The sequence below is a fragment of the Lycium barbarum genome, chromosome 8, assembly GCF_019175385.1.
Source record: "Lycium barbarum isolate Lr01 chromosome 8, ASM1917538v2, whole genome shotgun sequence".
Classification (NCBI taxonomy): Eukaryota; Viridiplantae; Streptophyta; class Magnoliopsida; order Solanales; family Solanaceae; genus Lycium; species Lycium barbarum.
Window position 1 is genome coordinate 117,376,527 of NC_083344.1, and position 72,089 is coordinate 117,448,615.

Consider the following 72,089-nt stretch of genomic DNA (forward strand, 5'->3'; position numbering starts at 1 on the left):
TCAATCTTAGAATATTGCTCCTTGACTTGAATATACCGGGAATCTAAACTTTCCCGATGAAAATTATATTTGGTCGTGTAGGGGACCAGTGGTGGAGCCCGTTGGGGATTTATGTTGCCTCCTATAGCGCAGTATTTTACTGCACTAAAGGAGATAGGGGAATATCCTTTAGCGCAGTAAAATATTGCACTAAAGCACTTAATGGTGCCGTTACAGTTAAGTGCTTTAGCGCAGTATTTTACTGTGCTAAAGGTACTTTTGTATCAAATTTATTTTTGAGGTATTTTGGTTCACTTGGGTTTTTATTGGGTCATTTTGGTTCTGGACTCGTAAATTGAGCGTCCAACTTTTACACGCCTAAGATTATGTTCCTTCCATAATATGAAGTTTCTTCAGATCCCCTAGTTGCTAGCTAAAGCCTAAACATCATCTCAACCATAATGCAAAGTGTTCATTGAATTAGTTTCTTATAACACGTTTGGATAAACTTCTAGGATATTAAGTGTTTATTTAGAATAAATAAAAAGTGCATATCATATAGAGTTACTGGCCAATTTTTTGAAAAAAGAAAGAAGGATATCCGCGCCTCAGCCATAATTTTTTTTTTATTGCGTCATTGTTATTTTTCAATTGTAATTGTAATTTCACTGCAAGATCACCAACAATTTTAAGGAGATTCAAATGGCTATAATTGAAAAATCGGCGGATGTCAAAGTAGGAGATCTTAACAAACCATTTCGGTTCAACGGTACTCATTTTAAGAGATGGAAGGGTAAAATACTTTTCTACTTAAGTCTTCTCAATGTTTCTTATGTGTTAACTGAGAAGAATCCAAATAAAATAGACAACACGTCCATGAATGATGAAGAACTTATTTCTCTTCAAGAAAAAACTGAACAGTACGATGAAGATTCATACAAGTGTCGGTATTATTTACTTAATTGTCTATCAGATAATTTTTATGATTATTATGATAGAACTTACTCTACTGCAAAGAAAATTTGGAAAGCGTTGCAGAGTAAATATGATACCGAGGAGGCTGGAGCGAAAAAATATGCTGCTAGTAGATTTTTTCGTTTCCAAATGGTGGACAACAAATCAGTGGCAGACCAAGCCCAAGATTTTATAATGATCGTTGGAGAGCTCAGGTCTGAGGATATAAAAATTGGAGATAACCTTATTGTTTGTGGCATAATAGATAAACTTCCACCTTCATGGAAGGAATTTCAAAAAAATATGCGCCACAAACAAAAGGAAATCTCTCTTGAGACGTTGATTATGCGAATCCGCATGGAGGAAGAAGCAAGGGGCCAAGATGCACTTTTGCAAACGGAAGAGAGCAACTTACAACCCGTCACAAATAAGGTAAATTTAATTACTTCAAATAATGCTGCTCCTAATGCTAACAAAAATACCTCAATGAAGCCTAAGAAGAAAATATTTAAGAAAAATAACGGTACCTCCCAAGAAAAATAATGGTGGTATGAACCAAGCACAAAATCAACAAGCACAAAATAGAGGACCATGCTTTGTCTGTGGCAAGAGTGGGCATATTGCTCGATTTTGTAAGTTTCGGAAACGTGGTCCTACACCTCAGGCGAACGTTACCGAAGAGCCACTTGTGGCGGTGATAACAGACATAAATATGGTTGAAAATGTTGATGGATGGTGGGCTGATTCTGGTGCAAACCGTCATGTCTGCTATGACAAAGATTGGTTCAAAGTGTATACTCCATTTGAGGAGCCCAAAACCATCATGCTTGGTGATTCTCACACTACCCAAGTGCTCGGAAAGGGAGATGTCGAGTTGAGCTTTACCTCAGGAAGGGTGTTAACTCTAAAAGATGTGCTTTTTACTCCTTCCATGAGAAAAAATTTGATGTCTAGTTTTCTTCTTAACAAAGCAGGCTTCAAATAAATTATTGAGTCTGATCAATATGTAATAGTGAAAAAAGGTATTTTTGTGGGAAAGGGGTATGCTTGTGATGGGATGTTCAAGCTGAATGTTGAGATGCATAAAGTTACTAATTCTGTTTACATGCTTTCTTCCACTAATTTTTGGCATGCTCGTTTGTGTCATATTAATAATCGTTATGTGGGAATCATAAGTAGTTTAGGATTAATCCCAATGATTAAAAAGGATTTTGAAAAATGTGAAGCTTGTAGTAAAGCCAAAATCACAAAAAGGCCTCATTTTCAAGTTGAAAGAAAAACTGAATTATTAGAGTTAATTCATACTGATATTTGTGAACTTGGAGGAATTTTAACTCGTGGAGGAAATAGATATTTTATCACTTTTATTGATGACTTTTCTAAGTATACATATGTTTTCTTGATGAAAAATAAAAGTGATGCTTTTGAAAATTTTAAAATTTATCTCCATGAAGTTGAAAATCAGTTTGGTAGAAAAATAAAAAGAATTAGAAGTGATAGAGGCCGTGAATATGAGTCTAACGAGTTTAATTCTTTTGTTAGATCATTGGGAATAATTCATGAAACTACTCCACCTTACTCTCCTGCATCTAATGGTGTAGCGGAGAGAAAAAATAGAACTTTGGTTGAGTTGACAAATGCCATGCTTATTGAGTCTAGTGCACCTTTAAATTTTTGGGGTGAAGCTATTTTAACTGCTTGTTATGTGTTGAATCGTGTGCCTCATAAAAAGACTAAATTAACACCATTTGAGTTGTGGAGAGGTCACAAGCCAAATTTGGGATATCTAAAAGTTTGGGGTTGTTTAGCTTATGTAAGGCTAATGGATCCCAAAATAAGTAAATTGGGTAAAAAAGTTACTACTTGTGCTTTTCTTGGTTATGTTTCAAATAGTACAGCCTATAAATTTTTTAGTCTTGAAGATAATATAATAATAGAATCAGGAGATGCTATTTTTCATGAAAATAAATTTCCATTTGATTCTAAAAATAGTGGGGGTCATAGGACTAACGAAAACATTTTGTCACTACCTAGCTCTTCTACTTCTGTCTTGAAAAATAAAGAAAGTGATGATTTTGAGTTAAGAAGAAGCAAAAGTGCTAGAGTAGAAAAAGATTTTGGTCCTGATTTTTATGTTTTTAATGTTGGAGATGACCCTCTCAATTTACAAGAAGTTTTATCTTCAAATGATGCTATTTTTTGGAAAGAGGCTGTAAATGATGAAATGGAATCACTTATTTTCAATAAAACTTGGAAGTTAGTTGATTTACCACCGGGTTGTAAAACAATTGGGTGTAAATGGGTCCTTAGAAAAAAATTAAAACTGGATGGCTCTGTTGATAAATATAAGGCTAGACTAGTTGCTAAAGGTTTTAAACAACTAGAAGGCCTAGAATTTTTTGATACTTTTTCTCCGGTAACTAGAATTACATCCATAAGGCTTTTAATTGCTATTGCTGCAATTTTTGATTTACACATTCACCAAATGGATGTAAAAACTGCTTTTTTATATGGGGACCTAAATGAGGAAATTTATATGGAACAACCCGAAGGTTTTATTGAAGCAGGCCAAGAAAGCAAAGTGTGTAAACTTACTAAATCCTTATATGGCTTGAAACAGGCACCAAAGCAATGGCATGAGAAATTTGATTCCTGCATGATTGAAAATGGTTTTAAAACAAACGAATGTGATAAGTGCATCTATCATAATTCTTGGAATAATTCACATGTTATTGTTTGCCTCTATGTTGATGATTTATTGATCTTTGGCTCTAACATGAATGTTATTGATGAAACTAAAAATATTCTTAGAATCCATTTTGACATGAAAGATCTTGGTGAGGCAAATTTAATTCTTGGAATAAAAATTACTAAAACATGTGATGGAATATTCCTTGACCAGTCACATTATGTTGAGAAAATATTGAAAAAATATAACTTTCTTGATTGCAAGCATGTTATAACTCCTTTTGATTCAAGTGTTCACTTGTTTCCTGTTCAAAGTGACAATGATGTGATAAATCAAAAGGAATATGCTAGCTTAATTGGAAGTTTGAGATATGTGACTGATTGCACTAGGCCTGATATTGCGTATGCAGTTGGAGTACTTAGCAGGTTTACAAGCAAGCTAGGTAGTGAACATTGGCATGCCATAACGAGAGTTATGAAATATTTAGTTGGTACAAAAACCTATGGCTTGTTTTATAAAAAATATCCTGCTGTACTTGAAGGCTTTACTGATGCAGATTGGAACACTTTATCTGGTGATTCCTGTTCTACCACTGGTTATATCTTTACATTGGCAGGTGGTGCTATTTGTTGGAAATCAAAAAAGCAAACTATTATTGCTAACTCTACCATGGAGGCTGAACTAATTGCTTTAGCTTCAGCTACTGAAGAAGCGAATTGGTTAAGAGATTTATTATTTCAAATTCCTTATTTTGAAAAACCAATTCCTCCTATTTTAATTCATTGTGATAGCACCGCTGCAATTGGTAGAGTTCAAAACCGTTATTATAACGGTAAATCCAGATCTATAAGGAGAAAACACAGTACTATGAGATCATATTTGACAAGTGGTACCATTAATGTTGATTATGTCAAATCTTGTGATAATCTTGCAGATTCACTAACCAAGGCCTTGGCAAGAGAAAAGGTCTGGAGCACATCGAGGGGGATGGGATTGAAGCCCATAAATTCATGAGTCGTATATGAGGAAACCCAACCCGGGGACTAGAGATCCTATAACCAGGTTCAATGGGAAAAACGAATCATATGATGACTTGTTGAGAAAAATGCACTATTTTATTTAATCCCTCCCTATGATGTAAGTGCATTATTCTGTAACAATTTGTGGAGGTTGAGTTTATAAACTCTTAATGAAACTCTGTAGCTCGTATGAGTGGGGTGTTAAGTTACAGAAGCACTCTTGACAGATTTCACCTATGTGAGTGTGGAAGTAGGCCGCTTTCTATGAGAATTGGGCTCGTTCTCAAAAGCACTCATGAAAACCGGGATAGCACAAGGCCGTAATGTGCTGGCTATTAAAGCTCATGTCAACATCTTGATTATTATGTGTAAGCAGTAATTCTTTATTTCCCTAAAGCAGTCATAGTTCAAGTCTGAGACCACTACGGCTCTGGAGTAAAGATTATTGTTTTACTAAGTGGAGGTTCAATGCAGAGCACACCTTTATTATGCATATTAATCTACCTTCAGCTGATAAACTCTCTTATGTTAATATTAAAATGAGTGGGGGATTGTTAGGTTTTTGAGCATTTTAATATTGCAAATATCTTTCACATTTTTGTCCAAATTCCTCACATGTTTTGTGCCTTGCCATGTAATTTTATTTTCATTTGGGTAGCCACAAAAGTTGACCATATCTTTCACATTTTTTGTGGAAAAAAATATGAAGACCATGGTAGCCACCATATGAACATATTTGGTCTTAGTTTCACATTGCTTTGTAGTAAAAAAATGTGACAATGTTTTTCACATTTTTTGTTGAACAAGTTTTTCACATTTTCATCCATTATAAAAGGATGAATTATGATTCACCATTTCATACATTCAAGAAAAAAAATAAGTTCAATCCTTAACTTGTGGGTGTAGAGAGGAAAAGTGAGGAAAGTGAAAAGTAAAAGAGTTTATTAGTTGAAGGAAGGTGTTCTTTTGGTGGAGCTTTGGACTCAACATCTTGTCCAGAGTTCGTTGAGTTATACGACGTGTTCGGGCTGTTGTATCCTGGAGGGGACAAGTCAGAAAGATTATTGCTGGACCGGTAAATTTGCTGCAGTGGGCTTGAATCTCCTTAAAGAGAGCGAGATATCCGCGCCTCAGCCATAAATTTTTTTTATTGCGTCATTGTTATTTTTCAATTGTAATTGTAATTTCACTGCAAAATCACCAACAGAAAGAAGTGTTAGTAATAGCAGAAGATGTTTTCTATAATTGAAATGGAGTTGAAAAACGTAACTTCTCCTTAAAAACTGAAGCCTTTTTTTTTTTAAAACAAAATGCAGTTACTAAGGATTTATTTTTCAAACTATCATAACAATGCCAATGCCAATGTTACAAAATCATACGTGATGAGAGATTTAAAATTTCCCGAATAGGAAAAGAAAAGGCATTTGCATGGGCAAAGCTATCAATTTAGCAGAAAAAAAGAGTTGAGAAAATGTCAAAATTGCACCTTATCTTTGTAGTAGGTTCAAAGTAGTCCCTTAAGTATCATCTGAGCAATTTTCTCTTTTTAAGTTTAGTAAAAATGAGCACTTTTGATCTCCATTAAATATTAATTAAATTCAAATTGTTAATATAAACTAGCGTACGTATCCGCGCGATGCGCGGACGTTTCAAAGAAAAAAAAGGCGGGGAGAGATCATTTTATCAATTGGCTTTAAGTTCTGATCATCTTGAATTGTGCTAACAAATTAAGGCATTATACTTACACAACATCGTACTAACATGAAAGAAGTTAAAACCCCAAAATATTTGAATTCATCGTAAAAATCTTAGTGTTGCCCACAATTCAACTAATGACCATGGTGAGGTTTCCGAATCTACTCAATCTGAAATAAATAGTGTTTGGTATTCTAGATTTCACATAATTTAATTTCAAGCAGTTATATCTATAAAGTAGAAATAGAAAAATGTTTTACACCAGAAAGAGACAGTACGAATTAGCGATTGACTAAAACAACTGATTAAAACAGTGTACCTATAAGTGATTGACTAAAAATTATATATATATTTTTTTAAAATTGAATTTACATTTTTTCAAATTCTTAAATATAAAATAAGTACAAATTACTTAAATAAGATATACTAATTAATTATGAAAAAACTATTTATGCATTTCTACACGTACACTCCGTTATCATATATGTCTTCACCAAAAACAGATAACTTCCCATAATATCACTCTAATATTTTATTTTATTTTTGGATATTTCAAACAATTTTGGTTCCTTCCCTTAAAGGAAACAAATTTACAAAACTCAAAGACGGAACATCAATGTGAAAATCAAATGAAATAAACCTGCATTGAAAAAAGTATAGTAAACGCTACTATGTATTCATACTTAAATTTTTTATTTCAAGTCCCATTGTCTTCATTTCTTTCGTTATATATTACCTCTACTATTTATTCTTCTAGTCCCATAATATAATATTCACTATTAAACACTTCTACTCCAATATTGATGCAATTCCTTCTTTATAATGGTATTATTCTATTTCTTGATAAAAATATGAGATTTACCTCTTCTTCAAATTCTTCTTTATTCTCTCTTTCTAAAGCTGGTGATTTAGTGTTGCATTTACAAAGAGCATTATAAAAGCCCCATGATTGTGCCCCAAGAATCAACCTCAGTAAATAGTTTATAAAGAATAGTATTTTGGAGGATCATAAAACATTTGGCTTAGGTTTCTTCTGTTTTCATGCTTTCTACTTTTTTTCTTGACCGCACGTGATGTTTTGAAACTGCAAATCACCTTCTTCACAAGCAACTTAATAGTTATTGGCTCAGGGGAACCTACAAATATCATTGATTAAGATTCACAATAAATTTATCTCTGAATTTAAAAATATATATCATGATAATGCTAACATAAAGTGCTTAACCAGTTGAAGTTTTAATTCACTTTGATTGAAAAAACAACTGCAACGACACAAATAAAAAACTGGCCAACTAATTCAAAATAGAACTGCAACTGTAAATAGGAATTTTTATTTTAGATTCAAGATTCTAACCACACGTTTAAAACTTGGGAGTTATGTAGAGCTTGGATAAGATTTCTTTTTTCTTCTTTTTCAAAAGCTTTAATCACACATTTAAAACTTGATTTCTCTTTTTCAATTCCAAAAGTTAGAAGTCATGTAACTGTGAAATAAACAAAAAAAAAACTAAAAACCGTAAAATTCAAAACAACATCGTTTCACTTAAACTCTCAAACTTAGCAAAGAAGTTAATCAAAATTTCAAACCTAACAGTTGTTGAGACACTTGGAGCATGAAAAAGTCAACCACGTTGTATTGCACCCGAGTCTGTCAAAAAATTTATCGACGCACGAAATCAGCAATCAAAAAATCTGGAAAACAAAAAAGTGGCAGAAAAGGAAATTAGCAATGCATCTATACATAATCACAACAAACAGAATAATGCACACTATACATCATGTAAATCTTTCCATCTATATCTGGAGTGTAGAGGAAATGCGACAAATACACATGACAAATACGAAGATGAACTTTTGTACTATGTTCAAAGACTTGTATTATAATTTTCATGAATTTTTACAGATGAATCAGTGACAAAACTAATACTAAATAAACTAATTACAAACACCATAATAACAAAAAAAATGAACAAATTCTTTAATATTCTTCCTTATATTAAGAAACTCACATAGATGAGTTTACATAAGGATACAAATGATGCTTAACTGTCAAAACAAATAACTTTAGATCTAACCCGTGTGTCATCTTCCCCTAAGTGAGTAGAAACTGGCAGCTTTCTACTTGAGAGGATCCATCGTGCATGAAGGATGTTTGCCCATCTTGGAAGCACCTGTTCTAGATATAATTATGTGCGTCACAAAGAAATTGAACTTGCGCTCACAATTTCAATGCAGAAAAATCCTTTCTTGGGGACAAAAAGCAAATAATCAAGAACAAAAAGAAAATAAACCTTTCTTAAAAAACTGCATGTTCGTTTAAAAAACTGCATGCTCGTCATAGTGTCCTTAGTTGCTTAGAATTCATGGGTTGCGTGTAGTTGTGGACAGTTTTGGGAAAGGAGTTGTAACTGTCTCTAAAAATATGGACCTTTTCTATCGTTCTTATGTCAACGGGAACTTAACTCTTGTTTAGTTCAAATTCGAATTCTATACTACCAGATAATAAGTGGTAAGGAATAGGATCTATTTTTAAGAAAATAATAAAAGATATGATTCGAAGATGATATTTATCCTTTAATATAAATATAGATTAATGCCACTTACACTTTATTAATTACTGATATATTCGTTCTAAAATATATTTCAATTTAAGTTCTCAGGTCTCGCAATTAGTACTTCTTATGCTAAAACTTTACTTGAGTTTAATAGGATTTTAATTATAATTCAAACTCATTCTAATTTATTAAAACAAAAAGAAATTCAAAGTTGGAAGAATATGCAAAACGTGGCCTTCAAGACCACTACTCATATAAAAACTAACTGTTCAGTTTTGTGAAAAATTGTGTACAACCACTACTTAAAAAAAAGATATGTTATTATTTTTAATTTAATTATTATTTTTAATTTAAAACAATAACTAAAATTACCTACTTAACTAATTTTGTCCTAAAACTAACACATGACATTCTGTTACGCTGCCACTTGTCACAATGCTATTGCAAACTATTCTCTTTTTAATTATATATAGATTGTGAAAATAGATATATTTAATGAGAACTCACATTTGAAATTACATTTTTACAGTTTATATTATTTTTGGTCTATCTCTAGACCCTAGAGTCTAGTGCCTTTTTGTTAAGTTTTTCACCTACTCTCAGTCTCATTTACTGCATCAAATAGAAACAAGGGCAACCGAGTCAAAGGGAAAGCAACCAAATAAAAAATTGGAATGCACGAGAGTTGAAACCATAGCCAGGAAAAATGATCCAGTCAAGTACAATTGTGTTAAGTAATGTTCAATGGTCTTGTAGATTCATGCCATGTGTACCATAAAACAATTAATGGTTGAGATCCGTTCTAACTCATATGATTATCTTCTTTATTTTATGTAAGACTCATTTATCTCTTTATTCATTATCTCATATGCTTATCAAAAGAATAAAAATGACAAAATATAATAACAATATACTAACGGAAGCCGTTAAATATTGACCGACAAAATTCCTTAGAAAGCAAAAGTTTTCGTGTCTGATGTGGTTAAGCATGTTGCAATATTTGAGATTTTGAAGCATGTTGCAATATTTGAGATTTTGACGGAAATTCTGGTTAATATTTAGTGAGCATCAAAAAATTTCACTTTTGACAAACTTAAGGAACTAGTTTGAAGTTTGAACTTATTTACCAAAATAATAAAAAGGTCCCTGTGCTTGGGTCCAGCATTTTTTATTTCTCTTGTGCAAACGGAAGTTATAAATATATGATGAAGAAAGCGAAACATAAACTGCAACTGAAAGTTACCTTTTTACTTCTTCCAACTTTCCGCTTTCTCTCTCTCTCTCTCTTCGCTTTGCGGTACATTTCTCTCTCTACAACACATTTTATTGATGATTATTATGTTTGTAGTATAGTTTTATTAGGAAGAGAAAGATTTTGATATTATAATGTAGATTGTTGCATGCGATTTTGATAGTATGATGTAGATTGTTGCATGCCTTGTCTTTTTGTGTGTCTTAGAGTTGCGGTTTTGCTTGTTAACCGACTGTTTTCATTGTGTTTTGTCCATATTGAGAAAAACTTGAAGTCAACACCCTTAAAGCGTGAAGGCAAGAATAAAGCAAGGCTAAAAAGAAATATTGCTAGCAAAATCATCTCTGTGAAGTTTTGCATTATTAATGTTTTCAATTCTTTTGTAATTGCTTACAAGCTGCCTTTTTGATCATTTGCTGGAGGTTAGTTTGCTTTAAGGAATACAAATGGAGTTTGCTAACACAAACTTAATTAAGGGGAAGGTGAATTTTAATTCTACACTTTTCTCTATCACAAAGCATGATATTATTGTGTTAGTAAATGCTGAAAAGGTATTTTTTTTTTTTTTTTTTTTTGATCTTTTTGTATGGAGGAGCATAAAGTATTTGATATTGCTGTCACTTGAGTTATTAGGCATTTCTTTGATTCATCCCTTAAGCTAGTGTTTAGCCATAGATTTTGGATTTGAAAATTTATCTTCAATTATCTGTTTGGCCATGAAATTTGATAAGTTTTTGAGAGAAATTTCACTTCCGCTCACAAAAATTCAATTTTTTTCCAAATAAAATGCATGTCCAAACACAACTTCAAGTTCCAAGAATCACAACTTGAAAAACTCAAATTTTCAAGTTTCAACTTCAAAATCTATGGCCAAACGAAATGAGGGGAGGATGTACTTAAAGGTTCAGCAGAACCAGTAGCTTTGGTACAAACTCTGTATTTGTCTTGGAAGTTTCATTTAATACGTAAAAAGAATTTAAATTTAGAATCAATGAACTTCAAATTGCTAGAATCGAGAAGTCATAAACTTCAAATCTTGAATCCACCTCTGCTTAAATGGTCTTCAGGGGGCATTGACTCATTGTGTGTTTCTTTACGCTTTCCCTTTTCTTCTGCAAATTCTACAGCAGTTTAGGGCTACTACTAGCTATAAAATGTAAATTGATGTAGTATCTTTTGGGTATTGACCGGAGAACAAGGATTCCAAATGAGCTGATTAGTAGTTTTATTTTTCTGAGATTGTGATTTTTTTTGGCCTATTCTGTTCAACCTATAAAGGATAAGACCCTTATGCTGATTCTTGGCAGTTAAGCTAGTGTTAGCTCATCATCTTGGAATTACAAATTTCCTGGAGGTTAGGATGTTGTACTAGGCATATTCTACTTGTTCATATGATTGAGGTCAATATGATCTGTTTTACCTATCTGTTGTTGAATGCTCAATTCATAGACCTTTTGTGGCACATATGACATTGAGTATGATCTTCAAGGCTATTATTTCTTGAGTTAAATGAGTTGACAAAGCACAAGAATTGGAATTCTAGTCTAGCTTCCTGTTCTTATTTGTGGACTGAGATAGAATTTTAATTTCTTTTCTTGTTTACTTTATAGTATTGTTCTATAGGTCGAATTTGTCTATCAATAGGTTGAATTACTCTGATTTTCTGGCTTTCAGGTCAAAGCAGAGGAAACTCTTCAAATCATTTTACCTTTGGGTTGTGCTCTAGCTAGTGAGAAAATCTTGGCATCTTCCCATCCCATATAAAACTAGACTTCCAGGAAATTTGCATGTCTGATCCTGTGGCCATTGTTGATAATATTGGAAAAACACTTTCTTTGTCAGATAGGACAAAGTCTCTGGACACTGTGTTAATTAATGACAATAACCACTCTAGTAAATGGACAAATGATGAACTCTGTCGTACTGCTGACAGCGCCAGCCTTAGAGTTAAGGATATCTTCTTACCAAACGGCAAATCGTATTCTGGATCTCTGCTGGGAAACATACCTGAGGGTTCAGGAAAGTATGTCTGGTCTGATGGTACTCGGTATGATGGTGAGTGGAGACATGGAATGAGGCATGGACATGGGAAACTAGAATGGCCTAGTGGTGCTGTATATGATGGTGAATTTTCAGGTGGCTATATGCATGGTGAGGGGATGCATATTGTACCAGATATAGTGACATATATGGGACGCTGGCGGTTGAACCTCAAACATGGTTTAGGGTATCAAGTGTATCCCAATGGAGATTATTTTGAAGGGTCCTGGATCCAAGGAAAGCCTGAAGGACCTGGTAAGTATAAATGGGCAAATGGGAATATTTACTTGGGTAATATGAAGGGAGGGAACTTTTCTGGAAAAGGAACTCTCACTTGGATCAATGGAAATTCATATGAAGGAAGCTGGTTAAATAGTACAATGCATGGCTTTGGTGCATATACTTGGAGTGATGGTGGCTGTTATATTGGAACATGGACACATGGAGTAAAAGATGGAAAAGGAACATTTTATCCTAGCGGTAGCAGACTTACAGCTGGTCAGGAATTGTACCTCAATACTGTGAGAAAACAACGATTACTGCCAGATTTGAGAAAACAAAAACGAGTTTCGCATATTTCTCATGCCTCTTCAGTTGATATGGGAAATTTCAAAGTAAGTGGAAACAAAGGCTCGAAGGGGAACATATTAAAGCCTGAGCAGTCACACCCCACTAAGGTTACTCTTGAAAGACGATGGAGTCTTGAAGCAGCTATTGAGAAGGTAATTGGAAATGATATAGATGGTGCTGACACTGGGAACGATATCCATACTCATATTTTGGAAAGAGAATATATGCAAGGTGTACTAATCAGTGAGGTTGTCCTAAATGATCGATTCTCACCACAATCTAGAAGAGCAGCAAAAAGGAGGCAAAGAAAAGTTGCAAGGGAGTCAAAGAGGCCAGGTGAAGCAATAATCAAGGGCCATAGGCGTTATGATCTAATGCTTAGTTTACAGCTTGGGATCAGGTACACTACTTATGACAGCTCAGCATATGTTTCCCTGGTTTCTCTCTCCATCCTGTTTATAGCAGATTGACTTTTGCTGGTCTTTGTTGGGACTGTTTTTCAATTGTTTTTATTTGGTGTTTAAACTTAAGCAACAAATAGAGTGGTTATATATACATCTGTAATGGTATAATCTTTGTCCTTTTCTTAGTTTATTCCCACTGCCTCTTTAGTTATGTGTTTTTAACCAAGAAAGAATAGAAAAAAGAAAAAGAGAGAGAATTGCATTAGGAATTCAATTTGAAATAAAGTAGAATATAACGTCTTTATCTGCATATTCCTTTGGGTAATAATAACGGGTTCATCACAATTGGAATTGCCTGCTTTGTTCCTTATTTTTCTGTAAATCACTGTGCATTGGGGAAGACTGGAAGTCTCTGTCTCTCTGATAACAAGGGAGTCAAAGGAAGTTTGCATCTTCAACAGAGTTCTGTCTAAGCAAGTCAAAGGAAGACTTCATCTTCCACAAAATTCTGTCTATTCTGGAAACTCTAAGTTGGGTGCATTTCCTCATAGTTGTTGAGTTGTGTATATAGGTTATTTGATAACTAATTCATGTTGAAATTTAGAAAGTAAAAGTCCTCGTGGGCCAAAGTAAAGTAGAATAGCAAATTCCTGCTCAAAAGGTTGGAAGAGTAATGTAAACGAGGTTAATTATGGTGACTATATGTGTACATTCAGTCACATCCATTAAGATGACATTTGTTTGTGGAGATCTTCCGGAATGTTGTAAAAGTTTTTTCCAGAAAACGTAGAGTATTTGCTTAAGATTTTCCTAGAAGTTTTTCAAAATGTGTCCTTTTTCCTATAGTTTTGAGGTGTTTTCAAAAGAGAAGTTTTTCTTCCACTCGCGGAACAGTCAGAAATCTTCAGAAAAGCTACATCTATCCAACTATGTTTTCTTTTTTGCACATTCTTTTCCTAAAAAAACTTTTTTCAAGAAACTTTTATCAAAAGTTGTACAAACAACTCTTAAATACCTGTGGGCAGCAGGGGCACCACTTAATCAGATAACAATAACTTGAGCAAAAGGCCAAGTCTGAGAGCAAACTGAAAGGTAAAATATGACGATAGAGAAGGCAGAGGAAAAGTCTTAGAGAAAACTGAAATTTAATTTGATGATAGAAAGTTCTTGAGTCATTGGAGTTAGTAAAACCTTATTGTCTTATACAGCCCAGTCTCATTTAATTATGTTACTTCTGAAGTGCAAATAGCATCGAATTTGAAGAATATGGACTATTTGCATACGAAGAGGTTAACCATGGGAACAGTTTTGATTTTTTTTTCCCTTGCTTGCTCCTTAAATTCTGGGATAACGAATGAAGTACAGGTTCTTCTAAACCACTAAATTTGTTGACTGTGACTGAGCACATGCATTGTAGTCACGCACTAGAGGATCCCTGCCTATATTGCTTATGCAATTATTTTGATTTAATCTGTCCAGTGTGCTATCATTGTACATTTCAATTTTTTTTAAAACTCAAGTAAATTTCATTATAAATGCACAAGGCTAGTGATCAAAGTATATACAAATATTTTGTTGCTCTGCACCTTCATATAAGCGGAACTCTCTCTTTACACCAAAGTATAGTTAAGACATAAGGTTTAATACTCACTGTATTGAAAAATCTCATGTTTCCTTCAATCTAAATGAGCCAAAAGGAGACAAAGTGGTTATGTTCTTCGAGCCGCCATATTCTCCTTGCCTTTTTGTAATCTCCATCTTGACATTGCTTCATCCATGGTTCTTGGTAACTCCCATGAAATGTTGAGCATACCAAAAACCATGGTCCATATCTGCAAGGTCCAAAGGAAATACAATTCTCTTGGAGAAAGAGTTACCGTCTTCCTGTTTATTTTATATTAACCTTTATGACCAGTTAAGCTTCTAGATTATGAATGTTAAAAGGTTATGATATTTGATCAGATACGCAGTCGGAAAGTTTACACCTCTGTACAAAGACGAGAAGTGTTAAAAGGTTATGATATTATGATATCGTGAGGTCCAAAGGAAAGACAATTCTTTTGGAGAAAGAGTTACTGTCCTCCTGTCTATCTTATATTAACCTTTATGACCAGTTAAGCTTCTAGATTATGAATGTTAAAAGGTTATGGTATTTGACCAGATACGCGGTGGGAAAATTTACACCTGTACAAGGACGAGAAGTAGGAGCTTCTGATTTTGGTGCCCGTGCGAGCTTTATGGTGTATTTTCCGAAAGAAGGATCACAATTGACACCTCCTCATCAATCAGAAGATTTCAAGTGGAAAGATTATTGCCCAGTGATTTTCAGGTTGGCGATTTACCATTTTCTACCTGCAAATTTTGTTGCAATATGTGTCCATTAGATATTGTTTTCACTTTTTGGTAGCCATTTCCATTGGTTTTTATTCTTGAAGGCATGCCAAACGGTGAAGAAATAGATTGATTTATTCTGAAAGATGCTCTTTTGATCAGTGAATGTATATCTCCCAAGTGACTTAATGTAGACAATGTATCTGTCAATCATAGCTTCATCTCTTTTGCGACTTCGTTCAGCTCTACTTCTTGTTTTCTGATCAGTAAAGAGAGCGAACTTTCTGATAATAAAACTAGTGTAGTCTGCATTGTTTGACTAATTGATCAACGAGCTAACCCCTCTATGTTACTCATAAGACAAATATCTGAGCTAATCCCTTTGTATCCCATCCCTTCGCATATTCATTTCCTGTGCGCGACTGATGGAGTCATCAAAGTCCAAGCTAATTATTGGCATTTTGTCTGTTTATTCTTTAATATGCATATGTAGGATAATCGATTTACCTTCTTGTAGGAATCTGAGGGAAATGTTTAAGATTGATACTACTGACTACCTGATGTCCATCTGTGGAAACGATGCACTCAGAGAACTTTCTTCTCCTGGGAAAAGTGGCAGTGTATTTTTCCTTTCGCAAGATGCTCGTTTCATGATTAAGACATTACGAAGATCAGAAGTTAAGGTGTGCAATCTTAGCTTGAATGATTAGATCTCATTAGTTTCTGTATAACAAGTCTCCTTGTAAACCAACAAAAATAAAATAAAATAAGAAAGGCTCCTCTTAAACTATTTTTCCAGGGTGGTAGTCATGATTGTTAAGTCATAGAGCAAAAATAGAAACATAGTAACAGGCGATATTTTGTTAGGCATGAAATCTTTTCTGGAAGTACTTGCTTCTGGAGAACCAAAAGAGAATTCCAGATGTGCCCAGACGCTCTTATGGAAAGTGTGATGTTGTTGGCGGATGATTGATTCAAAAGAAATTTTTAGCTGGCTCAATTGATTTGGTAATAATTTATATTTTTTACATATATGTTACGCAGTCAAAGATACTACTCTATTACAGTGTCTTACAAGCAAAGTGGGATGCATATGAGTAGGACCAGCAGTGATACTCTGCACTTGGTTTTCTTTTATCAAGTTAAAAAACATAGGAGGATTCATGCGACTCACCGTTCCAATATAGTGGATGGCTAGTCATACGCATTGACAAAGTAAAATAGAAGTGTTTTTCAGGGAAAGCAGCATCATGTTGTGAAAAGATCATGTGTATGTGGGAGAGAGGGATAGAGAGAGATAGAGATAGAGATAGAGAGAGAGAGAGAGAGAGAGAGAGAGAGAGAGAGAGTCAAAGTACTTACTTATCTGTAGTTTCGCTTATCTCGTTAGATTGCTTTGACAATATCTAAATTGGAATTTCTATTCCCTTCTCTTTCAGTATGCCTCTTGAAGAACTATCCCTACTAATGCATGGCATATTTTTCTTGTTCCCGTTATAGTTTCAAAGTATCTAACTTCTGAAAACAGCTCATTTTTTAAACTCTGACAAATTTATCAGGGTTCCTCTAATTTTTGCAAGTTAGGTGTAAAAATGAGAACTTTCCAATTAGTGTTGGTTATAATTCTTAGACATTCATATTACTTGTAGGTTCTGCTGCGGATGCTTCCAAATTATCACCGTCATGTCAAAGAACACGAGAATACTCTCATCACTAAATTTTTCGGTCTTCACATGATAAATCCTGCGGGTGGACAAAAGGTATAAGTTGTAAAACAATCACATTATTTATCATTTTTGTTGTACTTAATCAGTTCTACAAGCTGAGAAACCTAAGTTAGGAGAACTTGATAAGTTATTTGACATTGAATGTGTTTAATAAAGAAAACAAAAGGAAATACTTAGTAATTTAAGTGCCACGTAAACTTTTCTTAAAAATTTAAGTAAAAAGTTGACTTATCATTGATATAAAAAATGAATAATCATAATTCATAAGATATCATATAACACATCTCAAATATCATATAACACGTCTAAAAATAGTATAAATTGATATGTAGAGACTTACAGGTTTAGATATTTAGTTAATCGTAATCAATGACAAGTATATGTTTTTACTTTAAAAAATCTAAACCATCTAAGTTGATTTGCTAGATATATAGACCAAATCAAAGTGAAGACAGAATATGTTTTCCTCTTTTTTTTTTTTTAGTGTTTTTTCTTGGGTTTTTAGTTTTTTATGATTGATCATACATCGTATATTGAATGAATTGGTCACATTTATTGTGTCTTAATCATACATCTTGTTGCACCTGAGTGGGAACCAAAACCTGGGTGGAGGGAGCATTTATGTTGTCAATTAGAAAGTCCTGTCATCGTCCCAATTTTTATGATTCTCCTTCCATTTTGGACGTCCCAAAATGTTTCACACCAATTCGCTTCTATACAACTTTGAAAATTCAGATTCATTAATGAATAAACTATTCAAATTTTGAACTTCGATGTGCAGCTGTTCTTTTAACTTTTCTTCACTATCTCTAATACTATTACATAAGTCAAATTAACATCTTTAATACCGTACTCAGTGAAATACCCCATATAAATGAGATGGCGGAGTATTATTTTTTCCCCAAGTCCTCTTCATTTGGTGGTTTGGTTCCAGAATACTTGTTCTTTACATGCATGGTATCATTTGAAGAAAGAATATATAAACTCTTGTACATAGAAAGCTTACTCTTTTTCTGTCAATAACTTTTGCAGTTCCGCTTTGTAGTAATGGGAAATATGTTCTGCACAGAGTTAAGAATCCACCGAAGATTTGATCTAAAAGGTTCTTCACTTGGACGATCTGCGGACAAGGTCGAGATTGACGAGAACACGATTCTGAAGGATCTGGATTTGGACTACTGCTTTTATCTAGAGCCTTCTTGGCAGGAGGCTTTACTAAAGTGAGTCTCGGTAAAATGTTCCATATCTTGCATGTATTCCTCTGATGTTTATGCACTTAACTTTACTTTCCTTCTTACTTTCTTATCCTCAAAAGTCTTCATTTGATCTCTAATCTGAAGGTTTACCTGCCCTCCCATGATGGGTGATATTCCATACGGCTTCTTGTAAAGATTAGTGAATGTTAATATGCTAGAACTTCCTGAAATCTTTTGTCTAACTTCAACAAAATTTGGTTCTTAAGTTTGATCAAGTCCTTCAGTTTTTAGCATTTAAAAGAAAGTACCTTGTGCAATTAGGTAACCAAGGATTTAAACAGCTCCCGCCATGCTTTAGTGGCATTATTCCTGTATTGAAGAAAATGGCTCAATTAGCCCTTCAGTTAATGCCTATTCCATTAGCATGCTACTTTGGAGGTCTTTTGCTAGATGTGACAATTATTCTGTAACAAAAGAAAAACTTCAATAAATTGCAGTTAGTTGAATAATTTCATGAATTACTGATTGAGTTTTCAGTTTACTTTAGCGTAATTTCATGAATTACTGGTCAACATTTTCAGTTTACGTTAGCATTTCTCAGCAACTATAGTCGATTCTTTAGTAACATTCACATGATCCATCCGAGTAAATATGGTGGAATGTTCTTGCTGCGCTCATACCATGTATTTGTAAAGAATGGATCTCTTTCTTGTTGTTTTCATATATTCTTCTATGATGGGGCTGGGACCAGTTATGATATTTCTTCAAGTTTAACATAGAGTAAGGTTTAGAGTGCATGGATTTATTTAGTACTTCTCCTGGAATCAATTAACACTGGCATCAGAAACTGTTTGATATGTTTCTCTTTATGTTTGATGGTCATTGACTTGCATAAAAGAATCTTTATGTATTCGTGCAAGTCTAATAAGACAGAGTAAGTTTTGAGTGCATGGATTTACTTGGTACTTTTACCTGGAATCAGGTACCACTGGCATTGAAAAATCATCCGAGAGTGTCTCTTTTATATAGACACAAACTTCACACTAGAATGTTGAATATTTATGAATTCATGCAAGTTACTCTGGTAATAAGTAAAGAATGGTAGTATGTGTTAAGTAGCTTTTCTCGTTCCATAGTCTAATGATATAGTAAATCTCTAGTTTGTTAGTTTAAAGAGATCACTAAGGAAAAATAATATTTGAACTTGAGATGCAATAGAAAGAGTAGAATGTCACTTAGTAATTTTGAAGTAACCTGCATTGTCTGATGTTGTTTAAGGAGATAAGCATTTTCAGTAGTGTCCCAACTAAAAGTTGAAATAGTTGCATAAGTGATTTGAAATAAAGTTTGCTTATTTCAATGGAAATCCTTTTAAATGCTCTCATTTGGTTTGTTGACATCCATGTACTTGTACAGGCAGATTGAGATTGACAGTAAATTCTTGGAGCAGCAGCATATAATGGATTACAGCCTCTTGTTAGGTGTTCATTATAGAGCACCCCAGCACCTACGATTTCCCATCTCGTGCAGTCGACATACAACAGAAGAAGGATTAGGAATTGTTGCAGAAGATGGTAGGTTTATTTCTGAAAGATAGTTGATATCGATGTGTTTCTATATCTATGTGAATAAGTATGACCCCAGGATCTGACTATCAACATTACACTTTGGGGAGAACTTATTTAGAGGTACACTGAAATCGAACCTGTTCTCAAAATTAGTTCCAGATTATTAAATGGATTAATTTCCTGATTTGGTTATCTGTTGAATAATCTATGTATGGACTAGTTAGAAATATTAAAAGACTGGATAACTGAGTAACAGAATCATTATTCAGTGTTTGGGCAAATGTGGATACCCTGTAATTGTCACTAATAAATAGGCTCATTCTCTTCTTTATGCTATCAATTACTTTTGGAACCTTTAGAACCAAATGTGAGGTAACTAGCTCAGTCAATTGGTTCCAACCTGTGATGGAACCTTACTTCTATTGACTCTGTAGTGTTTTCATGTTTTTAAACTTTTCCATTTAGGTCATGGTGTTTCTATAAAATTTGGGCACACAAATTTACACTGCAGGTCACCAGGAGACACATCATAAATGTAAACATCAAATTACTTAGATTTTTTTTTTGGAAGGGGCATCACACTACTTAGAAGTGTATGTGAAATTCCTCTGAACGATCTTAAAAAGGAAACATCTTAACAAGGATGTAATATAGGCATCAGAATGATAAAAGCTTTTACATCATAGGCTGTGTGTGCCATCAACTTCAAAGTTAAGGTAATAGATGAGTGGTTTAGGGTTCTTTTGCGTATTAATGTTGCTTGTGTATAATATTTAAAGACCAATACTAGATGTATTTATACAATACAAAAGTTTCCTGCGAGTGCACTATTAGTGATTCTGAATTTTATTCTTTTTAATTACAGAGTCACTGGAAGATGAAATATCACCCCAAGGCCTTGTTTTAGTCCCTCGTGGTGCAGATGATAATGGTGTAAGTGTCGGTCATCATGTCAGAGGCAGCCGATTGCGTGCATCATCTGCTACCGGTGACGATGAAGTGGATCTCCTCCTTCCTGGGACAGCAAGGTATGCCGAAAAGCTTTAACGTGCTACATTCTCTTTGTCAGTACATTTCAGCCCACCAAAAAAATCATGCTAGGATAACGTGCAGCTGGTTACTAGAACCACAGTGGCACAGTGCACCAAGTAGCTTTTAAGTATGGATTATAGTATTTAGGAATTTCTGATACCCAAAACACTGTATAAAAACAGAATTAAAAATTGTATGGACAAGAACGTTCATGATTTGTTATGTTCGCCCAAAGGAATGCAGTATGCTGCTATATCTCATGTAATCTGTCGATTAACTTTTAATCCGCTTTTTGTTTACTGTTTCTGTTGATATTTTCTAAAAGTAGCTTCTCTCTGTGTCCCCAAGCAGGCTTCAGATTCAGCTTGGAGTGAATATGCCAGCAAGAGCAGAGTATATACCCAGGAAAGATGAAGCACAGATGTTCGTTGAAGTATACGATGTGGTATTATATCTCGGCATCATTGACATATTGCAAGAATACAACCTAAGAAAGAAAATAGAACATGCATACAAATCAGTTAAGTTTGATTCTATGTCCATTTCTGCTGTGGAGCCAACATTTTATTCACAGCGGTTCTTAGAGTTCATTCGAAAGGTGTTTCCTGCACATTCAATAGTGAATTAGAAGAGTTTGTATATTGTCGTTTACACCTCTAACTTTCCTCTAAACAAGGGATTAATCCCATGACTTGTTTGTAGTTACCAAATATTTATCTACTGTTTGCATTTATTGAGAATTTATGTATATAGTGAAAACAAGGGATCACTCTCTCTCTCAGAGGCAACAATGGAAAAACTTCTCTTATGAAGATACCACCAACACACTGACTAGAATTTCAATTTAGTGGAGAGGCAACTCTAAGTTGAAATGGAGGTGGGCGATCTGGATATGCCTGAGGTTGTCAGGCTAAATTCCCAAGCCATCGATGAAAATATATAAATACACAAGTAAAAAGGATCTGCCAAGAAGAAGGTAGATTGATTCACTGACAATTTAAGTACAAGTATTTAAGTACAAATTATCTTATAACTCAGATTTGGCTCCTGACAATGAGAGGATTAAATTTATATAAGTATCAAGACTTCATTTCAGTGGAGTAGCAGCTAATGCACCGGTCACTTCTGATATTCGAAGCCAGTATTGTATCACATTGTTTGCCTCCTGCAGAGACCACCAGCATGCATGAAACAGCAAAATGATGCACTACTAGGCAGCACAACATGCAATCCATTATTTCATGCCTAGACTCTAATCACCATCTGACGCTTCGTAGAAAAGCGGATCTACAAAACTCAATTTCCATTCACCAGGAGTCGATTTGACTATGTATATTTCACGTAGATGCTACCACAATTATTATCAGTCATCACCATGACGATGACGAAGATGAACAAAGCCAAAGGAAGATGTCAGAGCTAATCAAGAATTACGTAATTAAGTTGGTAAATTGAATCTGAAGATTCATTTTCATGACTTCCATTAGTGCATTCATGAATATATGGGTTTTCCATTTTTCTCTACGAAGAATTAGGCAGACGAGGTGGACCAGTCCTTTTGTTCCAGAAACAGAATGTGAGCCATCTATAAAAGTGCACTAATTTTGCATATTACAGAGGACTATAGTGCTCCTATGAGTTTAACTATTAAAGGATAGAGTATTTTTCCAGCTAAACATTTGATATTTGGAGAAACAAAACGAGTATAATCCATTGCTTCTTTAATTTAGTAGGTCCTATAATCAGTATAACTTTTATGGGGAAATTTCAGAAATATACAATTCGCTGACTTATATTGCAAAAATATAGTCCAAAACTTACATTGCAAAAATATGGCCCAAAAACACTTTTATACAGTGTTATACACTTATATACAAAAGACAAGTACATTATGTATATAGGTGTATGATGTGTAGGTATATACACTAAAAGATATAATTATACAATATTATACACGAAAATACGCACTTACACACATTTATACACAATTATACAATATTGTATAAGTGGGTATAAACAAAGATCTGGACTGGTTTTGAATATGAATTGCACTTTTATACAAGACGGATACATTATGTATTATATGTGTATAAAAATGTATAATAGTGTATAAGAGGTGTGTATATGGGTGTATACACACCTCTTATACACTATTATATAGAAACTATCTCCAACACCACCAAAGATGGAGCAACATCAGCCATCGCCGGAGTTCCATTCTATGGTGAACTCCAACACCACCAATGACGTCCGACGAGCAGCATCGGGCTTTCTCCTTCTCCGTTCATCTCTATCTCTCCCTCGACGAGATCATGCCGGAGCTCCGGCGAAAACCACCAGCCACACCACCTCGCTCACCACCACTAGATCTGAGTTGATTTCCGGTGATCGAAAGAGAGGAGGTGCGGTGGAGAAAGAGAAAGAGAGAGAGAGAGAGAGAGAGAGGAGAAGGAGGAGGGAGGGGGTCATTTTTTGTAAGATTTTAAAAGGTGGGTCAATTTTGAAAACATTATTACCCTAATTAACATACAATGTAATTATTCCAACTTTTATGCACTGATAACATGAAAAATATTTACACAATCATGTGATTTAAAAGATTATTGTATGTAACTTTGTTCAATAAGCATAAAATTTAGTAATGTTGCTATAATAAGTTAAATTACATTAATAGCGTAAACATTCACTATAATATAAGTGTATATAACTCAAATCCGTCCTAGAATATGATTCAGATTTTATAATCAAATGCTTCCCCTTAGTACTGATCTTCAGCGACTCATTTAATTTGTTATGGAATTGACTATCCCCTGATGCTGCTAAAGTGCTATACATTTTGCTCATAACTTAATTCGGTATTATTTGATATTTACATATTGCTATTGGACTTCCTAGTGTTTTCAAACACTAACGACGTTGTGCTTTTTACACCGTTGGTGTTTTCCTGTTTACCGTGGTTAATTATTTATTTCCGATAAAAACTTACCCACATTCAATGTAAATGAGCTTTATCTTTACTTTCATCCCCATTAACAAATGTACAACTGGCGTAATTTATTTTATTCCCCCAGCTTCGCCTATCAGAGCTTTATTTATACGTCTACCTACATTTTTGTTAGGGGTCGTTTAGTATGATGATGGATAAGGAAAAATAATTCCGGGAGAAAAATTTAGTACCACTATAGGATCCCTTGTTTGGTTACTAATCCTGAAATAAGTTATTCCAGGATTAAAAATAGTGCTGCGATAAGTTATCCGTGGCAGAGGGTGGAATAACTGTTGAAACATGATGTATATCAAACTGTATATCTGTGTATATCGCATTCTATGCTTAAGTCGGTTAGAAGTTAGTTATAGTTTGATTAGGTGGTTAGTAGTACAAATCATTAGTTGCCAGCTGTAAACAGCTGGCCAATGCAGCTAGCACTACATATAATCACATGCTTGTAACTTCAATTCCAATTCAATCATAATCAAAGATATTTTCTATTCTTCTCCTAAGTCGAATGCTCTCATTGTTCATCTTCCATGGCTGAGCTTGTAGCTCAGTTCATGATTCAATCCTAGTAATTTCACATGGTATCAGAGCATAGATCCTAAGATCGATATCTGCAAAACAAACTCGATTAGAGAAAAAGAAAATTGAAATCAAAGAAAGGAAAAATGACCGAAGAATCTTCAGTTGAAACCGTTACGGTTGATCATCATCATCCTTTGTATTTGCAAGCATCAGATGTACTTGGTTTAGTGTTGTTCCCAACTAAATTTACAGGCAGTGGTGGATTCATGATTTTCATTCAGGGGGCTCGAAAAAAAACAAAAGCTAAATAAAGATAATGTTATTCCTAGGAATCAAACCTAGGACGCTGGAGACAATTTTGAACACCCTGAACCGCTTGAGCTAACCTTTTGCATTTGTTCAAGGTATTCAAAAGTTAATATATGTACATAAACACAAAAAATCTACCTTATATATACATTGTAACTTTTTGCCGAGGGTGTTCTCGGCACCCTCCAAATCCGCCCCTGCTTATCGGTCCAGAAAACTATATATTATGGAGTATATCGATGAGATTAACCTTGACAGGAAAAGGTAAACTCGGTTTTATAAATGGAACTTATACAAAAAGCAAATATAAGGGAGAATTGGAAGAGTTATGAGAAAAATGTGATACCATTGTGTTTTCATGGATTGGAAATACTGTATCTAGTGATCTAATACCTAGCATTATGTATGCTGCTAGTGTGAAGCAAATTTGGGATGAATTCAAGGAAAGATTTGATAAATCAAACCTCACAAGGATCTATCACTTGTGTTCAGAAATTCTAAATCTGAAACAAGGAAATGACTCAGTTACATGTTATTACTCTAAGATGAAGGTGTTGTGGGATGAATTGGATGTGATGGTTCCCTTACCATCTTGTTATGCTGAGTCAAGACAATACACAGATCGTCTCAAATCTCAGAGGCTGATACAATTTCTCATGGGACTTAATGAGAGTTATAGCAGCATAAGAAGTAATTTATTAGCAAAAGGTTCAAATGTAACAATCAATGATACATATATAGTAACTATATAAGAGGAAAGTCATAGATCTCTAGGAATTGTTGATGCACATAGAGAAGCACTGACTATGCTAGCAGGAAAGACACAAGGATACAGATTAAAAAAATCAGTAATGGGACCAGCTTGTGGAGAAAGTGGTTACAAAGCACATATGACTATAGATTGCTATAGACTAGTGAGCTATCCTGCTGACTTCAAGAGCAAGAAGAAGAATGGACAAGTTACACAACCTAAGCCCTTTGCCAGTTCAGTTACAATAGCTGATGAAGGAGAATCAAGTGAACTGCACCATACTAATGGAGGATTGTTTAAACCTCAGCATTATAAGGAAGTGCTGAACAAGATAGATGAATCAGCTTCCACCAAATATGTAGCTAATATGGAAGGTATGACCTCTCTATTTTCCTATGGTATAGCATATGTTCAGGTACATCACACCATATTACACCTTAAAAGAAACTTTTGACAACACTTAGAAGGTTAGAAGCTCAGCAAAGTAGTAAAATACAAATTCCAAATGGTAAAAAATCACAAATAGCACATACAGGAGATGACATGGTGTTAAGTGGTCATACAGTTCATAATGTATTACATGTGCTAGAATTCAAGTTCAACCTATTATCAGTTTCTAAACTTACCAAGGAACTATGTTGTGCAGTGTTCTTTTTGCCTGATTTCTATGTATTTCAGGGCCTCTTCAATGGCAAGGTAATGGGGATTGGTAGATAGAGAGATGGATTATACATTTTGTTACTGGTCAAGTAAAAGCACCCACATTAAGCAACTCTTTAGTTCCAAGTAATATAGATGGACAACTTTGGCACATGAGGCTAGGCCATCCTTCTGTAGGAGCAATGCACCACATATCATCTCTCAAGCTCAAGGTGGATGATAGCATTCAAGAATTTTGTGAAATATGTCCTTTAGCAAGACACCATAGACTGAAGTTTCCTATCGATGAGAGCAAAACTGATACTTGTTTTCAACTTGTACATCTTGATCTGTGGGGACCTTACAAAAAGCTCACTTATGATAATAAACATTTTTTTTGTTACTATAGTAGATGATTTTAGTAGATACTCTTGGGTCTGTCTCAACAATTCTAAGTGTGAAGTTATTACTGTACTGAATGATTTCCTGTGCTTAATAAATAATCAGTTTGGGTGCAATTTTAAAGTGTTAAGATCTGACAATGGTTCTGAATTTTTTAACTTAAAATTTGTTGATATGCTTGCTTCTAATGGCATTATTGACCAGAGTAGTTGTCCCTATACTCCTCAATAGAATGGGCTTGTTGAGAGGTATCACATACACATACTTGAAATAGCTAGGGCCTTAAGGTTTCAAAGTGCCATTCCCATATGTTTTTAGGGAGATTGTGTAAGAACAACAACCCATCTTATTAATAAGTTGCCTTCCTAAGTCCTAGCTGGTAAAAGTCCTTATGAGTTTTTGCTAGGAAAGCTACCAAGTCTAGATCATCTGAGAGTTTTTTGCTGCCTTTGCTATGCTAGCAACTTGTCTAGAATGGATAAGTTTGCAGAAAGGGCAAGGAAAAGTGTTTTGGTTGGCTACTTAGAAACTCAGAAGGGGTATAGGCTTTATGACTTGCATTCCAAGGTGCAGTCTATCAGCAGGGATGTGACTTTTTGAGAGTCTATTTTCTTTTAAAAAATGATATCTCCAATCTGCAGGTTGATGATATGTTCTTATATGTTACTCCTACCTCAGTACTTGGAGAATCAGATGCTGGAAATGATGATGTGTTACTTCCTTCACCAACTACTCATGAAGTCTTTCCTTTAGTATGTCCAGATACTAGTGTACAAATGCACCTGATAGTGTAACACCAACTACAGTTGAGTCAACCAATGCACCTGTGGTGCAACACTAACTGCAGTTGAGTCAACCAATGCACCTGATGGTGTTGAACCAACTGAAGTTGAGTCACATGAGGTTGTTAATGCTGAAGATGAACCAGATGCTGTTGATGCTGAAGTTATACCTCTTGCATTAGATACTACTGATACACATGCATCCGATGCACCTGATCACATTCAACTACATTTGCTACACGATCATGAAGCAGTTGATGAGCAACAGGCTATCAAAAATTGGTTGGCAAGTTGATACACTTGACCATAACTAGACCAAATACATGTTTTGCTGTTCAGTTGCTGAGTCAGTTCATGCAACTTCCTAAGAAGTCACATTGGGATATTGCTCTAAGGGCGGTAAGATATGTGAAGAAAGCACTAGGATTAGCTGTGTTATTGGGGAGAAGTGCAATCACAGAAATGTATGTGTTCTGTGACTCAGATTGGGCTTCTTGTCCCAATACAAGAAGATCAGTGACAGGCTTTGCTATTCAGCTGGGTGGATTATTGATTTCATGGAAATCAAAGAAGCAACATACAATAAGTAAGAGCTCAGCAGAAGTGGAAGCAAGCTACAGATCAATGGCTTCAGCAGTTTCAAAAGTTGTTTGGTTGACAAGATTGCTCGAGGACTTGATGGTAGAGGTTACACTTCCAATCAAGGTCTTTTGTGATAGCAAAGCAGCAATTCAAATAGCTTCTAATCCCATATTCCATGAACGTACAAAACATATTGAAATTGATTGTCACTTTGTCAGAGAAAAGTACAAGAAAGGACTGATGCAACCTACATACATCAATACTAAACTACAACTTGCGGATTTGATAACCAAAGGCTTAGGAGTAGCACAACATCATTTTCTCTTGTCCAAGCTGGGGGTTCTTGATGTTTTTCACCCACCAGGTTGAGGAGGAGTGTTAAAACATGATGTATATCAGGATATATATTTATGTATATCATGTATATCACATTCTGTGCTTAAGTCGGTTAGAAGTTAGTTATAATTTGATTAGGTGTTTAGTAGTGAAAATCATTAGTTGCCAGCTGTAAACAGCTAGCCAATGCAGCTAGCACTACATTAAATCACATGCTCGTAACTTCAGTTCCAAACAATCATAATCAAAGATATTTTCTATTCTTCTCCTAAGTTGAATGCTCTCATTGTTCATTTTCCATGGCTGAGCTTGTAGCTTAGTTCATGATTCAAGTTCATTTTCCATGGCTAAGCTTGTAGCTTAGTTCATGATTCAATCCTAGTAATTTTACAATAACAATTCCAGGATTAGTTATCCCAAGATAAAACAATGAAAATGACGAAAATAGTCATGCGGTTCCTCAAACCCTTTTTCAACTACATAAGGTGGAGGATATTTTTGTAAACCAATAACCTTTTCTTAAAAATTATGCAATGCATGTTACTTTTAATATAACAAACCAAACATTGAGTAAAAAATAATACCAAAATAACTTATCCCAACATAACTAATGCCAATATAATTAATCCCAACATAAATTATACCATCATAACTTCTCTTCAAACCAAACGACACAGTGAGTACTTTTGAACTAAAATTTTTGCGATCAACGACCATCAAAATGAGATCTAAATCTAAGACATATGGAATGATCAAGACTTTTTTCATTTATATACATTGGTAGTGTAATTAATGATTTTTTTACACTATCAGATCAGTCAAATGAAATTTATAAACAAGCTACCTTACAATATAAGATTTGTAATCATAAAAATAAGACATATTATTTATTATAATATTGAAAAGTGACCTGATAATGTAAAAATTTATCACGTAACTTAAACTCATAATTTAAACTTTAACATGAAAATAGTGCTAGATCCCTAGGTACCTAGTAGTTGGGATTCGAAGTATAAACGGCTTATAATAGAATGTATCACTATTACAAGTACTACAATACCATTAATTAGATGTCTTTTATTTGTGATTGATGAAACTAATCAAGTAGATTCCATAGGTCAATATCAGCTGAAAAGTCATCCAAATTACCACTTTGTCCTTGTTGCATGGGCGGTGAAATTTCGTCATGCAACATACTTGGTAACATATTTTCTTCATTAAAGCTGCCCACAGCTTTTGCTTCCTCAATTTCATTGCAATTTTCCAGTAAGCTTGTCCACCATTGAACTCCCTCGTCTATCGACGTTGTTGGCTTCTCGCAAATATTTAGTATTTCCTTGGTGCTTTCATCATTGTTTGTGATACTTTTGTTGCTGCACCAACAGACATTCGTTGTATTTGAGAAGGTCCGAGGTTGAGATCTTACTATGGTGTTTTCCGTGATCTTGAGGGTGTTATTGTACTTTCTCTCTTGTCGATGACGAGTAGTTAACTTCCTTTGAAAGTGAGTGTTCCAGTAGTTTTTTACATCGTTTGCTGTTCTTCCCGGAAGTCTACCCGCGATTAGTGACCATCTAATTAAACAAAAAAAAAAACAAAAAAAAAAACAATATCAAAGACAACTTTCTATGCAGCATAATTCCTCGATTTTTTTTTTCATTTCTATTATTCTCTCAGAGTATTGTTTGATTGGGCACATAAATAGATTAAAAAGGAGAGTAAAACACATAAATTAGAATGAGTAGTTATAAAGAATACCATATAAAATGGAAGGGATGAGGGAATAAATTTTTGGTCGGCTCCCGAAGAGCAGGAGTATTAACTATTAACGTGTTTAAAGATGAACTTGCCTGTTTCCTAAAAGCTTATGAAGCCTCAAAATGAGATCAACTTCATCAGAAGAGAAGTCATCTCTCTTGATATTTGGCCTTAGATAATTCAGCCACCTTAATCTGCAACTCTTCCTGCATCTATTCAAACCTGCATGCATGCATATAGAAATATAACTCAAAACCATGCTACTAATAGTTTGATAATTATAATGGGTTAGGGAGTGAGATTATTATTACCAGCTCTAATGAGAACTTTATGCCACTTTCCTTCCCCGTACGTCTCAACACATTTCCTCAGTAAAGAATCTTCTTCTTTAGTCCATGCACCTTTCCTCACTCCCGACATTTTGGAGTACTAGTATGTCACACTGAAAATGACGCTAAAAAGAAAAAAGAGAACTCCAATGATCGAGTTTAGGCAAAGCACGTGACGGAAAGTCAAAACATATACTCCATTTGGTTCAACGTGTTAGTTTGATTAGACAAATAATTTTTTTAAAAAATGAAGATTTATGAGTTTCAAAATATCAAAAGTACGACACACTTATAGTCTGTTTGATCAAACTTTCAAAATCTCCTTACTTTAAAAAATATTTTTATCGGAGACGCTTTTCGAAAAGAAAAAAAAATTTGGAGAGTAGTGTTTGATTGATAAATTTGAAAATTACTTTTGTCAATATCAGAGCAACAATTTATGCTTGAGCGAGTTTTCAAAAAATGCCTATATGAAGGAGCTATTTTTTTTTTGTTTCTACTTTATTCAAAGTATTTATTTATTCATAGAAACCTGGCCAACACATCAACACTTTAAAATAAGAAATTTTAGCTTCCCACAAGCTTGGCCAACCAATATTATTGAAACAGATGGAGCAGTAAAACCAAAGAGAATATACCACAACGGTGACGGACGAGAATTCTAGGCTCCTTACAAGACTTGGGCTATCCTCCTTCCTTCGCCAGGCACGCTAAAAACACAACTATATACTTACAAGCTCTACGACTGCTAGCTGTGGATTGGGTTGTTCTTTCCACAAATTTGGCAAGTCATATTTCCACTGTTTCAGTTTCTCTATATAGGCTCGTTTGGAATTGATTAGGCACTCAAAAATATTGGACGTGGAGGGACTCTAACCACGAGAGTCTTTCATGCAAAATGCCAAATGTGTAATAAATTGCACTGTACTTCAAGGGAGAAAAGGACCAAAATCATCCATAATGTTTGGGTTTGGATCAAAATCATACATATTCTTTCACATGGTGCACTAATAGTACATTATGTTTGCATAAGTGGTGCACTTTTAGTCACAATCCCAAATAAATTTAACGGAAAAGAACAAAAATGCCCCTGAACTTTTAGAAAAGGTATAAAAATACCCTTTATTCATCTATTTTGCTAAAACTACCCCTCAATTCAACTTTTTGGCTCATTTATTCCCCTTGACTAACGGACAACACTAATTTTTTATTTTTTTTTAAATTAAATTGCACATGACATTTTATTACTGAAAAATTGATTTATTCTTTTAAAAAGAAATCTGAAACCTTGGAATTTTTTTAAATTTGGAAAACTTTTTTTTAACGAGTAAAACCTTGACTAACGGACAACACTAATTTTTTTTCTTTTCAAAATGTGAAAAATTGGATTATTATAAAAATCTGAAAAAATTAAATTTTTTATGGAAAAACTGTGTTTAAAAAAAAAAAACAGAAAACTATCTTTTTTTAAATCTAGAAGAAAATTATGGAGTATTAGTTTTGCACATTTTACTTAAAAAAACAATCAGTTTTTCAGATTTAAAAATTGAATTTTCTAAAAAAGAAATGGGGTTTCCACCCGTTAAATTTTTTTTTCCAAACTTAAAAAAATTCCACATGTTTTAATGAAAATCCAATTCTGTTTATATATATATATATATATATATATATATATATATATATATATATATATATATATATATATATATATATAAAAGGCTTACTACATTTGTTTTTTTAAAGAAATGGATGTTGAAAAATTATTTTTCCTTATTCTACAAATAACGATTTTTCAGATTTCTTTTTAAAAGAATAAATCAATTTTTCAGTAATAAAATGTCATGTGCAATTTATTTAAAAAAAAAAAAAAATTAGTGTTGTCCGTTAGTCAAGGGGAATAAATGAGCCAAAAAGTTGAATTGAGGGGTAGTTTTAGCAAAATAGATGAATAAAGGGTATTTTTATACCTTTTCTAAAAGTTCAGGGGCATTTTTGTTCTTTTCCGTTAAATTTATTTGAGATTGTGACTAAAAGTGCACCACTTATGCAAACATAATGTACTATTAGTGCACCATGTGAAAGAATATGCATGATTTTGATCCAAACCCAAACATTATGGATGATTTTGGTCCTTTTCTCACTTCAAGGTCCCCCGTTCAGTACCGTTCTGTCTATTATAATCATCCCTTAACTCTTTTTACATTGAACTAAACGAAGAAAAAATAGAACTCTCTTCTTGTTTTGGTTGATGTGCATTAGAAGGGAGCATCCACGAAGAGAGTTCCTTAGCCACACGTTCGCAAAGGCAGTGGAATTATATATACGAGTTTAAGTTTGTATGGTATCAGGCTAATTATTAATTAAGGGATAGCTGGTTAAAGTTATGCAGATATTAATAATGGAGAGATTAGTTAGGAGAGAATCTATGTATTATTTTAGGCATAATACATAAACAAGCCCTTAAACTTGGCCTCAACTGACGTGCCACGTCAGCATTTGTGTTTACTTGTTCAACTTTATATAAGTTGAGGTGCCTATTTGTGCACACCCAAAGTTGAAGGACATACTTGCCAACTGAGGCCAAATTTAAGGGCCTATTTATGTATTATGCCATTATTTTATGCAGATTATTTATTCATGTGTTTGCTATTTCATCTTCTATCCAGCATAAAATAATACATCAGTTTCCCTATAACTTATACATGTACTATTTGTAGGTTTTTAAATTGCAGACCAAACACCATATTAGGTGTGTTGAATTTTATACATAACAAAAAAAAGCTACCAAACATGATATTACTTACGCATGATTTAATAGATGAATAACTTAGCCCCTAACCAGCTACCAGAGGCGGATCTTGGATTTAAACTTTTAGGGTTCAACCTTTTAAATTTTTTAGCATTGAACCATTATATTTCTAAAGTTATGGGTTCATATCTACTATTTATAATAAATTTAGAAAATTTTTACATATGAATTTGTACACTGCACCGAAAGTTTGGGGTTCAATTGAACCCCAAATTATAATGCTCCATGCGCCCCTGCCAGCTACCGTGAGGCTTGGATGTTAATAGGTAAAATAGGCCAATAAGTTGATGACATGTGTCCCTCCGTTAAAATGAGGGGTACATCTGTGTCAAAATATAATGACAGGGATATATTTAGACGGAAAGCATAACGAGGAGTATATTTAAATCATTTCTCATAATGCAGGGTATATTTGGCCCTTTTCCGTTTATATTGCAGTGTAACATGCAGAGTTTATGGAGATTAGCAGAAATACACGATGATCTTAGTGCAAGATTTGCTATGACTGGATAAACAGAGGAAGGGGTTTAGCAACAGATGTCCTTTTCTTTAAAAGGATGGGTATCGAAATTAATGATTTATTGCAAAAAGTACCTAAATTAAATTCTATAGCTACTATACAATTCCTCGATTTTCTTTATTAATCGTCTATATTGACTTGATTTGAGATCCTAACTCACATATGCACATGTCCACTACTGATGCAGTTGAGAGAGTACTATGATATCATAATTGTTAAAAGGGCTATACACATTCAGTTATTATATATGATATTATTATATTACATGATCCCATTAGTGGCGGAAGCAAATTTTTCATCAAAAATATTCTTCATTTACGACATATATATAAATTGATCGTGTATATGGTATGATTTTCTGTCTTTCCGACAAATCCTCTTATGCCAATCTAGCTCCTCCCCTAAATATAATAACCCTATCAAGAAAATGAAAGAGTTTTAAGTGATTTACAAAGCAAAATATTAGTATTGGAGCATCTAATCAAAATTTAAGTTCAATAGATTTTGATTCTTAATCTTAAAGATTTGCTCATAGGGCAAGTGGAGGTCAAAAGTTAAAAGACCATCCATTTCCAAGGTCTTTTGGTGTAATTTCTTGGATTTGTTGCTAAGTCTTTAACACAATATAGGGCCAAGTTTGGCAGAATTCGCTTTACCAAATTTTTCTTGGGCTAGAGTTCAATATTATGGGGTTTTCTGGGCCATGGCTTATGTCTGCCAATAGGCCCAATTAGACTGTCATCTCTAGGATAGACAGATCAAGTTTTAGATTAACGGTCTCTTTTTTGGTAGAAATAGAGTCTACTGTTAACTTTTCGACCTTGTTTCGGAAAGTAGTTATTTCCATGGAATTTCATTTTACAGGTGAAATTCTGTGACAGTGTCCCAGAAATTTACTAACGGAAATGACTAATTTTCAATTATAGAAGCTGAAAAGCGACCATTTGTGAATTTTTAGCTACTCTTTTGAGCTGTTCTTTTCTTAAGAAATGAGAAGAGATTATTTTTAAATTTTTTAAATTGAACACTTAAAATTAATTTAACGAAATAATCCTCGAAGTGTCCATTGCATCCTTGGAGCTGGAGGCCCTACCTTGTCTGTATTATCAACAATATTAATTACTAAAAGTAATATTTATAATACATGGATGTCATTGTGCTTTAGTAGGCTTTGAGCTAAGGCAAATCCAGCATGCATTGCCAATGGATCTAGAATAAGTGTGTGCATATATATATATATATATAACAACAATTGTACTTGTCATAGACTATCCTAAATTCACCTCTGCTTATGAGGTTTTTAAGGCTATGTAAAAAGATACAGGCCGTTTACACTGCAGGTATATAAGGTATCAGTACACAGTAAGCAGATCTAATTGGTCCAGAGAGCTGATGGTAATTGCAAGCAAGACAAACAATCTATGGACCATGAAAAGAAAGATGCCTAAAAGTTGTTTGCTCGGCAATAATATATTCCCTCCCTTAGTGAAAATATGTGGTGTTTGATCCTTCCAACAGGTTAATTGCAATGTACGGTTACCTTGTCGTGTTGGAATAGTTTATGCCTCTTGACATGAGGCGTTTTGACAATATTTAATTGAAGTTGAAAAAAAAAAGATATTCAAAGTCAGTATTGAAAAGAGTATTTGAAAGTTGAGTTGTGTTTCTACGTAAATTTTGTTGGAAAAAATTAAGTTTTTTGTGAAAATTCTTACTATTTCACTGTAAATACTTTTCAAACCAGTTTTTTGAACTTTAAATTCCCTAATTTAAGTTGAAGTTGAAATAATGGATTGAATTTATAAACCAAACACTTATTTGTAAATATTTTGAGTTGAATTTTATGAGATAAAATTCCTCCCCTTGCGAGAGGGCCGAAGTGCACAAATACTTGAATTTAGAAATTATCTTTAAGTTATATCTGTAGTACGTAAAAAATTGTAAGACTATTCATTTTAAAACAATTTCAGACTTAAGTGTTTAAAATTAAATTTGACAATATCTGAAATTTCATATAACTAAAGTTCAGAGATTAAACTTTAATCATTTTTGCTTCACGTCCAACCATTTTTATTGAAAATCCATGCACATACCCAATACAAGTGGATGCTCAAAAGATACGTTCATGATTGCATTGTCAAGTGACTGATTGCCGACAAGATCCTCAGCTCTTTGCTCTTTTCCATGCCTTCGAAATACAGTTAAACTTCTCAATGACAACATTTATTCGATAATTTTATGATTATTATAGTGAAGTGCTATTATATATATATATATATATATATATATATATATTGATATTTGATGTTTAGATCTCATTGAGCTGTTATAAAAAAAGCTATGCAAACAAAAAAAAATGTACGTTTTATGTTACATATAAACGAAAATAATATACTTGTAATTTAAAATACGGAAAAGGGTCAAATATACCCCTGTCCTATTGAAAAGGGGTCAAATATATCTTTGGTTATACTTTGAGTCCATATATACCCCTACCGTTATACTATTGATTAAAATATATCTTTTCTCCATTAAAGTTATCCAAATTGGCCATCCAATCCCAAATGATACTAACATTGGATGAGATGGATGTCATGTGGCGTGCACTCTTAACCCATTTTACCCATTCCCTTAATTTGTTCTTTCACCGCTAAAATTTCATTCACTCCACCGTCATTGCCACCTCTATTGGGTTCCACAACATGGTTTTCACCACTAACGTCGCCACTGCCACCACTATGTTGCTGTGGTTGCTGCGACGGTGGCCGGACCCGCAGTACCAACGCCACCACTTCCCTGTTGATGTGGCTGCTGTGCCGCGCCCAAGCAGTACCACCACCACTACGTTGGACTGGCTGGTTGACCCAATTACCATCACGACCCGGATTCTGATTAACTGAATGGTTCTGATCCGGATGGAAATTGTGATCTTTGAATACAAACAAACAACAACTCTGACTAACTATAGTACTGACAAATTAAAAAGTGGAAAACAAAACTCTGATGACATAACCGAATCGGTTTCAAGAATTGAAGTAATTAAAACTATCTTTTTATGAAACTATCTTTTTATGAAAGCGATGCTCTCTTTTGTTTTCTTCAGCTATGTAGAGGATTGGGACTAGAAGGGACTGATCTTTTTTCAACACCAACCTTGGGTCAATTTCATTTAGTGATGAAGACGAGGATGATAATGGCAGCGGAACTAGTGGCAATGGTGGATGAAGGGAAGGAAGTTCTAGCGGTGAAAGAACAAATTAAGGTGAGAGGTAAAATGGGTTAAGAGTGCTGAAATGACATAGTACGTGATATCCATCTCATCAAATAATGGTGTCATTTAGGATTGAATGACCAACTTGGATAACTTTAACAGAGGAATGATATATTTGAATCAATAATATAACGGTAAGGATATATATGAACTCAAAGTATAACAAAGGGTATATTTGGCCTTTTTTCAATAGTATAGGGGTATATTTAGCCCTTTTCCGTTTAAAATATCAACTGATTTTCATATCTCGTTAATTAAAAATTGAAAAGACTAATAAATCACTAATAAATTCCTAACTAGTTGTACCAATACCAATAAAAAATTAAAATCTAAGGAACATATGCATTTAAACTTAATTGAAAATTTAATATTTCAAGTTTGACGTAAGAATTCGATAATTGTAGGTTTTTTCGTAAATTTCAGTCTCTTAGTGATAATATAACGCTTGAATTGACAAAGAATATTGTCCAAACTTTCGACAAAAGGGAACTCAATAATTTTCCCTTGAAAGAGTTTAACAATTGGCTCTTCTATCTCACTCCAAGTAACAGTTGACTCTTAACATTAACTCTTTATTTTTATACATATTATAAAATATTATTACACAATATTTGAGTATGACTGTTATAGAGAGGTAATTTTACAAAGGGTATACCGCTATAATGAATGTCATTGCTGTTATAGGTAGAATGTCGTTATAGAGAAGTAAAATATAACATGAAAAATCAGTTCCGGAGAAAATCAGGCCGTTATAGTGAAATGCAGTTATAACAAATGGCAATTATATAGAGGTTTAACTGTATTTTTCTATGATTATTACCTAAACTATAACTAAGTGAAATGTAATTTACTTTATTTAATTTTTAATTATTAAAATAAAATTATTTAATTTGAAATAAATACTCCTTACACGTAAATATTTACTGAAATATACCATCACCAAGATTTAAGTTAATCAAAATTGATTCCTTCACGTACTGTTATGGGTTGGAATGAAGGTAGAGCAAAAAATTTACCCCCTTGAGATGAATATATTCTTCATTTTTTTCAAATAAGAAAAGCTTATGACAAAGAAGCGAATGAAGTTAAACTTCAAGAATTTGAGTTTTGAGAGTATTAACAAGGAAATTGTGAGAAAGAATTTACGAACGGGATTTTGTGATTGTGTTACTGGAGCAATTAATCTTAGTATAAAATCTTGAATAAGATTATACAGTGTTTGGTTGGCAGCATATCAAAAAAATATTCATCTCATAACTAATGCAACGTTTGGTTGACAATATTAATAATATTCGTATAAGTTATGCATAAATTTTTATTTTATACACAATAAAATATAGAATAAAAAAACATATATTAGCAAGGGGATTTAAACTATTTAAAGATAAAAATGACCTTTTATAATCATCCCGCAATAAATTTTCAATATTAATCTCCAAATTATGGGACTACATTGGATATGTTTTTTTTTGTTGTTTTTGTATTAATCTCCAAATTACTACAAAGTGAATCTTTGGACCCTGAGAGAGTATTATAGTGATTGCAACAAACAGAGAGTCATTTTCAAGTGAGTTTGACAATACTGAAGAATCATAGGACCCTTGTCCATGAGAGTACTATGCACTGATCATTGCAATAAGCGCAGAGTCATTTCAATTTAAAGTGTGTTTGGCAATATTGGACATTTGTTCAAGTTTAATTTGGTTGTTTCCTTATTAGTATTTGTCTTATTCTTTGCTCACACGACACCTAGTGAAATCACATGTTCAAATTCTCAGAACTAATGGGAAATTGTATCCTTTGTCATGTTCACTTATTTCCTAAGACACATCTTTAAATATTGCTGAATTTAAGAGCTCCATAATAGACTTGGATATTAATCAAAATGGTGCGTAACAATAAGGTCATATTGTAGTATTTTGAAAAGTTAATAAGCATCGCAATTTACATTTTTGAACTGAGTTAAATTGAAAGATAAAAATATTTGAATTTAGCGTGGTCAGTTTAAGTTTGGGGGCATCAGCATGTGATATTTTTTCAAAATGCAATTAAATTTAGACAATAGAATGATAAAACTTACATTAATTTAAGATGAGAAAATTTCTTGAATTATGATAAGAAAAATGTCCTGTGGATAAGACCGACATATACAACACATTCAAAGCGAAAATTTTCTATTATATAGATATTTCTATTTTTGTTGGACCTGATATTTCCCTTCGTTATAAGACTTAAGAAGGGTTAATTTACACTACTCTTGGTGTTTTCTTATTTATCGTAGTTATTCACACGTGTTAGCAGTATTTGGGTAAAACTTTGGGCTTTCATTTTTGACCCGTCGGCTGAAATAATTAATTACGGGTGCTAGTCAAAATATATCAAATTTATACATTAATTATGTATATTATATGGATATCATATACGGATTTTGTGTAGATAATATGTATATTTGTACTTTTTTTTTGTTTTCCACACGGTGTCCGGTACTCGCATTGAAGCCCGACTATATCCAGGTTCGCGCTGCATAGGGCCCCATTTGTGGGGAAGCGCTCCCTACCAAGAATTTTTTCATACTCAGGGCTCGAACCCCATACCTCTAGTTAAGCGAGGAGTTGCCCTATCCGCTGCACTACATCCTTTGGTGGTTTTAATTGCACTTATTAGAAAAAAAAAACTTATATATACATTTGGTGACTATTATTCTTTTGAGCGGCCCAAAAAATATACTCCCTCTATACCAAAAAGATTGTCTTCCTTTCCTTTTTAGTCCGTCCCAAAAAAATTGTCCCTTTTTTATATTTAGAAACAATTTAACTTTATGAGATGATACATCCACACAAATATCTAAGACTTGTTTTGGACCACACATTTTAAAAATATTCCTTTATTTCTTAAACTTTGTATCAAGTCAAAAGAGGACAATCGTTTTGGAACGGGAGGAATAATATTTCTAAAATGTTACCCAGATTCGATGTAAATGAGCTTTGTCTTTACTTCATGCCCATTAAAATCACTGTGCAACTGGCGTAATACAACTTCATTTATCAGAGCTTGATTTATGCGTTCTACCTACATTTTTGTTATAGTGAGTATTTTTTAACTAAATTTAGAAAAAAAATCGGATCTTTGGATTTAAATTAGTTTTTCCAAATCCAAATGAAGAGTTTAACTTATATACATCGGTAGTGTAATGTTGTTTTTACACTATCAGATAACTCAAATATTTGATATTTATAAACAAGCTACCTTAAAATAGGATAATTAATGTAATCTTGAAATAATACATATTATCCGCTACAACATGTACAAGTGACCCGACCATATAAATACCCTATACAGAAACAATGTATTTAGGGGTCGTTTGGTTAAAGGACTCATTAGTCCCGGGATTATAATCCCGGGACTAATTTATCCCATCTATTGGGATTATTTTATACCATCTAAAAGATGGTATAAAATAATCCCAATATAAATGGATTAAGAAGGTATAAGTTGGGTTATCCCAGTACTAATTTTTATACTATGTTTGGTATAAGGTATAAATTTATTCCAGCACTAATTTATACCTTATACTAAATATAGTATAAAAATTAGTGCTGGAATAGATTATACCTTAAACCAAACGACCCCTTATAGCTTAAAACTCTAGAATGAAAATAGTGATAGATCCCTAGTTGTACTTGGGATACAAAGTACAAGCGGCGTAGAATAGGATGTATCCTATATTCCTATTACAAGTACACAACATGACAATACCAGTAATTATGTGTGTTTAATGCTACTGATGGATGAAGCTAATTAAGTAGACTCCATAGGTCAATATCAGCCGAAAAGTCATCCCATTTACCACTTTGTCCTTGTTGCATGGTTGGTGAAATGTCGTCATGCAACAAACTTGGCAACATATTTTCTTCATCAAAGCTCCGAACTGTTTTTCCATTGCAATTTACCAGTAAACTTGTCAACCATTGAACTCCATCGTCTATCGACGTTGTTGGTTTCTCACAAATATTTAGTATTTCCTTGCTGTTTTCATCTTTGTTAGTGATACTTTTGTTGCTGCACCAACCAGACATTCGTTGTACTTGAGAAGGTCCGAGGTTGAGGTCTTACTATGGTGTTTTCTGTGATCTTAAGGGCTTCGTACTTTCTTTCTTGTCGATGACCAGGAGCACTTAACTTCTTTTGAAAGTGAGTGCTCCAGTAATTTTTCACATCGTTTGCTGTTCTTCCCGGAAGTCTACCCGCAATAAGTGACCATCTAAAACAAGAAATCCCCATTTCATTTTTTGTATCTTAGTTTGACCAGATACAAATTTAAGAATATAAAAAAAGATTTTTGAGTCTTGTATTCTTAAACTAAATGTGTGAATAACATACTAAATATCCTTGTAATCTTAAACATATCATGCCAGTCGTGTAACATAGTATCATTAAGGGTAAAATGAAAATAGTTACTATATTAAATAAAAGAACGTAACAACTTTTTTAAAACAAATTAAAAAGGGGAGTAAAATATATAATTTAAAATATAAAGTAATAAAGAATACCACATAAATTCAACATGGGTTGGGTGAGTCTAATTAATATGAGATTGAAGTGTTTGAAGATGAGCTTGCCTGTTGCCTATGAGCTTATGAAGCCTCAAAATGAGATCAATTTCATCTGAAGGGAAGTCACCTCTCTTGATATGTGGCCTTAGATAATTCAGCCAACTCAGTCTACAACTCTTCCTGCATCTATTCAGACCTGCATGTACATATTTGCGTATTATAGGGATATAGCTAAATTAAATCCCTACTATTACTAGAGATAGTTCGTTAGGTTAGCCAGTGATATACCAGCTCTAGTGGAAACTTTATGCCACTTTCCTTCCCCATACGTCTCAACACATTTCCTCAGTAAAGAATCTTCTTCTTCAGCCCATGCACCTTTCCTCACTCCAGACATTTTCGTAATAGTAGTACTAGTATTCATGATATGTGTCGCAAAATAATTCCAACGAGTTTAGGCAAAGCACGTGATGCAAAATTTGTACCTGTTTGGCTAAATTTTCAAAATTCTGTTTATTTTGAAGAGTGGTTTCTTAGAAGTATTTCTCAATTAAAAAAAAAAAACTTTCGGAGAGTAACGGTTTGTGTTTGACTAATTAATTTGAAAATAATTTTGTAATATTAGAGTATCAATTTGTGTTTGATCAAGGTTCAAAAATGCTTAAAAGAAACTAGTTTTTTCAATTTCTGTAAAATAGTTTACACTACTATTCAAAAGCACACACTAGTATTTTTTCTAAAAGCTCCATCAAAACATTAATTCTTTAAAATAAACACTTTTAACTTCTTAAAAGCTTGACCAACCAGATTAATTTAAACTTAGGAAGTAGTAAAACACAAACAGAAAACCTTTTATGAGTTGTTGGCCTGCTGGCTGGCTTGCTCTTTCCACAAATTGGTAAGTCATATTTCCACTATTTTAGTCAGGGGCGGATGTATATGGTGGTGAGGGTATTCACCCGAAGACAAAAAATTACAGTATATATATAGGGTAATTTTTCATGTTTATGTGCATATATTAACTTTTGAACACCCTGAACAAATGCAAAAAGTCAGCTCAAACGGTCCAGGGTGTTCAAAATTATCTCTAATGTTCTAGGTTCGATCCCCAAAGATAACATAGTTTTTCATATTTAGCTTTTATTATTTTTTTCGAACCCCTGCGTGAAAATCCTGGATCTGTAACTGATTTTAGTGTCTCTATATAGGCAGGGTTAGAATAGAGAAGGGACGTGGAGGGAGGCTAATCACGAAAGAGTCTTTCATGCAAAATGACATATTTAATAAATTGCACTGTCTTTCACGGTCCCCCGTTCACTGTTCAGTCTATTATTACATGCCGTAACTCTTGTTTACATTGAACTAAATGAAGAAAAACCAATACAAAACATAACTCTATTCTTGGTTGGTAATGGGAAAATCAATATGGTTTGTAGATGTTCTCGTAGATGTGCATTAGAGAGCATCCACGAAGAGAGATCCTTAGCCACACGTTCGTAAAGGCAGTGGAATTAGGATCATTATTAGGTAAATATTTGATAAATATTAATTGTCAACATAGTAAAAAATGTAGTTATTGGTTTATTATCACATGTTACAATTCATGGACAGTGTAAAAAGAATCTTTACGTTATTCATGTATATAACTTAAATCCTTTTTAAAGCTATTGTTATGTAGGGACTGAGAAAATAAAAGTGGATTCAAAATTTAAAGTTGATTGGTTGAACCTTTGAAATTTTTAACACTAAACTCAGTTATGGTACTTTTTTAATATGAATTTAATTTTTTGTTCTCAAGGGCATCTGTGTTGGTTGCTAATGTTGATAAAAGTTTCATATATTTTGGGCCGGGGGTGTACTTCATGATAGTCAGCAAGAGATTCTACAGGTGCTAGGTTTCTCCATGGAGACTTTGCTTGTTAGGTATTTTGGTGGTACCATTGAGCACCAAAAGGGTGTCTATAGTCAAGAGCAGCGCTAACCTCTTATTGAGAAGATTCTTGGAAGAATTCAGAATTGGACATTCAGGTAATTTCTGTCATATGTAGGAAGATCACAACTTATTAAAAGTGTTTTATTTTCTGTTCAAGCTAGTGTTTTGGTCCCAAATATTTATACGGCCTAATAAAGATGATCAAATGCATTGAAGCTGTTTGTAGAAGATTTTTGTGGACCGGTGAACAGTGGCGGAACCAGAATTTTTACTAAAAGGGTTCAAACTATGAAAAAGTAAATACACGAAAAAGTCAAAGAGAGTTCAACATTTACTATATACATAAATAATAATTTTAACCATGTATAAACTGTGTAATTTTCCTCCCCGAACCCCCTTGGCCCTTCCTTCCTCCGCCCCTGCCAGTGGAGCGGATGTATCTAAGAGAACACCTATTTCCTGAGACAAACTGTGTTGTCCCAAGTCAGCTGGTGAGCTCAACATTCTGACTTGGAACAAAGCTGCCATCTGCAAGGTGTTATGGAACTTATATAACTTTTTATTTGTTTTCCTCTGATTCAACTAAAATTACCGATGCAATTATTATCGCCATCACCAACCTTTGCTAATTAACGACAACTTTCAAATCATGGCAAGAGATCGTTAACATAGCTCTCAAAGTTATGGATCTCGATATTGTCTTAAGGATTGATTTTCTACCATTTCTTAGAATAAGAGTACTTCTAATGAAAAAAGAGAGATGGAAAATTAGAAGAAATCAAGTCACATATGTATGAAGTGTCATTCCAAAAATAGTCATAAATAGTGGGACATTATGTTCCCGGTTATGATGATTTAGAAATAAATGACTGTAATCGAAAAGGAAAGTATCATTCCAAAAGTATGCAAATAGTGGGTACATTAATATATTTTCCAAAGATTACGATGAGGTCAAAAAAGTTTTGTGGGCCACGGCAGGGTAAGTGGTGTCTCAACCAAAAAAGCGTCTATGTTCATTGGGATAGACATTGATAGTCCCACCCAATAAAAAGTTGCAAAATTTTTCTGTTATTGTAAATTATATATCCCGAAAATATACAACTATAAGAATAAGTGAATCACTACAACAACAACACAACAATATAATATCCAGTGAAATCTCACAAAGTGTGATCTGAAGAGGGTAGAATGTACGCCGACCTTATCTCTCCCTTCGAAGGTATGAAGGCTGCTTCCGGTACCCTCTGGCACAAGAAGAATAATTGAATCACTATGGTATACTATTCAGGTATATAAATATACATGTAAATAGCATACCTCGGAAGTGTGCAACGTATGTACCTACTGAGTATTTTTATAAATATTTTTCCCAAGTCTGGTATAGAATGTAATATTTTTCAAATGGATATTCTTCGGTTACTTGAGCCAAGGGTATATCAAAAACAGCGTTGAGGTAAGGTTTGCGTACACTCTATTCTCCCCAAGTGGGAGTTATACTGGGTATGTTGTTGTTGGTATTCTTCGGTTAGTCTTTTTGGACCTATGGCTTAGAAATAAATGACTGAAATTGAAAAGAAATTTGTCACGACATATTACAACGTTTTGATCTTTGCTTCCTCACCAAAATATGCATGTAGTCCTCCAAAAGCTCCCATCAGTTGAACAGACAAATCCAACATTACTTCCCCATCAATTGTCCATCCAAAATCTACATAACGTCATAAACGACCAACACAAGCTTCTACTTCAAGAATCCAGCCCTGCATACCCATATTAAGATTCATGCCATATACTGAACAGAGCTAGTGCTTAACTTACTCGACTTAGAATAATTTTGACCGACTTGATTAGCTCACTCCGCTTCGAAAATTTTGAAAAGTAAGTAATTAGGCCTTCATTTGTTTTTATTAAGATTAAAACATCTGAATATGAATATGCCTTTAAATATTAAATATGCGTTAAGATTAAGAAATCTGAATCTAAATACACACATCAATATTAAGATGTTGCGTTAATATTTGAATATTAAATTAGGACTATATGTTTTCTTAACATCTGAATATATAAAACTTAATTATTTTTATTTAAAAATTAATAAAATAAAATATTTAATTAATCTAATATTGTATTAAAATTATGTTTTCAAAAAATTATATGACAGTTGAGGGTGGTAATGATGCAGTGATTGTTGTGGTGCCAATTGAGGATTGTGTTGCGTGATGATGGTGATTGTAGGTAGTAGCTAGTTGTGATGATGACTATAAATAGTGATTAACAGTGTTGTTGATCGTGATACTTGATGATGCCAACTAATAATAGGGTGGATGGCAATGACAACTAATGAGGGCGGTGAATGATGATGGTAGTTGCTGATATGATTGTCAGTAGTAATTGCCCTTGCACCTCTGCATTACATTGAAGCGCCATTTTAACGAGGCGAAATGCACAAACTTTTCGACACCTAGTTTCAGAGTTTAAGTGCGTCTATGGCATAATACTACCAAGAGCCAAACTTTTCTACACCTAGTTTCAGAGTTTAAGTGCGTCTATAGCATAATACTAGAGTTGTTAATATGGGCTTGGCCCGCGAGGCCGGTCCAACCCAACCCTTTATTTAAGTAGGATTGAGCTAAGATTTCTTTGGCCCATATAGAAGTGAGGCTCAAAAGCCCAGCCTCTCTTGGCCCGCCGGCCTCAAGGGTTGGGTTGAAGCCGACCCTTGAGGCCAGAAAAGAATAATAAATTAATTAATTTAAAAAAAATATAAGTAAATTAAACAAAAAGATAAAAAGTAATGAGAAAGATGAATGTACTTACTACTAAGTACCTCCTCTGTTTCAATTTATGTGAACCTATTTCCTTTTTAGTCAATATCAAAATGAACGACCTCTTTCCTAATTTGGAAACAAATTCACTTTATGAAATAATTTACTGCCACACAAATATTCAAGACTTATTTTGAACTACAAGTTTCAAAAGTCTTCACTCTTTCTTAAATGTCGTGTCCAGTCAAATGAGTTCACATAAATTGAAACGGAGGGAGTAGTAATTAGAAACTGGCTTTTTAGCCTTAGAATTTATATTATGTTTAATTTCTTTTGAACGTGATCGAAATTAGTGATTAAAAATAATAATTTATATTTGTTCTCTTGAATTTTTTCTTCTATGATATGGATTTGCACAAGAATGGGTGGTAGAAGATTCTATTTTGATATTGCAAAAGTTTCATGTTCAAATTGTACCAAAAATCACTTAGAAAATGTTATTTCGGAAGACGAAAAAACTTAAAGGGCTGACCCGTCCTGGCCCGCGGCCTGCTTAGGGCTGGGTTGGGCTGCCATTTTGCAGGCTCTTAAAAGGGTCAGCCCGTCCTAGCCCATTTAATTCTTTGGCCCTTTAAGGCTGGGTTGGGCCAGCTCATTTTGACACCTCTACATAATACTATCAAGTGCCCAGAACTCTTCATCTAGAGAATGAAGCGTATATTATCTAATACTCATTTTGTTTCAATTTATGTGATATAGTTTGACTAGACACGGAGCAGTGGGGTGTAGAATAGGGGTGGGTGGCAGAGGGTGGGGTTTGGTGGGGGTGGGTGATAAATGGGTTGGGGTGGGGTGGGTTTTGGTGTGATGGAGGTGGGTGGGTGGGTGGGGGTATAATTGGAATAAAATATATCACGACGCAAAAACTATTAAATCCGTGATTATTAAAATTGGATTTTTTCATGATTATATAACTATAGGATTACAACGGGTTTATAACACTATATAACATAATTTTAAGAACAATAGAAACAAACATGATTTCATAAGAAAAATACAATAATAAACCATGGGAAACAACCATCCAAACAAGGGGTAAGACACTGAGCGCTTGCAGTTCAAGCTTAAGAAATTTGGAAATGCCACACGAATTTCAGGAAATTTCCCTGAAGTTTGAATTCCAACACGAACAAACAACAGTTCAAATTTTAATTATTTTTTTTTTTGAACTTCAAAAAAAAAATTACCTGAACTTCAGCACACGTGCGGGTTTAATTATGAGCTTGCACGTCCTAAACCACTTACCATAACCCACTTATGAGTCTTGATTACGCCCAACATGTCACTGATCGGAGAGTGGTCCCTAACATGATTCAACACGGTCGTGCAACAGAGGTTGGTGATAACGTCGAAGCTCCGATATTTAAGGAATTATGTTCTATCCTATTAGGAATTCACGATCTCCACGCCAATAATGGCTAAGTCGTGCCTTTGATTAGGGAAGTTAGTTAGTGAGGCCAATCCTATATTTTTTCCACGACCCCTTAATTGTATGTCCTATATAATTTTTCACCTAAATACAATATTACTCTACATTGTTCTCTGCAAACACACGATTGTTCAGGCACTCATTCATCAAGCAATTTTTCATTACTATTCCGAGAGATTGAATAAGAACTACCTTCCCTTTTATGATGCAATTCTTTAATTATTACGAGCTATTCCGCTGATTATTTCAGTTATTATCCACTGCTTCGTTCACTTAATTTAATTTTAATCAAATATGAATTAATTGCGTTGCTGTTTTTCTAATAAATATTTGAACTTTATGCTAAAAAATAATATAATAATATTAATCAGTGGCCAGCACTCCGTCCCATACAACATAGTCGGTCTAGCCATCACTTTGTAGAAATTTCCCTTTAGTTTAGGCGGCACCTTCTTGTCGCACAACATCCCCGATGCGAACTTCCATTTCATCCATTCTGCTTCAATATGATGTGTGACATCGTCATCAATCTCACCATTCCCTTGGATGATCGACCCCCAGGTACTTGAAACTTTCTTTCTTGGGAATGACACATCACTGAACTTGCATTTTAAGTACTCTGTCGTGCTGCTCAACTTGAAACCTTTCGACTCCAGAGTCTGTCTCCAAACCTCCAGCCTCGCGTCAACACCGCTCCGCTACTCTTAAATAAGTACAATGTTATCTGCAAACAACATGCACCACGACACCCCTACTTGAATGTGGCGCGTCAGTGCGTCCATCGCCAAAGCAAACAAAAATAGGCTAAGAGCGAACCCCTAATGCAGACCCATCTTGACTGGAAAGTGTTCTGAGTCACCTCTAATTGTCCTCACCCGGGTTTTGACTCCATATCATCCTAATTTTTAGGTGAACTGAATTAAGCGGGTTAAAATGGATTAAGCTGATAAATAAGCAGACCCTCTAAATTTGAGCGAATCGAATTGATCATATTTTCACGTGCTAATTCCAACCCCCAACATTAATTACTTCCTCAAAGCTGTCCATTGTGTGAAGCAATAAATGAGGATATTCAGCACCTGTTTTTTTCAGTGCTCAGTATCAGTATATGACAAAAGATTGTCAAGTGGCAAGGCATGCAGAACTGAAATGGACCAACAGAGATATGCAAATTAAAAAAGCTCCCAGACTGGAAGTTTCTATTATAGATGATAGGAAAGAAATTTGAAAGTATTCGAGAAAAAGCTAAGGAATGGCGACCATATATATTAGTTAGTTGATAAAATTCAAGATGGGATATCCTGCGAGAACTAGCTTAGATCCCAAGACTAGCAAGTAGCAAGGCAGGTGATGGATTTGAATTTCTATATATCACACTCTCTTTATTAGAAATTTTAGTAGCGTTTGGCCATGCTATATGAAATCATAATAAGTTCATATTTTGATTTTAAATCAGCGTTTGTTAAACCCGTCAACCAGTTCAAACAGGTAACCGGACCGGTTGAACCGGTTCCGGTTAACCGTATATTAACTACTGGTTCCGGACCGGTTTAACCGGTAAAACTGGTCGATTTTTTTTTTTTTTTAATTGTAGCCATTGGGCTGCTAATTTGGACCGTTCAGCAATGGTCCCAAACCCAATCCCCCCCCCCCCCCCCCCCCCCCCAACCCCCCAAACTTTTTTTTTTTTAACACTTTAACTCATCCCCCACCCCTATATAAACCCCTCTCAATTTTCATTTTAATCCACACCAATTCACTCTTCTCTTTCTATTTTAATCCACACCAATTCACTCTTCTCTTTCTCTCAAATCTCAATCTCTCAATTATAGTTACTTTGCAACAATTAGCCACTTTAAATTTCTCTCAAATAAGTATTATAAAGTCTTATTATAGTTTCAATTATTAATTTTGCAATTATAATATTGTTGGTGGAGTTGGTGATTTTGCAACAATCTGAAATAGCTTTGGTGGATTTGCAATTCTAGCCGCCTTCACTTTGTTGGAAATTAGTCAGGCAATTTGGTACCTTCGTTCCAACTCTATCTTTATTTTTCGCAATTTAATTTACGCAATTTAATTCTAGCAATTTAATTTGTTGCAATTTATTTTCTTGTGATTTATTTGAGTGTGCTTTAAATTAATTCTATTTAATAATGGCGAAGAGATTTAGACGTAGTGCCGGTAGTAGTGGTATTGTTAGAGGTGGGCTTAATGAGGAAACATTTGTGGAAGAAACACCTAATTTAGGTATTGATGTTGGTGGAAATAATCCACTTTTAGGTCATGAGGAAATGCAACAACATTATACCGACACTTTTAATGAAATTGATGATGATGATGATGAAACACAAGCCCCCGAAAATTCCATAGGAGATACATGTCCTGCACAATCATATACACAAGACAAACCGCCTAGAACTCGTAAGCCAACCGCTAAAATTTGAAAATTTATAACTAAGGATAAGGAAAGCCAAACAACTAAATGTACCCTATGTGGACAAGTATTTTCTTTTAGGCAAGAAACTAGTAAGGATGGTGGAACGGGTACACTAAATGGTCATATGAGAAAGAAACATATGGATGTTTGGGGAGAGCAAACGGGTTCAAATATGGGGGGTATTCAAATGACGATAGACCCACGAACCGGTAAAAATATTAAGTATGACAAGAAAAAAGAGCGTGTAGAAATAGCTAAAATGGTAGCTTATGATTGTTTACCATTTTCCTTTCCTTCGGGTTTGAGGTTTGTTACTTACATTCAACGTTGTTATAATCCGTTATTTGAGGGTATTCCTAGAAGTACTTGTAGAGCAGATGTTATAGATTTGTATAAAAAATATAGATTTTATTTGAGCCATGTATTTAATTCTTTAAATTGTAATGTTTCTCTTACCGCTGATTTGGGTCTTAATCTTAATAAGTTAGATTTTTTTGCTATTACATGTCATTGGGTTGATGACAATTGGGTTATGCAAAAAAGAATTATTGTTATAAAATAATAAAGCAAGCAAGAAGAATATTGTGGTGAAAGAGAGAAGAGAGGAGATATCTTTATTTCTCTTATTAGGTATTAATTTACAGTGAAGGAGAACCTCTATATTTATAGGGAAAAAGTGACTTGATCCCAAAGTCACTAACCCTAATATTTCTCCTAAAGATAGACATCCACAATAATAAATAATATTTATAACACTCCCCCTTGGATGTCTATTTAATAGATAATGTGCCTCGTTAAAACCTTACTAGAAAAAACCCAGTGGGAAAAATTCTATTGAAGGAAAAAGTACATATTTCTAATAATACGCCATTAGGTTGCCTCATTAAAAACCTTACAAGGAAAAACCCAGTGGGACAAAAACCTTGAAAGGGAAAAAAGTACAACGCGTATTGACTCCCCCTGATGAGAACTTCAATCAAAAACTTGAATCTTCACATCTCAATCTTGTGCACCATCTTCTCGAAAGTTGCAGTTGGTAGAGACTTGGTGAATAAATCAGTCATATTATCGCTCGAACAAATCTCTTGCATGTTGATATCACCATTCTTCTGGAGCTTGTATGTCAAGAACAACTTTGGTGAAACATGTCTTGTGCTTTTATGAATCCTCTCTTTAGTTGGGCTATGTATGCTGCTGCATCTTCAATCTTTGGATAGAGTTATATTGTTGAAATCACTCCAAGTGCATTCCTAACTTGCTTTATAAACAGATGTTATCTTAATATGATTTGACTGTCATGTAGAACAACATCGTATGACTATAATCCCCCATAGTCATAGCAAAATATATACATGCATCAATTGCATAAAGATATGGCACTTCAGGACCAAAAAATTCTGCAAGTTTCTCATTTCAACTTCTTTCAACAGATAATCTATTTCTTTCGAAAACTCTTCAAGAGTTTCAATAATTCTCAAGTCATCAACTTGCACTAACAATATGAAAGATTTTGATTCACAAAGACTTAAGGATAAATAGAGTCATTTGTACCCTTAGCCAGTAAATATTCATTAAGGTGATAAAATCGTGTTCACCTTGCTTAGCTTAATTCATATAAGAATTATGAACAAATTTCTACAACTTGTATATGCTTCAAGCATTTAAAATTATTCAGGAATTTTCATATAATTTTGTCAAGTAATTCATATAGGCTGTGACAACATCTATTTCTATTTAAATGATGTGACATCTTCTGGTGTCTGGACAACAGGTCCTATAAGCTTTATGCTTACCAAGATGCGTCATTTCACTTGATAATAATTTCTGCGTTAGCATGCTTTAATAGACGTAGAATTTAGACCCTCACAATCTTTTACAATATTGCGCTATATTGTACCAAAGATATCGTCGACGATATATCATTTGTATCGGTTCTCAATGTGACATAACTTATTGAGATCTCATCACTTCCATTATTTTTAGGTACCTAAATCTCCCATGAGGTTTCATAAAGTGTTATGTCGTAAGCTCTTCAAGAGAATATTGCCTCCTTAAAATGATCATTAATCATTTTCTCCTCTTTCTTTTCAATGATTATCGCGTTTGGAACCGATTAGTCTACCACACTTCATGCATGCTGTAAACTCTGTCCTTCAAGGACATGAATTTAATAGGAGCATTTTGCAGCTGAAATTAGAAATTAATTTTGGTTTAGCAAATGCTTCTAGCATTTGAGTTGAATTATCCTTTAAATGAGGATCATACTAATGATAATTCATAACATATTCCTCAGCTGCTTATTCTCTCCTCCTTAAGTTAGAAAAACTAACATATATCCAATCTTTTTTTGGGGGGAATCCATCTTTTTTTTTGTGGGGGGGGGGGGGGGGGGGGGGAATCCATCTTTGTGCATCATCGTAGTTTAATTAATCATATACCACACATAAAAAACTGTTAGATGGAAATATTTGGTTCCTAACCCTGAACCAATTATGAGGAGAGCATTTATCATAATTTATTGGTCTGAAGCATACAAGTGATGTTGTATACAATACATCATATCTTAGACCAGCTTTGTTCTCATAAGCAATGGTTTAGCTATTTATCGGAGGCATTCAATGCCAAACCAGCTTTGATATAAACCAACATTAACAAGATGAATTATCTTGATTGCATAATCTGAAAAGTGTGCTCTCAACTCAATTATTTTGAGCAAGTAACTTTGCATATGTCAAACTACGGGTTGACAATAAACACACATGTGACCGTCTTATCGATGCATCTATTTAAGACATCACATAACAGGTGAACGGGCCCATATTCACCTTTTCAGAACTTAGGGAATTCAATCCCAATATTAGTCATTATAATCAACTTATCACGAGAACAAGCAACAAAGATAAATTCTTGAAGAATCTTCTAGTTCTTCAATATATGTCAAATACTCAATCATATATCGGGATGGCCGAACCGATCATGCCGACTAATAAAATTATTTATACTAGTAAACTTCAAGTTTACCATGCCATGTGCTATTTGTGTTAGTAAACTTCTGGTTTACTATGACATGAATTATTTTTTTTGTACCAATAAACTTCTGGTTTACCGTAACATGTGATTTCATCATGGTTATATTTGTGTAGTACAATTTGGAGAATAAAGAGGGTAACCATTCATATACATATTTCTTACCCACTATAATTTTCAAGATATTTAATCCTCCAATCATTTATAACTTCAATATGATGGTCATTTACTTTAGTAAACTTCGGGTTTACTACAACTTGGGTTTCGATCATAACAACTTTGTATATTACAATCAAGAATGAATGACATAATAGTATATAAGCTCTTCAGGAGCCTTTAATTTATTCTCCATAATCACATATTGTTCGGACACTACTGGTGTCATAATTCTTGTAGTACCAAAATATTGCTTAGACACTGCTGGTGTCATGAAGGAGAATTTGATTAGATCTTTCTGATGTCATGTAAGAAGACAGTGAACTAATTTACATTTAAAGATAATAAATTCATAATAACGAAAAGTAAACATTATGTTCTAAACTTCAGTATTTCAAATATTTCCTTCAGGGAGATTCACTATTAACATCTGAATATTTCGTATCTTACTGATGACCACATAAATATTACATCCTTGATCAAGAAAAATACATGAATTTGTTATTTCCTTCAAGGAAATCAATTACAACTAATCATGCTATCAATGTGGTTATAATAGAAAATATTCTACAAAATCTTTTTCATTTGCCTTGGAACGATATATAATAAAAGTATCCAAGATGATTTGACATACGACAGGTACGGGCAGCAATGATCTTCATACCACAAAATAACATCTGTATACTTTGTTATTTTATCTCTTCGGGAGGTGTGTTGTGGTATTTTTTCATTCACTTCGGAGAATGAAACTTGACTCATTTAGATAAATTTATACATAATTTTCAATATCTCATTATTTTTCTCAACGACAAGAAAACACCGCTCAATATATTTCTCAAACCTTTTTTAGCTTGTCAAAAGTCATACCAATACTTCTAGGCCATCAAAATACATATAGAACCATTCCTTAGTTACGTTGTAAATCCCAACACTTTAAGGAAATTGCAGCAAATTAAATATACAAATTTCTTTCATTATCTTGCCACCTTAAATAACTAAAATCGAAGCTTGCAGATAAATAAGAAAAATCTTTACATTCATTATTTCCAAATAGGTATATGATTTTAATTTTATCATTAGTTCATGTAGTTGGGTGATAATATAAATTGATGGCAGAGAAAAAATAACATCAGAGTAGTTTTGATTTAACACTATTCTACTCAAACACATAAATATGTGTTTAAAACATAAGTCATGTAGACAGATGAGATATGAGCACAACCAGTAAACTAAACATAGAGAATTAATTCAACAAAATATAGTTATGTGTATTTGTATAAGGTATAATTTGAACTAATTAAAGAATTGAAAGTATCCAGCAAGTCACGTCATTATCCTTGCACAGGAAAAACCGTTCATACTTGGTAGTGAAAGGTTATTTTTTTTCCTCATTTTTTTTTTCATCTCTTCTGGAGATGGGTCGTTATAACTTCACAACCAAAACGCACGTCCGTAGTTATAAGCCTTACTGCATGCTCTCACATTCACTTCAGGGAATGAATCTGTATTTGTACATTTATCAAAAGCTTCCGTTCTTCGAGAAGGAAACATATATAATCATGTGAATGTGCCTTAATCATATAAAATTATAATCTCTTATAACCTCTTTTAAAATATTGTTACTTCTGGAACAAATCGAGGCATATAATATAGAGAATCCTTCTCAAACATATCTCCAATTATAATCACAAGCCTATAGAAATATTGCCACTTTTGGTGGTTATTTATTTCTTCCAAATTCTCATTTAACCATTAAGAAATATGAGATTAACATCATAATCCGTATTAACATTATTGTTCTTCAAGAATAAATTTGAGGCATAAATAAATTTAACCACAATAAAGCTTGTGAAATTTTGCCACATCTAACGATAATGCTCTGCAGGAGCAAATTTTAATTGCATCTAAATTTATGTAAGTGCAAACCAGAGACCTCTTGGAAGCAAGCTCATGTATACAATAACTTTTCTTTGTCTTCTATTATTAATTAATTGTGCATACCTTCAACTCATTGTTTTGCCACTCTGGTAACCAATTTGGTTAACTTACGTAGCGAAGAGATTCTTGTGCGCCGTATCAAGCTCCGAAACTTTTTGGTAGAACTTGAATCTACTCAATAAAATCACTTCATAATAGAAAAAGCAGTGGTTAAACAAATACCACAAAATTGAATTTTGACATAATAATAAACTATCTCGTAAAATATTTATCTTGCTCTTCGATGATGGCAGAGTCTCGTGCTGATAACGTGTTATAAAATAATAAAGCAAGCAAGAAGAATACTGTGGTGAAAGAGAGAAGAGAGGAGATATCTTTATTTCTCTTGTTAGGTATTAATTTACAACGAAGGAGAACCTCTATATTTATAGGGAAAAGGTGACTTGATCCCAAAGTCACTAACCCTAATATTTCTCCTAAAGATAGACATCCACAATAATAAATAATATTTATAACAATTATATCTTTTTTATATGATGAAGGAAAAGGTCGTCACGCTGGAAATATTTTAGCGGATTCAATGTCTACTATTATGAGATTTTTTAACATTTATAGAAAGACACTTTGTATTGCTTTAGATAATGCTTTTAATAATACAAAGGCGATTGGTCTTTTAAAAAGAGAATTAAACCCTCCGCTAAAAAATATTTTTCATGCGAGATGTAGTTGTCACATTTTAAACTTAATTGTTAAAGATGGTCTGGTGTGTTTTGACGATTCTATTCAAAAAGTTAGAGATGCGGTTGCGTTTCTTTTTTGTAATGCTAATAGGGGAAGACTTAGAGATTTTAAGAATTGTTGTGTGGAAAATAACCTTAGACCTAGAAAAATTCAAGTAGAAATTGAGACTAGGTGGAACTACACTTACATTATGCTACAACAAGCATATGAGTATAGGATTCCCATACAACAAGTTCACAACAAATATAATATTAATAATGATGATTGGTTAAATTTTACGCATTGGGAAGATGTTAAGGAATGTGTTGAACTCTTAGAATTTTTTTATAATGCAACTCTTGCTTTTTCTAAACAATTCTATCCCATGATAACCGGAATTTTAGCCTACTTAGCGGAAATAGCTAGAGTTTTACAAGAGTAAAAATATAAACCCGGTTATCAAGCGGCTCTTTTTGATATGACAACAAAATTTAAGAAGTATTTTTTTCCCATCCCAACTTTATTTATATTGGGTTCTCTTTTAAATCCTTGTTTAAAAGTGTCTTATACTAGAGCATTGGTTGGTCAAATTTATACATTTTTAGAAATTGAAGAGGGAGTTCAACCATCTTTAGCTGAAGACGAACTCGCTATTGATGACGAGTTTAGAAAAGTTTTTACTCATTATTCTAATTTGGAATAACATGCTACACCCGTTGCTCCACGCCCTACTACTTCTCAAAGTAGCAAAAAGGGCTTGTCGGGTTTGTCGCATTTAAAAGTTTTACATTCACAGCCAACTCCTTCTTGTAGTGCAAACTTTGATGAATATAACTTTTATTTGATGCAGCCAAATGTGGATATCAAGGAACTAGATGAGTTGGACGTCTTAGCATGGTGGAAGAAATACAAGGCAAGTCATCTGATACTCTCAAGAATGGCTCGAGATATCCTTACGGTTCAAGTATCACCGTGGCTTCGGAGAGTGCATTTAGCCAAGCAAGACAACAAATTGGAGACCATAGACACTCATTATCCGGCTTTAGCTTGCAAGTACTAGTGGGCATTCGCGATTGGATTAGATCGGAGCGACGCAACCAAAACTTAGAAGCGGAGGAAGGCGAAGAGGAAGAGATTGAAGATTTGATAGCAAGTGGACCGGACCAAATGGAAGACTTTGAAGATATCTTCATGGCCGAATATGATATGGGAAAAATTAACCAAATGATTGAGAATTGGTGATTTTATTATTCTACTATTTCTTTGCAACTCATGTATTATTTGCAAGTTAAAAAAAACTACAACTTGCAAATAAATGTTATCCAAGAATGAATAAAATATATGGCTCATTGAGCTTTCTTCTATTTACTTGTGTTCATGTTTTTACTTATATTAAGTTAGGAATATACCTAAAATATACTAAGAATATACTTATAATATACATCTACTTAAATTAAAAACTAGAAAGTTATATACTTGAAAAATAACTAAAATATACTAAGAATATACTTATAGTATATAGTATACATACATACATACATACATACATATATATATATATATATATATATATATACGTATATGTTGTATTGCTGACTTGCTGTTAGCCTGTTAGTCAGTAAATATATAAACTTTACTTATAAACTCATATAACATATGTAAATATACCTACAATATACTAATAAATACTATAATATATATATATATATATACTATACAAAAAACAAAAAAAAAAAGAGGTTTTGGACGTGTTTGAACCGGACCGGTTCCGGTTTCGGGTTTTTAACCGGTGGCCGGTTCCGGTTTTTTAACCGGAAACCGGCCGGCTTGTTAACCGGTTACCGGTCCGGTTCAAACCGGTTAACAGGTTTAGCGTTTGTTTATGCAATTTGCACAGAATTTCAACTTCAACTTTATATGATGATTTCAAATCTCAAATTCTCCAGAAAGCATGATTTGGGATTCCAAATCATGTTCAAATTTTTTAAAATGTAAAACTTGAGCCATAAGTTTATATTTTGTAAAAAAAGATTCATAAGTTAGTAAATATATTTTTTAAATGTAAACCTTGACTCAAAGTAACAATGTTGGTTCGTATTCTCGGTCATGTGATCGATCAGAATATATGCTCGAGGTGAAGAGATTGTCCGTACCATGTGGAAGGATTATATTAAAGAGTAGTTACAGTACTACGACTCATGTTCAATTTTCTTTTTTATTGAACTAAAGTTCGATTAATAGATGTTGTATTTTTTAGGAAAGACCTTTTGGTAGCGTATTAATTTTGTAATAAAATATGATAATTTTCAAAATTTTCAAAATTTATGGGTTTTTTTAAGGTTTATGAAAAAAAATATAACTTAAGAAATCTAAATTGCATGTTCAAACAAAACTTCAATTTTTAAATCAATCTGATTCTAAATCACTCATTTCATATGATGATTTCAAATCATGTCCAAATGAGGCCTTGTAGTACTCCACAGTAGCAAGGAGTAGTTTTTCTAAAACAGCTACACTATCGATAGTACTTTTGTTTCTTGGTAAGTGCTTTTGATGCTAATGTTGAGGTTTGTCAAACTTTGGGGTTTTTGATCCTCTACTGTAAATATTTTTCCTGGTAATAAAATGTCTAATTACTAAAAAAAATATTATTATTCGCGCATCCAGTGGATTCTAGTGCTAATAAAATTAAAATAATTTTAAAGTTAAAGCCACTTCATTCTTCAACTAATCACAGTTACTATTGTCTCATCTTTGAATGGTGAGTAAAGAAGAGTGAGTGTATAACATGCATACCAATCAAACTACATTCAGAGACTTTTAGTTCAATCATATCTTTGTGGTTAGTTGGTTATGTCGTATTTGTCCTTGGCAACAACTAAGCTTCATCTTGACATATAAAATTATTGTATTTAATTTATTTGAGAAAAAAGGGGTCCAAATTTACACATCATCTTTTGACTATATTTTAATTTAATATTACCCTTAAATTGAAGCTTCTTGAGGAATCAACGGCGAAGAATTAAAAAAAAAATATCGAACGGCGAAAGAACAATTAAATCATATCTAACATAGAGCGAGATTATTTGATTCCTAATACTCCATCCGTCTTAATTTATGTGATATAGTTTGATTAGGTATGAAGTTTAAAAAAGAATTAAAACTTTTAAAATTTGCGGTCTAAAACAAACCACATATATTTGTATGGCTATAAATAATTTCACTAAAGATAAAAAAGTAAATTTTAAGCTATATTATTTTTAAATATAGAAATGTATTATCTGATTTGAAACAAACAAAAAGAAAATATATCACATTTGACCCATTTCCTACGGTTATTGTTTGGAAAGAGGACATTTATGTGATGAGTACACATATCTTGATATATTTGTATTTTCTCAATTTCACCAACAAATTAAAGTAATGCTTCGAATTAAGAGTAAGTTTCCCAGTAAAGAAACATCTAGTTAATTAGTCCTTCCACTATTGTCTATTTCTTCGAGTGAATTCCACTTTAACCCCTAACATTTAAGGGTTGGAAAATGATATCCCCCTCACATATTGAATGGGACTAATAACTTCCCTATTCAATATTTTCTGGTGGGAATAAGTAATTAATTTTAAAAAATAAATAATAAGTCACTAAACTAGACATTGAAACGAGATTTAATCTTTGTTAAATCTTACCTATATTTTTCCCTATACGTCCAAGTTTAGAATCTTTCCTCTCTCTCTCTCTCTCTCTCTCTCTCTCTCTCTCTCTCTCTATATATATATATATATATATATATATATATATATATATATATATATATAACTTTACCCCCCTAACATTTAAGGGTTGGGAAACGATGCCCCCCTCACATATTGAATGGGAACGATAACCCCCCTATTCAATATTTTTCGGTGAGAATAAGTAATTAATTTCAAAAAAAAAAAAAAAAGCCACTAAACTAGACATTGAAACGAGATTTAATCTTTGTTAAATCTTACCTATATTTTTCCCTATATATATATGTCCAAGTTTCGAATCTTTCGTCTATATATATATATATATATATATATTAAAACACAAAATTTGGTGGACTGGAAACAAAAGAGAAGATAATTCAATTGTTTATATAAAATAGTGCTTAGTAGTAATTATTAAATTTATCAATATATCTTACGACAAGTAACAAGAGAAAGTTTCTATTTATATTTTGGACGAATTCAAATCACGACTAAAATCATATATGATATTATTTTGATTAAACGTAAGATACTAAATGAAAAAGAAAATAATTAAAATATCATAGTAAGAAAAACTGAATGAGAAAAGGGTTAGAGAAATATGTGTGTGTGTGTCTCTCTATATATATATATTCATTATGAATTAAATATAAAGATAAAATCAAATAATATTTTAAAAGATTTAATTTGTTACCTTTAATTTCACAGAAATATCGTTAATTTGAGTATATTATATTGAAAATTAGATGATATTTGACATTTTGTTATGACAATGTACTCAAACAAGCGATATCACAATTTAACATAGATTAGTGTCTTTTAATATCGTTTGCTCGCGTGGGTACTAATACTAGACTGTATTTATATTGTATAATAATTAAGATCTTGGCAATCTAGTACCCCCCCCCCCTCCCTCCCACCCCAAAAAAAAGCGAACGAAATGTAGCTTGAAATTTATTAATAGATTTTTTCAAGTAGTTGTTACACATTATTTTCAGAAGAATAGGTGAATGAGACAATAATAAGAGTTATATATTATTTAATTTTAGAAAGAAAAAGAGAAAAAAGACCTTTATTGAAAACAAAAGATTCTCACCGGAAAATATTGGATAAGGGGCTATCGTTCTCATTCACTATGTGAAGGGGTATCCTTTTCCGGCCTTTAAATGTTAGGAGGATAAAGTGAAATTCACTCTATTTCTTGCCTTTAAATGTTAGGAGGGTGAAGTGTGATTCACTCTATTTGGTCTGCCCTTTTTCGTACGTACGTATCTTCCTGACGTCCTTTCCCTAGTTGTTTTCCTGCCTTTGTCTCTCTTCTTTCATGCAAGGATTTCTTGAGATATTTTAGAATGGACTTGTCATAAAAAAAAAAAAAGGGGTACAACATGACAATGAAAACTCATAAGCGCAGATCTGAGCAAGTATAATGTGATGGACCTATGACATATAGAAAAAACTCAAAATGGAAATTTCCTAGATATTTTTTCTTTTCTTTGACACAGATTTTTTCCCTATGTTGAGAAGGGTTAATTTCCACGTAATGTTTGGTGTTCTCTTGTTTACCATGGTTATTTTTAGGTTTGATATAAACTTGATCAGTACGGATAAGATTTACCTTTACTTTATACCCATTAACTACAATCAATATACTACAACTGCCGTGATTTATTTACTCCCCCAACTTTGTTTATCAGAGCTTGATTTATGCGCTTAAACTTAGCCCTGGAAGGTTCAAGTTGAACACTGATGGTTGCAGCAAAGGAAATCCAAAAAATTCAGGAGGGGGATCTTCTAAGGGATGACAATAGTCAGTTGATTATGGCTTACTCAGAATACTATATGGAGAATGCTCTAATAATGTAGCAGAATCCAAGACCATTATATTCTCTATGGAATCCGATGGTACACTACAAATGAATTCAGGAATGTGGATATTGAATCTGACTCTATGATCATCATCAACATGATCAATATCAAAATAATGTCAATATAGGCACATTCTGCATTTCACAAGCCAGATCAACAACTTGAAGAAATAAGGCAACTTCAAGTTCCATCATTGCTACAGGGAAGTAAAATAATCTTGCAGATGAGAGACAAAAACAAAATTCATTCTTCACAGAGAATTTGACCCTACCTAATGGGGCTAAAAACTGGTTGAAGAATGACATAGAAGGAATCCCACGGACTACGAGCTCAAAGGAAGGCCTTTACTTTTGATAATGATTAAATAAGCTTGGATTTTTTGGTTTGGTGATATGTATAATGCTCTTCTGGTAATTAAGGAACTTGGAAGTTTCTGATGTCTAATCCCATGTACTCTATTACTGGGACCTTTTCGAACAAGGATGAATTGTTCATCCTTATTTCTCAAAGTGGCTTGGACAAAAATCCAATACACCGGCTTTGTATTTTTATTACAATTAATACATAGATTAGGCAATGCCTAATCACCACGAATGGTGATTATTTTTTTTATTTTAAAATACATAGATTTTTGTAATAGTGAATATTTTTAAATTTAAATTTAAATTAATCCACAGATCTTTAGATTTAAAGTAACTTTTGGATCAATTAAAAGGCCATCAAAATGATCCAAGACATGTAAATAAATAGTTTAGTTTATGTAATGGTTTTTCACACTATCAAATCATCCTATATATAAACAAGCTCTCCTTAAAATATGTAAATATTTATAATCTTGAAAATGAGGCATGTTACTTATTATAACATTGAAAAGCTAGTGAACTGATGGTGTAAATCCATGGTATATTTATAACTTAAACTCTACAATGAAAATAGTGATAGATCCCTACTTGTATTTGGGATACAAAGTACAAACAACTTAGAATAGATTGTATCCCTATTACAAGTACACAATATCAAATACCATTAATATATGTTCTTAATGCTACTGATGGATGAAGCTAATTAAGTAGATTCCATAGGTCAATATCAGCGGAAAAGTCATCCCAATTACCACTTTGTCCTTGTTGCATGGGTGGTGAAATTTCCTCATGCAACAAACTTTGTAACATATTTTCTTCATCAAAGCTCCCAAATGCTTCTGCTTCTTCCTCAGTTTCATTGCAATTTTCCAGTAAACTTGTCCACCATTGAACTCCCTCGTCTACCGACGTCGTTTCACCTGTTGGCTTCTCACAAATATTTAGTATTTCATTGTTGTGTGCGTTTTTATCTACTGTGTTTGTGATACTTTTGTTGCTGCAAAAAGAAACATTCTTTGCACTACTTGATGTGAAGGTTCGAGGTCGAGGTCTTAGTATGGTGTTTTCTGTGATCTTGAGGGCATTATTGTACTTTCTCTCTTGTCGATGAGGAGCAGTTAACTTCCTCTGTAGGTGTGTGTTCCAGTAGTTTTTGACATCGTTTGCTGTTCTTCCCGGAAGTCTACCCGCGATGAGTGACCATCTAATTAAGCAAAAAAAAAAAAAAAATATATATATATATATAAAAATACATAACATCAAAGACAACTTTCTATGCATAATGACTAGTATTTTAAACATGATATGGTATTTCTTTGGTTTGTAAAATATCTGTTCAAAATCTCTTAGACTTATTATTGGTAATAATCTTAAAGATTTTATTTCTATAAATATGGTTAATTAATATATTACCAAAAATGAAGATACTTTTAATAGAGGGGTAATTTTACAAAGAGCCGTTATAAGATGGTTGTTGTTGTTATAGGTAAAAGGTTATTATAGAGAGGTAAAATATAACATAAAAAATCGATTCCGAGAAAAACTTGATTGTTATAGTAAGGAGTTGTTATATAAGGATGGTGTCATAAAGAGACCTAACCGTAGTTATCTTTAAATCTTATAAGTAGTGTTAAAGATATCATGCCTTCCTATAACATAGTAATTTTAAATCCACCTCTATATTAGTAAAGTGTTTGAAAATGAACTTGCCTGTTGCCTAAGAGCTTATGAAGCCTCAAGATAAGATCAACTTCCTCAGAAGAGAAGTCACCTCTCTTTATATGTGGCCTTAGATAATTCAGCCACCTCAGTCTACAACTCTTCCTGCATCTATTTAGACCTGCACATATTCACATATATCAGACATATGCACATACTCTTATCTAGTGGAATAATATAAGTTATACTCAATCGTACTTCTCTTCTAGAGAGTATAGTATCAGAATTATTATTACCAGCTCTAATGGGAACTTGATGCCATTTTCCTTCACCGTACTTTTGAATGCATTTTCTCAAAAGAAGATCTTCTTCTTCAGTCCATGCACCTTTCCTCACTCCAGATGATTTAGTAATAGTAACACTAGTATTCATCATGATACGGGTCACACTGCAAAATGACGCCAAAAGGGCAAAAAAAACGAACTCCAATGATTGAGGATAGGCAAAGCACGTGACTTAAAGTTAAAATATATCTTCCCTCTTTTTTAATCTAAGGGTCCGGTTGGACATGAATTTATTTCCTTTTTAGGCAAAAAAGTATTTTTAATTTTACGATATTAAATTAAAAATACTTTCTTTATTTCAAATTATGTGAGACTTTTCGTTTTATCAAAGTTAAACAAAATTTTGACCGCGATTCATTCTTATGCCCTTTAAATATTTTAAAATTGTTAATTATTGTTACTAATATATAGTAGAATACTTTTTATGTAGTTTCTAAAGATGGAAATTATTTTCAAAAATCATAAAGCTTGCATGTCCGAGTTTATAGCCAAAATAAAGAAATTTGACTCTTGAAATCCGAACCTTGTCACATAAATGAGACGAAAGGAGTATATATGTAATGTACCAAATATTCTTTAAATATTTTAGTAAAATTTTGAACTCTAGAAAGGTACTTATCAAATATAAAGAGTAAGACGCTAACATTAAAAGGAATAAAATAGTAAAACACGAATAGAAAAGACCTTAGTGTGTTGGCCTGCTTGTTGTGGTGGGTGTGGCTTGTTCCTTCCTCAACTTTATTAAAAGTCATATTTGAGGCTCACTATATAGAGAGGATTGGAAAGTAGAAGCCCCCAAAAGAACGGGACGTGGACGGATGTTAATCACGAGTGAGGGTTTCATGCAAAGTGCCATTTTGTAATAAATAGCCCTGTCCTTCTCAACCTAAAGGGTCCATATCTGTTAAGCCCCTTACCTCTCTTCGTGGCATTATGCACTAGACACTACTGCTCTATTGTCCCCTTCACTGTTGCGGGTGTTATTTACTTTGTCTCGTTTGGTAGCATGTATAAGATTTATATTGAACGATGGCGGAGTCAATTGTGACACCCTTCGACAAAAGATTTCACTGTATATATAAGGTTAAAATTATTTTTTTATATACATATAGTAGATGTTGGGATACAGAAAGTGAGGCCAAGATGTTTCGAACATGTACAGGGGAGATCACGGATGCCCCAATGCAGAGGTGTGAGAGGATGGCTAACGGCTATGACGGTTTCAGGAGAGGACATGACTTTAGATAGGAGGTTATGGAGAAAATAGATAAGGGTAGAAGGTTAGTAGGTAGTTGAGCGTTGTCTTACTTATCCGTTCATACTAGTAGTCGTAGACTTTTTATACTGCTTTGAATTGTTTGTCCCTGTGCCGAAGGTCTACCGGAAACAACTTCTCTACCTCGCAAGGTAGGGGTAATTAAGGCTTTGAATTGCTTGTCTTCATGCCGAGGGTTTATCGGAAATAACCTATCTACCTCCCAAGATAGGGGCAATAAAGGTCTGCATACACTCTACCTCCTCTGACCCACTTTGTGGGATTTCACTAGGTATGTTTTTGTTGTCTATAGAAATACTTTTGGTATTGCTAATGTCATGATTTATATTATATAAGAATAGTACTGAAGAGGGTTTTCATTTTTTTTTTCCCCTCCCACCCAAGAGCTCCCCCTTTTTGCTCCCTTGGTGACTACTCATAACCTTCAGGTTGAAAGTGGAAGGTGTTTATCATCTGAGCGACCCCCCTATCACTGAAGATGGTCTATAACCAATAGTACATACATTAGTTATACATAGGTCGAAAATAATACTCCCTCTGTCCCAATTTATGTGGTACACTTTCCTTTTTAATCTATCTCAAAAAGAATATCACCTTTCTATATTTAGAAACAATTTAACTTTTTGCGATGATTTACAGCCACAGAAATATCTAAGGCTGGTTTTGGACCACAAATTTCAATAGTCATCCTTTATCGCTTAAACTCTGTTCCTAGCTAAATGGTGCCATATAAATTGAAACAGAGGGAGTACTAAACAAGGAATTAAATAATATCAAAGCTATATAACACCTCTTGTCAGACGACCCTTTAGCGTCTTACTTCTTTTTTTTTTCTTTTTTGGTTGGTTTCAAAAATAAGTATTTTAAATGACTTATTTAAGATCATAAGATTAAAGTCATTTTGATATACTAAACACATATTCAACTTGAGACTGCACGACTTAAAGTCTCCTTTCTTTTCTTAAATTTCATGTCTAATTAAACTAAGAGACTTGAGTTGAAACGGAAGGAATATTCTATGTGTTTGCGGGAACTCAATAGCTTTAGTTCTAAATTTGTATTTATTTTTAAAAAATTACTTAACATCTATATATAAATTGTCAAAAATCTAGAACCATAAACCCAAAATCTTAACTCCACCTGAACTTATCAACTCTTTTTTGCATTGACCTAAATGAAGAATAACCAATACAAAAAATTATTCTTTCTGTTTGTCTTATTCTCCTTTTAGTTTTTTTTAAAAAAATATTTCTTTTCCTATTTGATAATTTTTCAATTCCAACAATATTTTATGAGTTGCAACAACATAAAGTTTTAAAAATACTTTAATACATTATATATATTTTGGCTTAAAAAATAAAAAATATTCTTTTATCCATTAAATTTGGATCTAATCAACAAAATACAGTTAAATTAAAACAGAGGGAGTAAAACTGTAAAAGCATCTTCTTATTTGGCAATGTGAAAATCAATATGGTTTTTAGATGTGCATTAGAAAGCATCCACGAAGAGAGTTCCTTCGCCACACGCTCGCAAAATATAAGCGTTTACCAAGGAGTAACTATACTAGGAGGCCGTTTGGCTTAACTTATAAGTTGATAAGCTGTTTTCAGCTATTTTCAGTGTTTGGCTGGTCAGCTTATAAGTCATTTGTGCTTAAAATAAGTTGATCGATTTGACTTAACTTAAAAAAAAAATAGCTTATAAGCTGATAAGCTATTTTTTTAAGCCCATTCAAACGGGCTCTAGGAATCAAATAATTTTTTTATTATTATAATTAATTTTTTCAATTTTTTATAATATTTTGAATCATTAGCTAAGTTGACTAGTCATACTTTCGATATAAGTTTCAAACATAGAAATTTTACTTTAAGAAATTTAAAGAGTTTTTTTAATACTAATTAAAATTATGTATTTTGACACTCATATTTGCACCCTTTTACATAAATTGACAGATGGAATACATACAAAAGAATAAGTGGCGACAAGAGAGAGGCGACAACTTGCATATGACTTTGCCTAAAATATGTACTTTTAACCGAAAGGCTTGATATATGTACGTCCCTTAAATTTGTCAATATTTTTCCATTTAAATATTTAAATTTAAAATTATTACTATTAAATACCTAAATCGAGTCAAACTGTTTCTATTAGACATGACATGTTGAATGTGGCGGAGTGTGTACTTCCCACCCTTTCAACACGCGTGAAAACCTTGAAAAAGGGTAATTACTTTTTATGTTTTCATTATTTATTCCTTTCCAATTTCTCCTACTTCCCCACTCTCTCTCCAAAAAAGCTTTTTTCTTTGACAAACCCAATCCTTCACCTTCAATTTCAAACACCATTGTTGCTGGTATAATAGCGTTGCTAGAAAAAAATGAACCAAATTTTGATTTCTGAAGAATCAAACTCGAATCTGATTCCCGTTTTAAAACTATAAAACCTCTTCTTGTTTAAAAGATAAAAAGCTTGGTTTAGGTCCAAGTTAGATTCTTGTCCAGAGAAGGTAAAAGTTATGAAATTTAATGATTTTGGACCCGTTTTCCTGGAATGTTGATTGCAGTGTATATGGCGTATTTGAGGAGCTGTGTCTAGTTCATGTCTAGAACACTTGTATTAGAGAGATAGCCACTTCTAAACATTCAGTGACAATAGTAGTGTCAGAGACAAAAAACTTAAAAAGAATACTCCTTCAAAATCAGATTTAATTTGATTCGCCTATCTCAACCAAATCCAACCGTGTTGATTCTTTCTTGTAATGTTTGTCAAGAAGGAGAGAGAGATTGTGAGAAGAGAAATAATCAGTGTCAAAGAAGAACAAAAAAGACGGAAGAACTGACAAAACGTGTAATGTGTTTTTTGGTTGTCTTTTCCTATATTTTTATTGACACGTGTTTGCTTTACTTGTTTATTGCCACCTAGCTTGCGTCGTATAGTTACATGAATTTGAACTTTGCTGAAGATTGACCGATATGTGTCTGAATTGACACAATTTACGCATAGATCAAGTGTTTATTAGGTGATAGAACTGAGGGGTTTAAATGGTAAATTTTGACAAGTTCGAGGGGCTGTACATGTATTTAGCCTAACTGAAACGTACATCAAGTTCCAAATAATTAAAAGGACACAAGTAAAAGGAAATAAAAGAGCAGTGGAAAAAAGAACAGATAGTTATCAAAAAAAGGAAAGATAATAGAAATACGCAAGGTATAAGAAATTTGTGGTTGATTTCGACAGGACGAGATCGAGACAAGAGGTTCTTTTTTCAAATTTGACTTTTGTTTTTACCTACTTCTCGTCTTAATTTATATGACACTTTTTTTTACGTCAATCCAAAAATATTTAATGACAATTAAGCTTCAAATTTTCGATCTTACCCTATATGAAAAGATTTATAGCCACGATTTTAAATTTTAAATCACAAATTTCAAAAGCATTTCTCTTTTTAAAAAAAAAAAAATTCATATTCATTCTAGGATTTTCGCATAAATGAGAACGAATGAAGTACTCCCTATGTCCCAATTTATGTGGCATCATTTGGCTAGAAACGAAGTTTAAGAAAAAGTAGAAGATTTTTGAAGTTTGCAATCCAAAACAAGCCTTAGATATTAACGTGACTATAAAAAATCTCATAAAGTTAAATCGTTTCTAAATATCGAAAGGTAAAATATTTTTGGGACATACTAAAAAGGAAAGTGTGACAGAGGGAATACTATTTCTTAAGGACCTGTACAAGAGGGGAAAAAGAGAAAGAGAGGGGCCTTGAAATAAGTTGAATTTTCTTTAACGGAAAACTACACAAAATGCCCATTGCAGACAAAATAATTACACGAGAATACCCTTTAATTTTATGAACTAATGTCGTTTCTACTTATCCGAGTACCCCCTTGCGCAAACTATTCCTCCATTATACCATATTAGTATATGGTGTATATATTATGACGGTATCATAAAGGACAGAGGAGTATAAATCTCATTGAAGGATTGAAGCAGTCATGCATGATATCATCTCAATATATATAACATAATGGTATCATAGATTGTTTTTTCAGGAAAGCGTGTTTTTTGAATGAATGAACATGGTCCTCTATGATACCTTGTCAATATATTAAATATACCATATGAGTATCATCGAGGGCTGATGAATACTTTTGAAGAAATGAAAGAAATCATCTATGATGTCATCATGGTATATAAGAGATAAGATATTGGTATCATATATAGTTTTGAAGGCATTCGAATAAATAAAATTTTGTTGATATATCCAAAGCTTGAAGCGTAAAAGCTGACATTAGTTTATCAGCATCTTTCCTAGTAGAGTGAAATAATAATAATAATAATAATAATAATAATAATGATAATAATAATAATAATAATAATAATAATAATAATAATAATAATAATAATAAATTTTATTCGGTGGAACAGAAGGAAAGATTCAAATAATGTTGGAAATACCAAACCAATTAAAGTACAACGTGGACTAACATTGTGATCTTTGAAAGGCCCCCATCAGTATCAACAGAAAAATCCAATGAAGATAGAGCGTAATCGAATCCACCGAATAAACTCAAGGCTCGTGTAACAAATAAAATCTCCATCAATGGTAAATCCAAAATTCACATCACGTCACAAATGAATGAAAACAACCTAAGCTTCTATTTCAAGAATCCAGCACTGCAAACACCCATGCGATTCATGCTAAATACGGACGAGGTTAACACCTAAGTTAGGTAGATGCACTTCTACCTAAATTTGGAGAGAGAGACGAAAGAAGTAAATGTTTACACCGGCGTGTATTTGAGGTAAATATTTATCTCTGTCTACACCAGGCTAATAAATATAAAATACATGTCATGCGTATACACTTTTTAACATGGTTAAGTGATACTATCTTTTTACTTTTAATTAGTTAATTCTTAAGGTTACTTTAGCAGTAAACACCTGGTTCAAATGTTTTGTTGGTAAAAATATTTTCTTACATATGCAGGTTGTGCCTTGTGGTCCGGCCCTTCCCGAATTTCACGCATAGCAAGAACTTAATGCACCGGGCTGTCCTTTTTCTTTTTAAGAAAAGTTTTTTTTTTAATCGGGAAAATGGCATTCCTAGTAAATGTAGGAAAAATAAGTTTCAACATAGCATTCTACGGTAATTGTCTCCCCCATGCCACCCACCCCGCTCCCCCCCACTCCTCTACACACCAAGCCCATCATCCTCGATCCCCCACTGCCAACTCACCCTCACCCCTAATCCCCCTCCCCTCTTATAGTGTTTTTGTAAATAAAAGTACTTTTGAAATAATATTTTATGTTTGCTTATTTAATATCGAAAAAATAATAAGAAAGAAGAATGTTTTATTGGAAAACATTTTCCTTCCTACCAAACGCACCTTTGGTGTCTACACAAAATGATATCAGATTAGTTAATTAATTGTTACTATATTTTATTGATAAAAGGGAGTGCTATATATACATATATATAAATCTATATCATGTATTTATTACGACTTTTTCAAAGACAGGGTTTGAGCTAAGCTTACACGGCTTAGAATAATTTGGATCAACGTGATTAGATCACTCAGCTCCAAAATGGTGAAAAGGAAACACATTACTTTTTTTTCCTAAACAGAAATAGTAGTGAAAACTGAAAAGGAAACGAAGACCTGATGTCGATAGCACATTCCCCGTTTGACGATATTTCAAACGACTGTTTTCCTCGGAGTGTTAACTTAGCAATATTTAGATCTTTATAGGTAGAATTTTTAACTACTGAGAAACTCTAAAAATGTAAAAACGGTTAGAATTTGTTGGGCTAAATCATCTCAAAGATATTTTTAACATGGTATGATATTGTCCTCTTTGGATAAGCACTTACAGTTTTCTTCAAAAAGGCCTCAGACTGTTAAAAATATCATGTATTTATTACGTCTTTTTCAAAAACAGGGTTTGAGCTAAGCTTACATGGCTTAGAATAATTTGGATCAACGTGATTAGATCACTCAGCCCCAAAATGGTGAAAAGGAAACACCTTACTTTTTTCCCGAAACAGAAATAGTAGTGAAAACTGAAAAGGAAACGAAGACCTGATGTCGATAGCACATTCCCCGTTTGACGATATTTCAAACGAGTGTTTTCCTCGAAGTGTTAACTTAACAATATTTAGAACTTTATAGGTAGAATTTTTAACTATTGAGAAACTCTAAAAATGTAAAAACGGTTAGAATTTGTTGGGCTAAATCATCTCAAAGATATTTTTAACATGGTGTGATATTGTCCTCTTTGGATAAGCACTTACGGTTTTCTTCAAAAAGGCCTCAGACTGTTAAAAATATCATGTATTTATTACGTCTTTTTCAAAAACAGGGTTTGAGCTAAGCTTACACGGCTTAGAATAATTTGGATCAACGTGATTAGATCACTCAGCTCCAAAATGGTGAAAAGGAAACACCTTACTTTTTTCCCGAAACAGAAATAGTAGTGAAAACTGAAAAGGAAACGAAGACCTGATGTCGATAGCACATTCCCCGTTTGACGATATTTCAAACGAGTGTTTTCCTCGAAGTGTTAACTTAGCAATATTTAGAACTTTATAGGTAGAATTTTTAACTATTGAGAAACTCTAAAAATGTAAAAACGGTTAGAATTTGTTGGGCTAAATCATCTCAAAGATATTTTTAACATAGTGTGATATTGTCCTCTTTGGATCAAGCACTTGCGGTTTTCTTCAAAAGGCCTCAGACTGTTAAAAGATCCAACACCTTATAAATAACTTTTCAATTTTTTGAGCTACCAACGTGGGACTCT

The 72,089-nt window shown here is 33.4% G+C and overlaps 3 protein-coding genes and 1 pseudogene across 7 annotated transcripts; 1 reads left to right on the forward strand and 3 right to left on the reverse strand.

The window, feature by feature from the left end:
- The first annotated feature begins 10,053 nt into the window (after positions 1 to 10,053).
- On the forward strand, positions 10,054 to 21,773 carry LOC132606871 (phosphatidylinositol 4-phosphate 5-kinase 9-like). Of its 5 annotated transcripts, none has more exons than XM_060320542.1 (9): positions 10,054 to 10,188; positions 11,818 to 13,153; positions 15,319 to 15,486; positions 16,006 to 16,171; positions 17,138 to 17,248; positions 18,248 to 18,435; positions 19,828 to 19,985; positions 20,845 to 21,007; positions 21,363 to 21,773. In XM_060320542.1, the coding sequence occupies exons 2-9, from the start codon at positions 11,931 to 11,933 to the stop codon at positions 21,637 to 21,639; spliced, it is 2,454 nt and encodes an 817-aa protein (XP_060176525.1). In that variant the 5' UTR covers positions 10,054 to 10,188; positions 11,818 to 11,930; the 3' UTR covers positions 21,640 to 21,773. The 5 variants fall into 5 exon arrangements, 4 of the variants coding, with proteins under 4 accessions (XP_060176525.1, XP_060176526.1, XP_060176522.1 ...); XM_060320543.1 differs by lacking the exon at positions 10,054 to 10,188 and adding an exon at positions 10,396 to 10,694; XM_060320539.1 differs by lacking the exon at positions 10,054 to 10,188 and adding an exon at positions 10,396 to 10,625.
- A 7,481-nt stretch (positions 21,774 to 29,254) lies between these two features.
- LOC132606872 (transcription factor MYB1-like) lies at positions 29,255 to 30,624 on the reverse strand. The gene is made up of 3 exons (XM_060320544.1): positions 30,402 to 30,624; positions 30,183 to 30,312; positions 29,255 to 29,906 (listed from the first exon to the last, which is right to left on the reverse strand). The coding sequence occupies exons 1-3, from the start codon at positions 30,508 to 30,510 to the stop codon at positions 29,429 to 29,431; spliced, it is 717 nt and encodes a 238-aa protein (XP_060176527.1). The 5' UTR covers positions 30,511 to 30,624; the 3' UTR covers positions 29,255 to 29,428.
- A 9,697-nt stretch (positions 30,625 to 40,321) lies between these two features.
- LOC132606873 (transcription factor MYB1-like) lies at positions 40,322 to 42,130 on the reverse strand (annotated as a pseudogene).
- A 20,394-nt stretch (positions 42,131 to 62,524) lies between these two features.
- Positions 62,525 to 64,849, reverse strand: LOC132606874 (transcription factor MYB1-like). The gene is made up of 4 exons (XM_060320545.1): positions 64,691 to 64,849; positions 63,959 to 64,110; positions 63,714 to 63,843; positions 62,525 to 63,207 (listed from the first exon to the last, which is right to left on the reverse strand). Exons 1-4 carry the CDS (start codon positions 64,756 to 64,758, stop codon positions 62,703 to 62,705), a joined length of 855 nt encoding a protein of 284 aa, XP_060176528.1. The 5' UTR covers positions 64,759 to 64,849; the 3' UTR covers positions 62,525 to 62,702.
- Positions 64,850 to 72,089: the final 7,240 nt, after the last annotated feature.

Excerpts from the sequence above, each read along its gene's own strand:
- LOC132606871 (XM_060320542.1), top strand. The coding sequence starts at position 11,931 with ATGTCTGATCCTGTGGCCATTGTTGATAATATTGGAAAAACACTTTCT. Across the intron at positions 13,154-15,318 it reads AGTTTACAGCTTGGGATCAG|ATACGCGGTGGGAAAATTTA; the intron begins GTACACTACTTA and ends GTATTTGACCAG. Across the intron at positions 17,249-18,247 it reads ATCCTGCGGGTGGACAAAAG|TTCCGCTTTGTAGTAATGGG; the intron begins GTATAAGTTGTA and ends TAACTTTTGCAG.
- LOC132606872 (XM_060320544.1), bottom strand. The coding sequence starts at position 30,510 with ATGTCGGGAGTGAGGAAAGGTGCATGGACTAAAGAAGAAGATTCTTTA. Across the intron at positions 30,313-30,401 it reads TAAAGTTCTCATTAGAGCTG|GTTTGAATAGATGCAGGAAG; the intron begins GTAATAATAATC and ends GCATGCATGCAG. Across the intron at positions 29,907-30,182 it reads CATAAGCTTTTAGGAAACAG|ATGGTCACTAATCGCGGGTA; the intron begins GCAAGTTCATCT and ends TTGTTTAATTAG.
- LOC132606874 (XM_060320545.1), bottom strand. The coding sequence starts at position 64,758 with ATGACTTTTAATAAAGTTGAGGAAGGAACAAGCCACACCCACCACAAC. Across the intron at positions 64,111-64,690 it reads AAGCAGGCCAACACACTAAG|TGTGACCCGTATCATGATGA; the intron begins GTCTTTTCTATT and ends GTCATTTTGCAG. Across the intron at positions 63,844-63,958 it reads TCAAGTTCCCATTAGAGCTG|GTCTAAATAGATGCAGGAAG; the intron begins GTAATAATAATT and ends GAATATGTGCAG.